This window comes from Scyliorhinus canicula, chromosome 16, assembly GCF_902713615.1.
Source record: "Scyliorhinus canicula chromosome 16, sScyCan1.1, whole genome shotgun sequence".
Lineage (NCBI taxonomy): Eukaryota > Metazoa > Chordata > Chondrichthyes > Carcharhiniformes > Scyliorhinidae > Scyliorhinus > Scyliorhinus canicula.
This window is the reverse complement of record NC_052161.1, coordinates 110,235,162-110,307,250: the sequence shown is the minus strand read 5'-3', so window position 1 is coordinate 110,307,250 and position 72,089 is coordinate 110,235,162. Positions and strand designations below refer to the sequence as shown.

Below are 72,089 nucleotides of genomic sequence, written 5' to 3'. Positions count from 1 at the left end.
AAAATGAACTGCTCCTTTTTTCCTAAACCAGACCACAAAAGAAACTATTTCTAATGTAAGGCAGCACGGTAGCATTGTGGATAGCACAATGGCTTCACAGCTCCAGGATCCCAGGTTCAATTCCGGCTTGGGTCACTGTCTGTGCGGAGTCTGCACATCCTCCCCGTGTGTGCGTGTGTTTCCTCCGGGTGCTCCGGTTTCCTCCCACAGTCCAAAGGTGTGCAGGTTAGGTGGATTGGCCATGATAAATTGCCCTTAGTGTCCAAAATTGCCCTTAGTGTTGGGTAGGGTTACTGGGTTATTGGGATAGGGTGGAGGTGTTGAACTTGGGTAGGGTGCTCTTTCCAAGAGCCGGTGCAGACTCGATGGGCCGAATGGCCTCCTTCTGCACTGTAAATTCTATGATCTATGTGCTTCACAGGTCAACAGATGCTGGCCAGAAGAGGAGAGATTAGTAGTGATGACTAAAAGCTTGGTTGAAGAGATGGACTTTGAGGGGTCTTTTCATCAAGGGTAAGTAAGAGTTGGAGAGGCAGAGGGCTTTAGAATGGGTGTATCAAGCAGCTGAAGGATCTTCTGTCATTGGAGAGGGGGATGAAAAAGAGGTTAGAGCCAGAGGAGCAGATTGTTTGGAGTGGCTGTCGATATGCAGGAGGTCGCAGAGCCAGAGTTGGAGGAATGAAAAAGATAGTTGGGATAGGTTGCATGTCTTCTTTCTCAGTCTGATAAGCAAAATCTACCCCTATTGTACTATTATGTGTGTGATGTGTGCACTGCCTAAAGGCAGGCCCTTGACTCATTATCTGCTGATGCTTTCATCCTGAGCTGTTTTCTGTGGCAGTGGTAGTTAGCCCTTGTGGAGGCAGGCCCCGAGTCTGACTCTCGGCTTCCAGGAACAGAATCAAACCTGTGCTTTTTGTGTTACTCTGAATCGCATGCTATCCATCTAGCCATCTGACCTAACCAGCCTCCAATATTGAGAGTTCATGTGACCTGTTCAGAACGGGAATGCAGTTTTGATCTCCGAATTAAACCCTTGCCAGTGCAGCTACTTTGCTGTCTCAAATTAGGGTTACTAGAAAGCCAAATGGATTCAGTTAGTTGACCACATTTACAGCTATTTTCTAATCTGCGTTTTTACCTATTTCTCTTGTATATTGCTATCTTTTAAAACGCTTTCCAAATCAGTACCAATATAAAACCAGAAAGTGCTGGAAAGACTCAGCAGGTCTGGCAGTGTCTGTGGAGAGAGATACAGATTTAACGTTTCAATTCCGAATGCCACTTCTTCAGAGCTAAAGAGAGACAGAAATGCGATGGATATTCTGTTGGAGAGAGGAGCAGTACTTCTTTCTGGAAGAGAAATGGCAGTGAATTAAACACTAAAGTAAAATCAAAATACTCCAGACCTTGGAAATCTGAAATAGGAACAGAAAATGCTGGAAGAACTCAGCACAAATATTAAGACGTTTGACTGTGACAAACACTTAGATATAATACTAATATTAACATTCATATATAATTGCACCAAATGCACCATTACTGTCAAATCAGTGAATTTTCAAACCAGTTCCATGAAGAGTCACATACCTGTTCCAATGATTTTGTGCAGTGCTCCATCTGATTCAACATAACCATTTGTAATGTGCTGTGCCAGTTCGTATCCACAACGTGCTTCATTGGAAACTGAATGAAAAGTCCACCAAGAAAACCTTGCTTGGAAGTAATGCTCCTTTAAGAATGACATTTAGTCTTGAAGATAAGTTATGACAGCTTGGAGAGTGACCATTTCATTTGTGATAAGTGGTCTGCTACAAATGGCGCAAAAATGTGTATGATCTACAAGATGCGCTGCAGCAACTCACTGAGCCTCCCTCAACAGCACCTTCTAAACCCACAATCTCTACCATCTAGAAGGACAAGGTCAGCAGATGCATGGGAGCATCGCCACATGCACATTGCCCTTTGAATCATTCACCATCCTGACTTGGAAATATATCACTATTCCTTCATTGGGGCTGGATCAACAATCTGGAACACCCTTCCTAATATCATTGTGTGTGCAGCTACATTAGATGGACTGCAGCAGTTTAAGAAGGCAGCTCACCACCACCTTCACAAGGGCAGTTCGGGATGGGCAATAAAAGCTGGCTTTTCCAGTGATGCTCACATCCCAAGAACAAAAAAAATCCCTCCCCCAATTGCCTTGTGGGTAAAGGCTGGTATAGTACTAAGCCGCACAAGCTTGAAGCTTCAATATTTGACGTTATTTAACTGACCTCAACTTGGGCAAATGTGATGAATGGAGGATTTTGGGAATATTGACTTCTAAATATTGGGAAATTTTAAAGGTAAAAAGCCTGTGGTTATGGTGTGTTTGACTGCAGTGGTCATGTTTTTTAAACAGGATTTTGTTTTGTAAAGGTTTGGGAGCTTCTGGGAGCTAGAAGGTGAAATTGACCAAAGGAATATAGATTTTCAGTCTGGGCTAATGCACTGTGGTTTGACTGGTGAATGTTCCCGTGGAATTAATGTACTTTCAGTCTGGAGAGGTAATTTGTTTTATGGCTTGGAGAGTTTATGCCATTGCTGAGTGGAGCCAAGAAATGCAGAGAGTCAGGTTTTGTAGAAGGCTTCAGAGAAAGAAGAGCTGAAGTTGGATCTGTCTGATGCTGAGTCCACAATTCGCTCACAGTAGGATATTTATAAAAGAGTAATAATACTTTAAAGCAGAGCAGCCTTGTCTGGTGAACCAGCTTTTTGAAGATATTCAGCCAGAGTCTGAAGAGGTTCTAGCAGGAGCTAAATCTATTTTATAAAGCAAGTATTACTCTCTGCCATAAGACAGATGTGAACGGTGCCAAAGAGGCCCGGCCAACCACGCCCACATGTTCTGGTCCTGCCCCAGACTCGTGGAGTACTGGACAGCCTTCTTCGAGGTAATGTCCAAAGTGGTGGGAGTGAGGGTGGAGCCATGCCCGATAGTGGCGGTCTTCGGGGTTTCAGAACAGCCAGATCTATTCCTGGGGAGGAGGGCGGATGCCCTTGCCTTTGCCTCCCTGATCGCCCGCCGTAGAATCCTGTTTGGCTGGCGGTCAGCAGCACCGCCCAGAGCTGCGGACTGGCTGTCCGACCTCTCGGAATCTCTCCAAATGGAGAAAATCAAATTTGCCATCCGAGGGTCGGACGACGGCTTCCACAGAACGTGGGAGCCATTCATGCAACTGTTCCGGGACCTATTTGTGGCCAATGTACAAGAGAAGAATAGTCGGGGGAAGGTAGCGGGAGGGGGGGGGGGCTACAGGTTCGTTACGGGGGTTCGATGGCTAGCTAAGGCCCAAAACCAAGCTAAATAAACATGTTGAGGGGGGGGGGGGCGCAGTTACTACTACGAAGATGCTTACCTGTAAATATGTGTGTTAATTTTTGCGTGTTTGTTTTTGTTTGTTTTTTTTTCTCCTCCTAACAATTTTAATTTGTTCAATATAAAATACGAAAACTGAATAAAAACATTTATAAAAAAAAAGTATTACTCTCTGCCATGATAAGACAGATTGAGAGCTTATGTTAATTTTCTTGTTGTTTAATGGGAAATTGAGTAGCAGTATTTAAGGGGTTATTGTAAGCTGTTCTTTTCAGGTGTGAAATTAAAAATTTGAATATTGTATTCATAATAAAGTTTTGTTTTAAAAATACCACGGCTCTTATGAAATCACTCCTGGAGCGAATCACTCTTTCCGCAGTCATACAAATCAACTAAAATATTGGGGTTTGGGTCCAGTATCCTAACCACTGTTGGGGTCTGGTCTGGGATTGTAATCCAACAGTCAGGGATGTAATTAGAGCTGGATTTCCATTGTAGAGGTGGAAATTGGGAGTCAGAAATTTTCTCGATATTGCAATTCCACCTCTGCCCCGGAGTGCATGCAGGAACAATATGATGTCGAACAGAGTCATATCTCTTTCAGTAGCCTGGACCAATCAGTTCAGACCCTGAGTGCTGATTTTCTTGGGAGTATATGAGGAGCTGAGGACCCTGAACAGGACACTCGTGCCAGTGGTTCAATGTCGGATTGTCAGCTGTGTCCCAGCAGCAGACTCCTTCCAGCCGGTGTGAAACACGACCAAGGGCCGTGGATGTTCACGTGGAGGATTGAGGGTTCCATCCAGCTTGGGGGCGCCTCATCATCCATTGCTTTCCTGGCTCCTCTGACAAAGGGAACATCTATGTTGCAGGTTCCAGTGATGGCAGTTACCCCTACAAAGATGCTGGCATCACAGTCGCAGGAAGTGCCCCATGGGCCTCTGCAAGATCGGGGTGAGAAAGTGGACAGCCTGTCTCCACCTCCTCCAATGTAACAATGTTGAAAGAGTGTCAGTGTTCACAGGGCACAACACTTTTGATCACTGAGAGGGTCACTGTGTTTGTTATGTATATAATTTGTAAATAATTTATCTCACTCATAATGTAATTAAAGTAACTTTATTCATGGGTCAGCATTCTCTTTACATCTCAGTGTCAAACACTTTTTACAGTGTCCCATCAGGTATTATCAAGTTCCCACCACTCCCCGTGGAGACTGCAGCCAGTAGTCCATCTCTATTGTCACGGAAGAACTGTGAAGGATGCTGGCACGGTTGACCTTGTGAAGGCTCGTGTTTGGTGTAGTGCCAGGTAGATCATCTGTGTCCAACTATTCCGGGAGCCTCAGCTGAACTGCTGCCGGATCAGTAGGTCCCTCACAATAATGATGTCCTGCATGGGCCCCTCTCCGTCTCTGTTGTTCACCCTCGCCATCCAAGTCCTCTTCCTCTGAGTCCCGTGGCCCTTCTCTCCCTTGTCTTGCTCCTCTTCCATCATTGGAATGGTCTGGCCTAAAATGTCATCCTTGGCTAGTCTGGCCTATATGTTGCCCTTGGCTAGTCTAGCCGATATGTTGCCCATGGCTAGTCTGGCCTAAATGTTGCCCATGGCTATTCTGGCCTAAATGTTGCCCATGGCTAGTCTGGCCTATATGTTGTCCTTGGCTGCTCTGGCTTATGTGTGACTCCATACCCACAGCAACATGGTTGACTCCTTCCTAGCTGCCCCCTGAAATGACCTAGCAATCCATTCAATTGTATAAGCATCGGCAATCCCAGAAACACTCAGACCCCATGGATGACAAAAATCAGCATTTATGGACCTGCCTCACCAACAAGTTAGCACTTTCAGCAAAGACAGTTCAAAATAGTAGGTACATTATTCAGTTTAGTGTTCTCATTAACAAATGTGTTATGGAACTATTGTACAATGAGCTTGATCATAACTACATTTTTCTTTACACAAATACTATCTGCACAGACTAACAAATCATTACATCTCACAAATATTACTTCATATCCTCTGAGCAGGCCACCGAGCACTATCTGACTGTCCATCTGCTGCTCTGAAAGTGACTATCTTCCTATTTCGTGCCCTGTCATAACAAGGTCCTGATGGATTGTCCTGGTGACAGTCTCTCAGGTTTGGTGACAGGGTAACAAGAGATTCCTACTGTCAAACAGCCCCTATGTTGTCAGCAGGACTTGTGTTCTACAGCGTGGCTGGCAGCCCTCCACATCTGTGCTTCCAGGCTCAGTACTTGAGCCATCTTGTCTTCCTTGGCAAAGGAACTCCTATTTTTGGCTTACCATGTTATTGAATACGTTTGAAATAATGGTCAAAGTGGCAGAAACCTCTGAGGAAAGGATTGAAATCAGTGATCTGTACCTTATTATAAAGCTCACCATTATAGATCTCTTTTATGAGGCTATTAGATGTTGGCTTTCAACATTTACAACTTTTATATTTTATATACAGACTGCTAAATGGCAGTCAGTCATACACACTCAATGAAATCTGAAAATGTTTAGCAGAAGAGGCCTAGTTATGAGGAACTCGATTGCTCTCATTTCCTTGTTATTACTTTTACTCTTAAATCCAAACAGCAAAAATAGTTATTTTGGAACGTATATGTGCAAAACTTGCATTTATATAGTGTCTTATTATCTCAGAAACATCTGAGAGCACTTAATACACAGATAACTCTGCCTTATTTGTGACATTGACGCTCAGGCTGCATTAATCCTTCCAAACACTCTCTCCACTCTCCTGCCAATGGTCGCCGGGCGCATTAATCCTCAAGGCCACTCACCTTCCCGTGCAAATTGGAAAACAAACATTCTTCAGGACCTGATTGGATGATCCTTGACTGTCAGCAAACCAGCCATTTTCTCATCTCCAATATTTTAATAACTAATAAATTAAAGTGTTCAAAGAAAATGATAAAAAAACCTTTTAAAATTTCCCTCTGATATTTGTCTTGCGTTGTTTGTAGCTGAACCTTTTATTGCTGGAGAAGACAGGAAAATCCTATACTTTTGAAGGCTACTGGTATATTGGTGAAAATGGCTGCCATTTTGCTGCACCAACACCTCACAAAGAGCAATCGTAGGAATTAGTTTTTTTTCCGGTGGCATTGGTTGAGAGAGAGGAATATAGGCTGTTCGACTGTGGAGGGCATCACATTTGAACCATACTCTGTTCTCAGCTGAGGTCCATTAATTATTAGCTCTTTGCATTAGCGTCAACAGGGCACTTATCAGAATGTATCCCTAGCCCATTAGTTCTGAGTGCGGAACTACCATTTCCACTTCAGGTTTAAAACATGCACTGACGTTGTGTCCAATCTGGTTCTGCTACTTACTGCATGAGCTTATTGGGACATCAAGGAGGTCTTTGTACAGGTTTCAAAGCTGAAGTGACATGGCTTTGGGTGAAGTGTATTATCATTATTCATGACATTGATCCTTAGAATGCATTAATACTGCAACCGTTTCCATTTGTAGGTGGGGAGGAAGTGCTAAAGTCATTTGGACTATACACATTATTGGTATACTCACTGTGAATGAGGAGCTACAGTATCTAATTGATATCTGAGTGGTGTAATTATGTGTTTACAAAGTGTCCAAGTGGTCCTCTGGAATTTCTGGACACTTTGTAAGCAAATTCCGAGTTAATAGTGGAAGAATTGAAATCTCGGATGTTCCTGCCTGCATTCTCAGTGTATACAATAGCTGGGTTTGAAACTGTGTGCAATGTAGCCACAAGCCATTGGATATGACAGTCCAAGTCACCAGAGGCTGTGAATGGATACTATGATTACTGATCCAGTATATGACGGGACCCCGAATATTCTCAATGTCACATGACAAAATTTCTAGGTGCTGGCTTCTCTGTTTTTGGGACGATGTCCCCACGCCGTTGTAAAAACTGTGGCCTTTAATGCCAGAAAAACAGACGTGAAAGGGCCACATATTCCCTACTGGGGGCTAGCAGTGAACCATCATAAAACTAGCAGTTTTGCTGCAGATACGGGCCCCGCACTTCTGGGTCAGGCGGCGCAAGCGACGGCGTCGGCCTCGAGCCGCCATGCCGTGCTCCATGGCGGACATCAGACCGCAGAGCTAGACCCGAAACATAGTGGCCCCCGATTGCTGCACGCCCGACCCGGAGTGCCATGCACATAATTAGCCGCGCTGCCGGATATCCCCCCCCCCCCCCGCGCCTCGATCAGTTGCGGCCGCGGACTGAGTCTGTAGCTGGCCATGCTAGTACCCCAAACCAGCAGGACCATGTTATATGAGAATGGCAGGGCGGGCCTCCGCAATGGCCGCAGGTAGGCGATACGCGGCGTACTGAACCGACGCCGGTACCGATTCCAGCAGGAAACTGGATTCGCTACACTGGCGCTGGCCGCGATTTTCGGCGTCTGGGTGCGGAGAATCCAACTCCTGACATTTAGTGACACTTTGGTCAGAGGTTTATAAATTACGTGGATTCTGTTATATCAGAGATCCCTAACCGAGAGTGGACTTCCCAAGATCAAGATTTCACGAACTTCAAGAACAGAGCCATATGCCTGGCTGGAGAGGACATGGATTGTGCCTGCCCTGATGGGTGAGGTCATTGCCGTATATCCAAGTGAGGTCCTGCACGAGAATATCTATTAGACAACCAAGCTGTGAGTGAGTTCTCCTGTTTCAGAGTTTTGCCGAGCACTAATTAACTCTTCTTTCTTTCGGAGGCATTTCTGGCAAGCTGCTGAGGGCATCCTCAAGCCAGGCCCTCAATGCCAACCCCAGCGACACCTTGGATGAGGATCCTGAGGACAGCACCTTTGAAGATCCTTCACCGAGCTCATCCATACACTCCACCAGTGCAGAGACACACACCTGGGTGCACATGGAACTAGAATACTTTGGATCACAATCTGGTGTGTGAGGCACCAGAAGGTACCAGCCCTCGGAGGACTGCTTCAGACCAGGAATATGTTGAGTCTGAGTCAGGTGACGAGGCTCCGGATTCGGGTCATAATTAGTTACTGGAACTGCAAACACAATCAAGGGAACAGCAAGAAAGGATATGCACAATGGAGGAGTCCAACTGCCTCCAGGCTGAGCTGATTGCGCTTGCGTCCCAACACACCAAGGTCACACTGCTAGGATGGTGACCACCATGGAGACCTTGGCCCAGGACATTGTCCCTTTATGGCTGCAGGAGCTGCACTCCATCGCTATAGCCGTTAGTGGCATTCATCAGTATAAATGGGCAGTAAAAAAACAGGGGCTGGTTTAGCACAGGGCTAAATCGCTGGCTTTGAAAGCAGACCAAGGCAGGTCCAGCACGGTTCAATTCCCGTACCAGCCTCCCCGAACAGGCGCCGCAATGTGGCGACTAGGGGCTTTCACAGTAACTGCATTTGAAGCTTCCTTGTGACAATAAGCGATTTTCATTTCATTCATTTCATTTCAAATGCAAGAGGGCTGCGAGGGATCTCAATCGCACTCCAGCTGCAACTTCTCCTCAAGGAGTCAGCCATGGCTTTTCGGAACCCTTTGGGAGCAGGACCTTCAGCTTGACACCCCGGGGCCATTCACCCAGGTGAATCCGGGAGTTTCCAGCCAACCTAAATCCCCTATTCCTGTGACCCCATCAGCTCCAGCTCCACAGGCCAAAGAGGGTGCACCAGTTTTGTAGCGCAGCAAGCCACGATGACTAGTGATACCCTCTGGGGAGTGGATTGGAACGCTCCAGCCTATGGTGTGTTCCACCCATGCCCGGATTGCAGCAGATGCCTCATTATATCTTCTCTCAGCAGGTGTCTGAGGCTGCCACATGGGCATCATCAGCAATATCCTTTGCTGGTCCCCATCGAACCAACCGTGCATCTTGTGTGGTTCCTCGAAGATGTCAGGGACCTGAGACCTACTGAGGATGTACGGGTTGTGCATGCTTCCTGGGTATGTGAGACATTTGTTATGTGGCCCTTTGCAAAAATTTGAGGTCTGTGGCCTTCCGGATGCGTTTGTGGGTAGGCTCTTGGGAGACCCTGCAGAGGTTCTTAGCAGAGTCCTGAAAGGAGTCACTGCTAGTGGAAAATGACTGTGGCGGTTATCTTCACAACCACTGGCTATGGATCCCCTCCAAGTCCCCGTGGCACCAAATCCTGCAGAATGTGGCAAATGAAAGTCATCAGATCCTTGACAAGTGGAGGCGTCTGTGACAGAAGTGCTTGTCCATCCACAGATGACTCATGTGATGTCTGTATAATCCTGGAGTCTAGCGAGGTGCCTATGAATGACGGCTTTCTGCGAATCATTCTCTGCACCTGCAGTAACCCCAGCTGTGCCCCCTTATTCTTGAGGGTTCTTTGGTGAGCCAGGTGTCCTCTGTTTGATTCGACCCTTTCTATCCTGCCTATGTGCACTAATGCAGGCAGCAATAACACCAGACTTCATCTTCCTGATGGTCTCCTTACTGCAGTATCAATGAGAGAGATACAAGAGTCAGGATTGTTTCCAAATGTCCACTTTTGGTCAAGGGATGATCTGTGATGTTGCCTTAAGAAGTTTTACACATGCCAGAGAGTACTGGCCCTGAAATGATGCCCGATGTAGGGTGCGCTTAATCGTTTACCACAACGCCTCCTTCCACATGACTAACAACCGGCAGCCTTTGGTCAGGCTACTGGATGTTCTGCTTTCAATCCAGGTGCTGGGATCATTATTCCATATTCATGGATGCGTAATGAATATGCCCCTTAATTCGAACAGGGGAAGAAAGGAATTAAAAAATTATAAAAGAGAACGCCCAGCTAGCTTTCGAGCAATAGAACACAGATCTGTGGCACCTCAAGAGATGGGATGAGACTCAGTTCAATTAGTTGGGTGGTGGCCAATGCATTTACCAAAAGGCCATATTTTGCATGAGAACAGATGGTGAATTGATCCTGCCTGAGTGGGATGATTTCGAGAGACCTAAGGAAAGCAGAGTTTGTATCTGGATACTAAAAGGAAAGGATGGCTCTCTCCTCTCTCGTGTTCTCACCAGAAAAAGTTGCTGTATTTCTGAAACTGTTGACACCTGAATGAATCTACAGTGAAAACCTCAAACTAAAAGCAAAGTTTGAAGATAAGGAAAATGCTGGAAACAACCATCTGAAACAAAGACTCTTTTAAAACAAAATTATCCTTATTATTTTCACCCCTCTCTGCCCCTCTGTTTTTGTTTGTCGTGTGTGTGTGTATAGAGGTTGGGGGTAAAGTTAAAGTGGGGGATTAGGATATATTGTGGTTAACCATTTGTATATGCTGCATATTTCATTTTAATTCTTGTTATAAATAAAAAGTAATTGTGTTTAAATTTACAAACCTGGTGACTGTAATTATTGGGCAGCCAAATGCCAAAGACTCAGGATATTTTTCTAAGAACCATTGGTTAATTCAATTGTGTTGCGACTTGGGGTCAATGAGAGCTGGAATTTATTGCACCTTAGCCCAGGCTGACATAACATAATTTGGAGGCTCAGTTCTGGGATCTTTGGAACGGTACACAGTGAAGTTTGGGTTACAGTGTAAATTAAAAAGAGATATCAGTATATGTATCAATATAACAGGATGACTTTGGAAGCTGCTAATAGCTTTCTTCAGGTGGATGACATGTATCTGGTTTATTTAAAAGTGTTGGAAAAGACAAGCTAGTGGAGTTGGCAAATGAATTAAAAATGGAGGCTCAACATTTAAATTTGAAACAGGTGCCAGAAACACAGCCTGGGTCACGGTAACCATCAGCAGAATGTGATAAAATCCAGTTACAAATGAAACAATTAGAGATGCAGCAAAAAGAAAACAAAATGGGGATGGAAATGAGGAGGTTGGAATTAAAGCGAGAGAGGAAAAAGCAATAAGAGAGAGAGAGAGGAAAAAGCAAAGAGAGACATTCCAGCTTGAAGCATTGGAAATTAGAGGGGAGCTGCCAGGAGCTAGAAGGGCACTTAATCTTAGAACGGAACCCAGTGGCGATATGTTTAAATTTATACAGGCCCACCCAAACTTCGAAGAGAAGGAGTTGGAAACCTTTTTAGGGCTTTTGAGAAAATAGCAACCCAAATGGAGTGGCCAAAAGAAAAGTGGAGATTAGCCATGCAAAGTAATTGAGAGGCCGGCACAGGGGTTTTATGCTTCCATGTCAGTGGGGGTGTCTAAGAATTATGACGAGGTAAAAAAGGCACTTTTAGGTGCATATGAATTTGTCCTTGAAGCATGACAGATGTTTGTTGAATTTGAAAGGGTGAAGCAGAACCATTCTGATATAGATGGGTATGAGCATTGGGAGTTGCACCTACCTATGAGGCCCCGAGAGAGGTCATTCTCTTAAAACAATTTAAGAGTTCCCTACCATCTGTGATTAAAAACCCATGTTGAAGACCAAAGGGTGAAGACTGCTCGACAAACAGCAATGATGGCTGATGATTATGAGCTGATCGATAAATTTAAACCTTTGTTCAATCACCCCCATAATTTGAAAAAGGATAGGAAGTGGGCAAGCAAAAGGAAGGCAGGTAGCCAAAATAAAGAATGGATAGCTGGGAATACTCTGAGATCTCCTCCTCAGTTCAGGAAGGAAGGTACTGAGGGTGTAGGTGAGACTCAAAATCCGAGGTCTTACCAATGTAATAATGTGGGACACGTTCGTTCAGCATGTTGGAAGTTGCGTGGAAGGCCCATGGGACTTGCGGGAATTCATAAGAAGGATTTTGAAAAGGGAACAAAATTGGAGGGCAGACTGTAGCTCTAACTGGACTTAGGAGACCCGAGGTAAACACTGCTGTGGGAGCAGATATGATGAATGAGGTAGATGAGACGCATGCAGGATTTTTGTTGAAGGGGAAGATCACCTCAATTTCCTGAACTTGGGTAGCCAAACCCTAACTATCTTATGGGACATGGGTGCCATGCAGACTCTCTTACTGGAGAAGGATTTAGTTTCCCCTCCAGAGAGTTCAATGAAAGCTAAGGTATTAATGAAGGGGATAAGTGAAGATTATATACCGGTTCCATTGTATAAAGTACAATTGGAGTGTGATTTTGTGTCAGGTCCAGTAGTTGTTAGAGTGGTTCAGGATTTACCAATAAACTTACTTTTGGGGAATGATTTGGCAGGAGTGAAGGTTGTAGCTTCACCTATAATTACAGAGAGTCCGAAGGAACTACTGCAGATAGCGCACGAGAGACCAATGGCAGGACCTGTGGGAATTAGGAAAACTCAATGGGCACTAAATGACTCAAAGAAAAAATGTTGAAAGACATTAATCACATATCAAATGGCAATGTTCATTAATCTTATTTTGCTGATACTGATGAAACTATCTCCACGAGAATAATTCCTCACAGAAATTTGTCAAAGATAAAATCTAGTCGCGAACCAGACTCTCAGAACTCCAAGACTGAAGGTGATCCTAAGAAAGAGGAGTCAAAATCTAATAGTAATAACAGTGATGAAGATTCAGATGGAAGTTCTGAATCCAATTTGGATTCTGATTATGAAGAAAAGATAAACAACTGCTACCAAACAGACCTGTCATTAACTGATCTTGAACAGATGGCAAGTAATTCTTCCAAAGCTAGGAAAGAAGGCAGCAAGTTGGAAGAAGAAAGTGAGTTGGACTTTTCTAAAAGTAATTTGTTACAGCCATGTGCAGAAATCCATTGTCATTCACTGCAGTTGCAAATATTTCCCAGTGAATGCCTGTTTGAAGGAAAATATACATAGAGCATGGCATCAGTAATTTAAGATGAGGACAGCAATGACAGTGAAATGACACCAAGCAAACCGCTGATTAACTCATATTATGTTTAAAGATCACGGTGCCCTCTTCAAGGAGAAGGAACCAAATAGCCAAGGAGAATAGGTTATTCGTGATCAATTCCTTTTGAGAATGTAAAGCAAGGTGGATGAAGGACCATGTAGCTATTCTGAAACCACATTGGTTAACATTAAACAGAAAGTTCTTGAAACCAATAAGGCACTATCCTCTGATTATGATAATGATATGAAAAGTTGTTGCAGGCCACCACCATTTAAAGGAACAATGTCTATTCAATTTGACACATCCACCCTGGACACTTGAACGTTCAGCTTTACTTGTCGTTGAAAGTAACCAGGTGAAGCTGGAGGATTTGAAGAGTGTTTATTGATTAAAAATGAACCAAAGAGAACATAGAACATACAGTGCAGAAGGAGGCCATTTGGCCCATCGAGTCTGCACTGACCCACTTAAGCCCTCACTTCCACCCTATCCCCGTAACCCCTCCTAACCTTTTTGTTCACTAAGGGCAATTTATCATGGCTAATCCACCTAACCTGCATGTCTTTGGACTGTGGGAGAAAACCGGAGCACCCGGAGGAAATCCACGCAGACATGGGGAGAACGTGCAAACTCTGCACAGTGACCCAGCAGGGAATCAAACCTGGGACTCTGGCACTGTGAAACCACAGTGCTATCCACTTGTCCTACCGTGCTGGTCAGTATATTTCCCTCAGCATTCAGTGCTTGTAGTTTGGCTGAAAAAGATCTGCGAAATTTGGATGAACATTTATTGGACAATTAAAAAAGACTGGCTGCATTACACGACAGACAGAAATGCAGAAGAAACTCATTCAGGGGTCCCTCTCTAATTTGGGCAGTCCCTGACAAAGGAAAGCACATTGTCTTTAATTTTGAAGAGAGTGAAAACAAGACACTATTTGAAGATATCAGAGGGAGTTCTAAACCCAAAGATGCAAACCTATCAGCAGAAGAAGAACGAAGGAAAGATCTAATAAAGATACTTAATGAATATACACAGAGTTGTAGGGAAACACCAGGGGGCACTCCATTAACTAATCATGATGTTGACATAAGAAATTCTAAACTAATAAAGCCACATCCATCTCGACTAAAACCATGGAGACTGGCTAAGTTAGAGATTGAAACACATTGCATGTTGATAATTTTGTAGGAACAAGTGAACACACTGTGGTCCACCGAACACCAAGTGGAGTTTGAGAGATTGAAGGCCATGTTGGTGTGCGGACAGTGCTGGCTGCCCCGAACTTATCCAGACCATAAAAATGGCCACAGGTGCCAGTGACTTGGGGGTAGAGGCAGTGCTACTGGCCCTTCAGCACTTTGAAGTATATGTCCGACATGACGTTAAACAAAATGTAGTTTATACAGACCATCATCCGCATGCGTTTATAGAAACGCGTAAAACTAGGAACGCAAGATTATTTCATTGGAGTTTATTATTACATCAGTTCAATGTTAAAATTGTACACATTCTCGGAAAGGATAATGTTATTGCAGATGCTTCGTCATTGTTTTAAGGACTGACGAGTCACCAAGATAGAGACTGGGAAGAGAACATATATGCCAGGGATGAGTCGATGGATATGTGATAGCGATTTATGTCCTGCATACCTCATAAAGAAACGTCCATGCCCTGATATTTCATTCACTTTAGGGAGGGAGGTATGTAAGGCTCCTTCCTGATTATCCCTTATTTCCCCTTTATTTTTTTTGCCGGTATCATTTTGATCCGTGGATGCTTAATGGACATATACCTTTAAATCGAGCAGGGGAATAAAGGAATTCAAAGTTACGAAAGAAAACATTCTGCTAGCTTTCGAGCAACAGAACTCAGACATTTTGGCACACAAGTGATGGGGTGGGACTCAGTTCGATTGGTAGGCTGGTGGCCAATGAATTGGCATAAAAGCCACATTCTGCCCGGTAATGGGTGGTGATTGGATCCTGCCTGAATGGAATGATTTTTAGAAAAGCAGAGGTTGAATCCTGGATGCTAAAAGGAAAGGACCTGCTCTCTCCCTCATGTCCTCTCCAGAAAAGCTGCTGTATTTCTGAAACTGCAGAGACCAGAATTAATCTATGGTGAAAACCTTGAACAGAAAGCAAAGTTTGAAGAGAAGAAACAATCATCAGAAAAAAAGACTCTTTAACTTTTTACTTTCATCCTTATTATTTTCACCCCTTTTCCCCGGTGTGTGTCTGTGTGTGTGTATATAGGTTGGGGGCAGATTAAAGTGGGGGATTAAGAATTAGATGATAGTTAACCAATTGTATTTGCTGCATATTTCATTGTTGCATAGTTCTTGTTATGAATAAAAGGTAATTTTGCTTAAATTTACAAACCTGGTGATTGTAATTATTGGGCAGCTAAGAGCCAAAGACATAGGGTATCTTTCTAAGAATTATTTGTTCATTCAATTGTGTTGCGACTCCGGGTTAAGGAGGCTGGAATTACTGTGACCTAGCCCAGGGCGTTGTAACAAACTTAATCCTACTTTTTTGGAAAACAAGAGCCTAATTTGGAGTCAGTGCCATCCTCTGCAGTACAGAAACCCCTCTCTTAAATGGAAGGGACCCAGTTTTAATAGAGTACCAGCAGATTTAAGACGGGGCTTTCACTAAAGCTGTAGGTACCAGTTCAGGGATAGATTCAGCTTCACTTCATGGTCTTGCTTTCACTCAGCTATAGCTATATTGGATCACATGACTCAAACTGCGCTTGTGCTAACTTTATTTGAATGATACAATGAAGTAACATACCTGATAATAAAATATTGCTTGTTAAACATAAATGTATTTAGTGCTTTGTGTGTGTTCGGCTCTGGGACCTCATAATACCAGGAGCTGGTAATACCTTATATTCGCTGTGTGCAACATCGGTGCATCTGAATAAGGCTGATTTCACCTGGGAGTGCAAACATCACATTTATTAATTCTGTATTAAGAATTTTGTAGACTGAAAATCACATAGAATCTGTCTAAACAAATATATTAGGATTTGTACATTATTTCGATTACACTGGCATTCCTATACAAATCTATTTTACAACTTTTTCCAGTGTTTGATTGTTCTATCCTTATTAGAATAGAACTGTTACCACTACTTCTTTCCTCTCAGATGTTCTCTGGTCTCCTAATGGGTTTTCTCTTTTTAAAGCTCCCTCTTTTAGTCCGAAAAATGGTATGACTTTATTCTGTGTCCCTGTTCAAACATTATTGCCGTTGCTGCATGATTGGCCAACTGAAGGCACGGATGTGGTCAGATGAGGGGACGGTGATATTTATTTCTCCCATCTAGCGCATTCCCTTTCTATCCATCTCTCCCGCTTGTGGGGGAATCAGTTAAGGAGACCATCAGAGCTGAGCCCGATCGTGTCTGCGCCCCACTGCCACAGACATACAATCTCCAGGACAGTAATCAGTAGTGGGGGAAGCAGAGGTTGATTTTGACCTTTCTTTTCCCCGTTGCATCGAGGCCAATATTAGTGCCCAGCTATGATCAACTATTGTTTCTGTTTGAACTGTATTGTTCATGAACTTTGAATAGGGGAAGGTTTAGGTTCAAAAATGAACAAGGTCTCAAAAATTTCAGAAAATGCTTTCGATAAAACGAGACGACACCATGTAACATCCCTTTGCAATATCGCATCTCATAAGGCCACTATATAATCTGTAGCAACCCCCCATTGAAACATCACAACCAAAGGGTCCAAGGTGCAATTGGAGCTGCTGCATGCAAAGGCTCCACACTAATGCATTGTACATGTGAACACTTCGGAAAGGAACCTGTCAGAATTGAACCTAGTAAGGTCTCAGTGCACTCAGGAGATCAAAGAACAGTACAGCACAGGAGCAGGCCCTTTGGCCCTCCATCTCTGGGATGATCATGATGCCTGTCTGAACTAAAACCTGCACTTCTGGGGTCCGTATCCCTCTATTCCCATCCTTTTCATGTATTTGTCAGGATGCCTCTTAAACGAGATAGGGAAAGCAGAAGAGAAAATTGACAGTGTGGGGCGAGGTGCGGTAAATAATATTTTAGGAACAGGGAAAAGGCTATTAGGTTCAACAAACCAGAGGTTTGCCTCTTCAACCTATTTATATTGCCTGTAGCAATGGCCTTCCCTGGTAATTTATTCTACACCTTTTATTACCCTTTCAGTAAACCGTTTCAGCTTAACTAAAATTATGAGGGGCATAGACAGAGTGGATAGTAAGAGGCTTTTCCCCAGGGTAGAGGGGTCAATTACTAGGGGGCATAGGTTTAAGGGGCGAGGGGCAAGGTTTAGAGGAGATGTACGAGGCAAGTTTTTTACACAGAGGGTAGTGGGTGCCTGCAACACGCTGCCGGAAGTGGTGGAAGCAGGGACGATAGTGACATTTAAGGGGCATCTTGATAAATACATGAATAGGATGGGAATAGAGGGATACGGACCCAGGAAGTGTAGAATATTTTAGTTTAGACGGGCAGCATGGTCGGCATGGGCTTGGAGGGCCGAAGGGCCCGTTCCTGTGCTGTACCTTTCTGTTCTTTCCTTCTTTCCAACAACTTCCTGATTTTAATTTGTATTCCCCTGGCTTCAGGTTTCTACTATCAGGAACCACCTACAGGATCATCTTGTGGGTCACTGAGTAAATTGTGAATCATGCAAACTGTAATTAAGGTACCTTGAAATGTGCGCCTTCCCAGGGAGAACTAGCCCAGCTCCTTTAGAAGAGGCAGGAGTTAATTAAACTCACAAAAGATTTGCCATAATAGTACCAATGTCTTAATTCCAATCACCATTAAATCGGAATCCCACTACAACTGGTATTGAATTATAATTGGTAAAAAGAATTCCTTTTGTTTTATTACAATGCTTTTGGTTATTGCCTGGAACATCCCATTCGTGTTCATTCTTGGTAAATACAAGATGCCTGTTTATTTCTCGTACACACACAAAATTACACCTAACACTAAGAAACAATTCTTTGTTGTTGCAAACAACATTGGAAATATGAGACGAGCTAATATAGGATTAATATTAAAGAGCAGCTGAGGGCAGCACGGTGGCACAGTGGTTGGCACTGCCGCCGAGGACCCGGGTTCGATCCCGGCTCCAGGTCACTCTCTGTGTGGAGTTTGCACATTCTCCCCGTGGGTAGGTGAATTGTCCACGCTAAATTGCCCGTTAAAAGGGAAAAAAAAGAACTGGGTGCTCTAAATTTATTTTAAAAATATTAAAGAGCAGCCTATATTTTACAAAACAATATACTGGAATCTTGGGGAAAAAAAACACAGTTCAAGATAGCAGCATTGAAGTCAACACATTGATATTCTTTATGAGTCTCGCCCATCCACCGGGCAGTCTTTAAGAAGTTAGGGACGTTTTAAATAGGGAATAGTACATTTTTCCATTTGAATTATTGAGTGTCAGTATCAAGCCCTTTCAGGAAACGTATAGCCATTGGATGCAGTGCAAAGTTCCCCATTTTGCCCTTTAATCAGGCTGAGCAAAACCTCCGCACCAATGGGTTTTGTATTAGCCTAATAGTCATCCAGTGGTTATTGAGAAATATTGCCAATTTGATGCAACGCTGTGCCAAATGGGGAGTTTTGTGCTGTAGGCCTATGCTGACAAGCATTTCCATTGAAAGTGGCCAAACCCGTTTGGTACAATCACAGTCAGCAGTTAACCTGGGTTGAATTTAGACCCAGCTCAATGTCAAATTCCTGGCAGCCCTCAGTCCCCTTGGGTGTTCATTTCTACCGGGTCTGAAGTGATGCTCATGTATATACAAAGGAAAGAAGAAGAATTTAACTCCAGCACAAGAACAACTGCGAAAGATCAGTGTTAGGATTCTAGATCTTTAACATCTGTAGCACAAATTTCTGTCCAGATAACATGGTCAACAATACATGAACACTAGGATCATTGTACAGGCTAAACTGTACTGTGCATTACATTGTACTAGAAGCATTATTTGAGATAGAATCTTCTAGGATTCATTTCACCTTGACATAGTCTCTTTGTAACTGAAATATTCAGAATACTGTTATAATACATTCTGTTAGTCTGTCCAGCGTGCATATTCATCCCATAAAGGGTTTTTCTCTGTATTTGGTCTTTTTCTGATTCACCGACTCTATACATTATGTTACAATTGGTACCATCTAAATTATTTATTGACGGTATAGTGCTGTGTTCTCTGTTACGAAATAAAATTACGCACACGCGCACTTGTATTGTGGGGGAAGTCATGAAATGCCAGTCACTCTGTAAGCTGTCCGGAGTTGTGTGAAAGCTTGTAATGACAAGTTTGGAATGTATGCAATTTGGAGGTATTGATATATTGAGTTATCCGGAGACCACTGGAGCACTGTGAGAGGTGTCCTTATGTAACGGCAGACAATCATAAGGCTGTTGGATGGATGGAGAGATTTCAGCACAAGCCAGATTGCCTGGACTGGATGATCATCGGAAGGGGCTGCTGGCAACTGGAGGTAAGGGTAACTTTTTTATGATCAGAGAACAGCAGGAGACTTGGAGATTCTGATGTGAGTTCTAAACCGGATATGGCTGTAAGAAAGCAGTGTACAACTGAAGAGGTATCAATACCAGAAAAGGTCTGTGCAACAATACCAGTGTCAAACCAGACCATCTTTCACCCCCAGGTTCCATTTAAGCAGCATCAGTAACAGAGAGGTAAGTTCAACCGGAGCAAAAACAGTCCATGGAGAAGTACCTCCAGATCTTTGTTAGTCAGCAATAAATAAAAAATAATAAAACAAGGATCCTTTGGGACATTTTAAATAATGTTTTCTCTCTATCTGTCTTCTTGGAATTGCTGGAGTGTTCTAGTCCCCTGTAGTGTAGGGCATTGACCTGGGTTTGCCTGGGCTGACCTGGGACAGGCCTCATCACCGACATGTGTGCATCTCCACCACTTTGCGGCACTGCTTGCATTTGACAAAGCAGCACCAGTGGAATTTACAACTGCACCTCTCCACGATCTCCACCTCCTCCGTGTTGAAGCTGCGACCACAGCACATGAGCTCGCAACCGTCAATTGCCTTGGACGTCTTATTGCACTGCCGCCCAGAGGTTCCGAGGACCCCATTTCTAATGTCATGATCACAGAAATCTGGGCTTGAGTCGAGGTATACAAGGTCCTCATCTGTGTGGGGCTTGAACTGTGAATTCTTGGGCACCAAGACTTTTGTGGAACCGACTTTCCTTTGTTCGACTTCCGTGGCTCCATCAAATTTCTCTTTCAGCACATTGCCGACTTTCCTGAATGGAGGCATGGCCTTCCAGCAAGTTTTCACTTCACACGATCCAGAAACCCCATGACATTTACATTCCACCCTCATGTTGTTCAAAATGGCCTGGAAAAAGAATGCACAGTTAGATGTTGTGGAAAATAACTTAGCTGTTTTAATACTTGATGTGATGCAGTGTACAATATTGTTCATCTGTCACAGTTATGGTTGAGGAGGTAAGGGTCACGTTTTGAACTGTTTGTTTTAATAGTGCAACTGTGACTGACTCTGGAAACAGCTGCATCCTCGAAGGGGTGGTGCTGCTTTGATGGGGAGTTTATGGTGCAGCTTAGTTCCTGGAACATCCTGCTGTCGCGGAACATTTACGTGATAACAGACGCCTTGTCTGCTTACAATGTGTTTTCGATCTTATATTTTTTAACATTGAAATTAAGATAACAAATAATTTTGTAACAGTAATTCCAAACTGTCAGAATTACATAACTGTGTTTAGCTGAACTGGTTTGAGACTTGGAAACTAGAGTCAGCTTTGGGACAGACTGGAGGATTGAGGAGGATTTGTGCAGGCAGCTGGAGTAGAAATGTCAGAGTCATATTGAGAGGGTAACAGGGATGATGGTGACCAACACGGAGCTGTGCAGTTATGGCGGGGCAAATAGCTTGGGCAGAGCTATGGGAAAAGTAAAATGGGCCAGGGAGGAAAGGGAGTATAATCACAAAGGAAAAGGGAAGAGTTAAAGAAGCTTGGGTAAAGGAGCAAAAGTAATGGATGAGCAAGAGTAGTATAAGGTTGGGAAAAATAGCAAATGTTGTTGAGGAAGAGTTGAAGAGACTTGTAGGGGAGCAGTAACGTGTACCGGGCAACATGTGTAAAAGAGGAGGCTTGGCAGCTACAAGATAGCATGTCGGACGACTGTGTATCCTTTGTAGGATTTACTGTCTCAGCTACTATTATCACTCTGAAGCTTCCAGAAGGCCTTTCGGTAAAAGTGTTAGACTGCAGCAACACAAGCCAAGTGATTTCTATGTGTAACATTCGCATTGAGAGTCAACCACTCAACTGTCGGAGCTAGAGCGGGAATAAATGATGGTTTAAGCAAGCTTCTGCAAACGCCACACACTGGTCCATTAAAAACAGTCCAATCAGTTAATTGGTTGCTGCAATTTTCACAGTTTTCTTTGGGGTAAACAGATTTGGTTTCTGCCACATTTGTACACAATGAGTTTCATAAAAGGCCAGCTGCATTCCCTTTGGCTGGAGACAAACCAGGGGGTAGAAATTCATCTCTGGTGGTTCTGGATCAGCCTCTCATTCTACATAACCCTTCAGTTCCAGTGTAGTAAATGGAATTATATTTCAGACATTGCATGTAATAGGCAAGTGATCTGATACTGCCAACATCAGAGACAAATTTCTATCCCCGGGAATAATACTAGATTGAATAGGATTGACCCCTCCATTTCATTGGGTTGGTTGTGAGGTACATCATGACTAACGTTTGACAAAACCTTCCTCTGCAGATTGAAGATGGTCAATGGTACCTGATGCCAAAGCAAGATGAAGATCTTTCCAAGGTCAGAATGTGAAATAGTGACTTTTCACAGCAACTTCATTGCAGTATTAATGTAAGCCTACTTGTGACAATAAAGATTAAAATGGGATGTAATCATCACTTGTGATCATTGGAAATTCACTTAGCATGCTTGAGAGAAAGAGAACACAGAAGAACGTAATGTAGATTAATGTAATGTAGGTGATTTTTCCAATGATTATATCTAAAATGAAAGCTCAGGATGAAAACAGAGCGACCCATCAGTGAGTTTATCCAGCAAGAAATGCTGCAAGTTCAGACCCAGGTCTGCAGAATTAGCTGGGGCAGATGTACAGCTGCTACAGTTGGCCGACGTGTCTTTGGATTAGAACGGGAAAAGTCATGCATAGTTCGTACTCCTGACTTTAAATCAGCAACCTCTGCTGAAGTTACGTATGCATGGTAATTGAGCTCTGTTCTCATACCATCTTGCACTTAAGTAATAGCCCAAAGCTCACCATTGAATAATGGCTGAGTGGATAAGCTATGATAAATTACTTAGTACCTATGGAACCATATACATCATAGCAGGTACATTAGCCGCGGGAGCAAATCCCGTCATGGCCGCAAAATATCGCGAGAGGCCAAAAATGGGATTTGCGCCAGTGAGAACAAAGAACAAAGAAAAGTACAGGACAGGAACAGGCCCTTCGGCCCTCCAAACCTGCGCCGATCATGCGGCCCATCTAAACTAAAATCTTCCACACTTCTGGGGTCCGTAACCCTCTATTCCCATCCTATTCATGTATTTGTCAAGATGCCCCTTAAACGTAACTATCGTCCCTGCTTTCACCACCTCCTCCGGCAGCGTGTTCCAGGCACCCACTACCCTCTGTGTAAAAAAACTTACCTCGTACATCTCCTCTAAACCTTGCCCCTCACACCTTAAACCTATGCCCCCTAGTAATTGACCCCTCTACCCTGGGAAAAGGTCTCTGACTATCCACTCTGTCTATGCCCCTCATAATTTTGTAGACCTCTATCAGGTCGCCCCTCAACCTCCGTCATTCCAGTGAGAACAAACTGAGTTTATTCAACCACTCCTCATAGCTAATGCCCTCCATACCAGGCAACATCCTGGTAAATCTCTTCTGCACCCTCTCTAAAGCCTCCACATCCTTCTGGTAGTGTGGTGACCAGAATTGAACACTATACTCCAAGTGTGGCTGAACCAAGGTTCTATCCAGCTTCAACATGACTTGCCATTTTTATACTCAATGCCCCGGCCAATGAAGGCAAGCATGCTGTATGCCTTCTTGACTACCTTGCTACCTGTGTTGCTCCTTTCAGTGACCTGTAGACCTGTACACCAAAATCTCTCTGATTGTCAGTATTCTTGAGGGTTCTACCATTCACTGTATATTCCCTACCTGCATTGGACCTTCCAAAATGCATTACCTCACATTTGTCCGGATTAAACTCCATCTGCCATCTCTCCGCCCAAGTCTCCAAACTATCTAAATCCTGTTGTATCCTTTGATTGCCCTCATCGCTATCCGCAATTCCACCAACCTTTGTGTCGTCCGCAAACTTACTAATCAGACCAGTTACATTTTCCTCCAAATCATTTATATATACTCCGAACAGCAAAGGTCCTGGCACTGATCCCAGCGGAACACCACTAGTCACAGCCCTCCAATCAGAAAAGCACCCTTCCATTGCTACTCTCAGCCTTCTATGACCTAGCCAGTTCTGTATCCATCTTGCCAGCTCACCTCTGATCCCGTGTGACTTCACCTTTTGTATCAGACTGCCACGAGGGACCTTGTCAAAGGCCTTACTGAAGTCCACATAGAAAACATCCACTGCCCTGCCTACATCAATCATCTTTGTGACCTCCTCGAAAAACGCTATCAAGTTGGTGAGACACGACCTCCCCTTCACAAAACCATGCTGCCTCTCGCTAATACATCCACTTGCTTCCAAATGGGAGTAGATCCTGTCTCGAAGAATTCTCTCCAGTAATTTCCCTACCACTGACATAAGGCTCACTGGCCTGTAATTCCCTCGATTATCCTTGCTACCCTTTTTCAATAAAGGAACAACACTGGCCCTTCTCCAGTCATCTGGGACATCACCTGAAGACAGTGAGGATCCAAAGATTTCTGTCAAGGCCTCAGCAATTTCCTCTCTTGCCTCCTTCAGTATTCTGGGGTAGATCCCATCAGGCTCTGGGGACTTATCTACCTTAATATTTTTGAAGACGCCCAACACCTCGTCTTTTTGGATCTCAATGTGACCCAGGCTATCTACACACCCTTCTCCAGTCTCAACATCCACCAATTCCTTCTCTTTGGTGAATTTTTGATCGCGATGTTCCCGGGCCTTCCCTAATGATGTGATCAGGTCCATGCCCAGGAAGGGTACAAAACTTATTTGCATAAATTTGAATGCATGATAATATACTCAGTGAGGTTAAAGTCGAATCTTCAGACCTCATTGAATCTTCCCACCCATCAGGCGTGATGTTACAAGCATGCAAGTTACTACTGGTTTTTAAAAACAGGAATCAGTTGCCATGACTACCGAGAGGGAGGAAGGAGGTGAGCACCTCCTCCGCCTGGTGCCAGAGTCCAAGGAGACAAGAGCCTGCCCAGCTCCAGTAACGGGTTTAACAGTGGGGTGTCGGGGGCTTCCAGGATTTGGGCCATATGATGTGTGTTGCCCTGAAGCCTGCTGCCTTTGTCACTTAAACATATTTTAAAGCACTGTGTCAGTTTGCAGCCGATGTAGTTCAGAAAGTTTTGAGAGCACTGTGTCACGTCTGCTGCCTGTGATGTCAGTAAAGTTTAATGAGCATTGACTTAGGGCAGGATTTTCCCACCTCTCAGTGGCGTGTTCTGCAGCAGTGGAGGGCGGCTCATCGGGGGCAGGATCTCCTGGTCCTGGCGTTGAACACAGCCCTCGCCACCGCGAAATCCACGGCCAGGGTGCACCAATGGTGGGCTGTAATATCCTGCCAGCGCGAATGGCCAGAAAATCCCACCCATTGTCAGCCGTTTGTGGTGTGGAGATACGGGGCACCTGTGGGTGCAGGGAAGGGTATGATGAGACTGAAGGAGGCGGACCTAAGAGGCTGGGTGGATGAGACCCCGAAAGAGAAGGCAGCATGGTGGGTGCCCATCCTGGGACGGGGCCTAGTGATTGGGGGGGGAGGCGGGGTGCGGTGGTGGTGGGGGGGGGGGGGGGGGGGGGGTAATCACTAAAAAATTATTGGAGTGGCTGTTCAAGAGTCTTAAATGTAACGGCCTGACAGCAATGAGATCTCGGGAGGTCGCAGCCTGAGTGACAAGGTTGTCTGTTTGTCTTTCCTCTCCCTGATTCAGGAAGTAATTGTGGTCTCCAACATTTCTGAGAATCATATTCGTTAAATTAATTGGCCCCGTGAGCTAAACCTTAACAATGTTAGCTGCCCATCAAAGTCAAGACAAGGGGTGATAACTCGTGGTTCAAGGATAAACGCTCGGGTGCACGGGATCAAGAGGGACTGAGTCTGCATAAGTGCCGGACCCCTGTGCTTGCTATTGAAGGTCCATTAGCCCTCAAGATGGTCGGAACTGTCCAGTTGACCCTGCCCATGAGGGATGGGGAACCATTGAAACTTCCTGTCAGAGCCACCAGTGATATAGAGATTAAGGTAGGGGACAACCAGACTGGAGGACAGAGGCAACATTGAATTGGCAAGGGCATGGCCCAGGGCCGGTGCAGCAATTGGGATGGATAATGTGTAGGATTGGCTTCTTCCAGAACCGGGCGGACACTGGGTGAAAGCAGCTACTAAAGTTTGGCAACTGCGACACTAACCTGTCTCTCTCCCTCTCTCTCTCTCTCTCTCTCTCGTCCCTCGCTGCTTACCAATCGAGACCTGTATGGAGCCAGTGGAGTTGGCAATTCTGCAAATGACAGCGCTGGAGGAGCATAAGAGTCCAGCAACAGGGAAAGCCCAGCGCCAGGCAACCAGTGGGCCGTAAGGCAGGCTCAAGATCAAGAGGCAGCAGCAGCCGAACAAGGGGCACAAAGGCAAAGGAGGAGACCAAGGCTAGACAGACCTGCGTGTCCTTCATGGAGCTGTGGGACACCATGTACCGCAAAAGACTCTGCCTCACCAGGGAGACAGTGCAGTATCGATGTCATATTCTGTCCAACTTGGCGCCATGTGGAGGCGGAGGGCACCCCCTGCCTGTGGCTGTGAATGTCACGGCAGCCCTCAACTTCTATGCAACGGGTTCATCCCAGGGCTCCCCAGGTGACCTGTGTGACATTTCACAGTCCGCCCATAAATACATCCGTGTGGATACGTATGCACTCTATGCGAGGGCATCGGACTTAATCTATTTTGAACCAAACCCAGCAAGATGCGAGAGCCGTGGGATTCGCCACCATAGCTGGTCTGCCACAGATGCTGGGCAGTCGACTGCACTTATATTGCTCTACGTGCCCTGTGGCATCAGGGAGCCCCATTCATTAACAGGAAGGGGTTCCATGCCCTTAATGTCCAGCTGGTGTATTACCACCAGGTAAGATTCATGCATGTTTTCCAGAGAGTGCGCATGACAGCTACATCCTTGGGCAATCGCAAATCCCTGGACTATTCGAAGGTCAAACAAGCTGCAGGGATGGCTTGTTGGGGACAAGTAATATCCGCTGAGGTCTTGGCTGATGACGCCAGTGTGGAGGCCTAAGACTGAAGCAGTGGCCCGCTAAGCCGAAGCTCACAGTGCCACCCAGTTTGTGATTGAACGGTGTATTGGACTCCTTGAGGTGCCTTTCCGCTGCCTCAACAGGTCTTATGAAGCCCTACAGTACAGTCCCCAGATGAGGAGGAGGACCAAGAGGAAGTGGAGGAAGAGGCTGGAGAGAAGCCGGAGGATGGCAAACAGGCGGGGTGAAGGTTTGCATGGGCAGAAGGACCAGGCTGCTTTCATCGCTTCCCGTTTCACCCTATGGGAAATGTTGCCTGACAGCTCAAGAAGCTCCTCACTCCAAGACTATGCCAATGACTCCGTGACCATGGAAGGAAGGTCACAGTAAACCTTCGTCATCAGGGTGCTGGGCCTGGGAATCCTTATGCCTGCTGATCAAAAAATGCAGGAGGGTGTTGACGACTCACAGTGAGGAAAGCTCTGTGTTGCACTTCAGCTTTTGCTCATGTCTGATCCCTGCCTGTCTGTTGCCAGCATGCTGACTCCCCAGCTCACGTGCAAGTGAGTTTATGCCCGAGATAATTTTGTCGCATAGCACTAGAGGAGGATGAGGGGCGAGGCTCTAGGGCTCACTGATTAATGTCCAAGTCCTTTCAGGAATTATGTTATTTTCACTTTGACTGGACCTAACCATTTGCCTGACTTTGAAGGCCTGTGGAAGAGCTGTATCCAGATGGGATGAATCCCTATCCCACTGGTGGGAGGATTAATAACAGTGAGATGTTAAGGCTGTGAATAACAAGATTTTTTAAAGTGGTAAAAAAGTGCATTTGTGAGATTTGATAAAGATCCCCAGCTATCTGTGCCTACCTTCACCCATGCCTACTCTGTGCCCCTACAATTCCTTAGCCTAGCGCATACTCCGACTATGTCTCAGTGTATTCCTAGGATGCCACATCAGAAGTGGAGGAACCCTGCTACCTTCCACACCTTGGTGGGCATCCTCTGCAGGACTGGGACCTGGAGGGCCCGGCCTACTCTTGGGTGGCATTGGTGTTGGCACATCAACTTGTTCAGCTCTCTGCCCCTGAGGTGCGCTGGTATCAGGAGGGGGAGATTCAGAACGGCTGGTAACTCCCAGACTCTCCTGTGTGGAAAGCCCCGGGAGGTGCTGCAGCGCATCCTCTTCCCTCTTGGTGTTCGTGGGCCCCTGGGTTACTCCATGGGATGGAGGGTCAGCTAAAGTGAGCTCCAGAAGCCTCAACATTATCTGGTGCTGCCAGTCCTGGAGGCCCACAGTTGTCCACACCATGGTGTTGAACCATTCAACCATGGTTCTCAGGGATTGAGCCATGCCTCTGAGTTCAGCAGTCATGGATCTGACATCTTGCCTAGCTTTCCACTGCAGCTGCCACCCTTACGGTGTTGGCCTATGTACCACACATTGTCGGCGATATCCCCTATGACAAGAGGCTTTGAGACACCTCCATTCAGCCTTGCAGTCGCAGGAATGTCGCTGACAACCTCTCCTGGCATTCCGAGCTCTGCTGTTGCATCTCAAGCAGATGGGGGACAAAACTGTCCAGAGGTACGGCACATGACTGGGGCACAGCTGACTCCTGGGATCCAGCAGACCCCTGACTGTGAACCCTGGGACATTCCTGCCTCCACCTGATGTTCATCAGAAGCAGTGTGGTGCTCACCAGAAAGTGATCCAGAAGCCTGCCTGCTACCTTTGCCCACTGAGGTGTGTGTCTCGATGATGATGGATAGTGCGGGTGATAGCTGTGACGCTTCATTCATGTTCTTCGCCTAGTTATCCTCCAAGGTGCTTTCGAGGTTGGGTGGTGGGGAACTGCTAGTTGACCGGCCAAGCTCTTTGGTAAACAACAAAGCAATCACTTGAGACTGATCATCTGGATGAAGGTGCAGTGGCTCCTCACTTTTCTTCATCAGGTCAACCTCGCTCTCAATGCAGGCCCACTCCTGCTCCTCCCCTGCGAGCTCCATGGCTCCATGGTCCTCTCCTCGAATGGAATCACGATCCTCAGCTCAGGCAATCCGCCGCCTATTTTCTCTCTCTCTTGCTCTCTGGTTGTGGGCTATGTTACCCTGCAGGGGCAGAAAAGGGGCTGATGTGAGCTGGACGCTTGGTGGGTCAGAGGTCGATGACAACTGCTATGTCAGGCACTGCGCCTAAGCAGGGAGGGGTTCTGATGAGGAATGCTGAGAGGAGAGGGGGGTGGTTGAAGATGGTGCTGGGAGGTTGGATGCTGGGAATCAGTGACTTGTGGGTTCCAGCTGACATTACTGGGGTAACAGAAGGGCAGAGTGCCAAGAGGAGACAAAGAGCACTTACCCTTGCTGATTATAGTAAGTCATTCATCTTCTTCCGACACTGCATTCCCGTCCTCTTGATCAGGCTGCTGGCACTGACCAGTGCTGCCACCGTTTCCCAGATGGGATTTGTTACCTTGCTGGAGGACCTCCTGCTAACCCGAGCACATATTGTTGCCCACCTCTCTCCCATGGCATCCACCACATGGGTGAGAGCCCCCTCCATAAATCCAGGAGCTGGTTTCCTTGCTGCCATCCCCGCCTGGCTTGACTCAGATCAAGTGCTGTAGAATCATTTAAATGCAGCGCCCCCTTTGATTGAAGTGGTCAGATGATCCCAGGGCGAGTTAATCAGACACTTTGCGCCTCAGGCATGGCATTTTTCACAGGGGAATTCTTTTCCCCAAAATACCTAAAGATAGTGACCAAGAGCATGCTGCCAGGGCTGGTGGGAATCGCACCGATTTTCTCGCCAAAAATGACACTTTGCCATTTTTTTGAAAAATTCTGCCCATAGGGTGAACTTCTTCAATTGAGCAGTAAAGAAGAACATTATTAAGAAATAGATAATACTGAGAAATAAAAATTACAGCCAGCAGTATATGACACACAGGGACGATAACAAAACTAAAGGAGAGAAGATGACTAAATAAATGTCACTTGGCTATCCTCTGAAGATCTCATAAAACATATGGCTCACATTTATTCACAAATTAGCACTTCAAGTACATGATATGAAGATTGTACATCTACAATTTACTTAAGGTCCTGTCTGGGAAAATGCAGAATGGTGCGTCTCAGCAATCAGTATTGCCACACGAGTGCCAGGCAATGACCATTTCCAGCAAGAGAGGATCTAGCCATCGCCGCTTGACATTCAATGGCATTACCATCACTGAAGCCCCCACTATCAACATCCTGGGTGACCACTGTGGTGAATGTAACATGATAATTCACACTATGTCCTTGTAAGCGCAATAGTGTTATCCGACCACTAGGGGGAGTAGCTCTGGGAATGCTCAGGAGCTTGTACAGGGCTCCACCCTTGGCTCCGCCCATGACTCCTCCCCCTAGTGCTGCTGTATAAATACCCTTGTCCAGAGTCAGCCTGCAGTTCACTGATAGTTCATCAACGGGAAACAGGCTGGCTCTGTAGTAAGTCGATTAAAGCCTCGATTCATATCGGAAACACGTGTCTGGTGAATTGATGGTTCCATCAACCACTGACTAGAAACTGAACTGGACTAGTCATATAAATACTGTGGCTACCACAGCAGGTAAAAGGCTAGGAATCCTATTGTAACTAACTCACCTCCTGACTCCCCAAAAGCCTGCCTGCAAGGTCTAAGTCAGGAGTGTGGTGGAGTACTCTCCACTGGCCTGGATGAGAGCTCCAAAAACACTCAAGAAGCTCAACACCATCCAGGACAAAGCAGCCCACTTGATTAGCACCCCTTCCACAAACATTCACTCCCTCCACCACCGATAGTGGCAGCTGTGTGTACCATCTACAAGATGCACTGCAGGGGGTTGACAGGTTTCCTTAGACTGCAGCTTCCAACCCTACGGCCTCTACCATCTAGAAGGACAAGGGCAGCAGATACCTAAGAACACCACCACCTAGAATATCCCTTCCAAGTCACTCACCATTCTGACCTAGAAATATATCCATGTTCCTTTACTGTCGTTGGGAAGAATCCTGCAATTCCGTCCCTAACAGCACTTTGGGTGTATTTACATCTCAGGGTACATGCAGCAGTTCAAGAAGGCAGCTCGCCGCCACCTTCTCAAGGACAATATGGGACGGGCAGTAAACGCTGCCCTAGCCAGTGACGCCCACATCTCGTAAATAAATTTTTAAAAAAACCTTACTATTTCTATTTTGTATCAATGACTTTGATTCAGATATTAGGAGGGGCCATGGACCCTGAATAAACAATTCAAGAAATAGACTCAACGCTTAACATGTCCACCCAATGTAGTGTAGCAATCAACAAAGCACACGGGATGTTTGAACTATTTGCGAAAACAGCAGAATGAAAGTCATGTGCAAAGTGCCATGACCAAACCTGAGTGGCATGTTCAGTTCAAGAGGTAGTAGGGAGACCTTCAAGTACCAGCATCAGTTCACAGAAGAGCTGCAGGACTGATCAGTGGAGATATCGCGGCCTCGAGATCTGCTACCTGGCTGGAGGGAAAGGACGGAGAATTTGGGCATGAGGGAGCTGTCAGTGGAGACTTATGAAAAGAGATCTGGGGGAATGGTCCCTGGCAATCAGGCAAGTGGGTGGTGGTAGGGGTGCAGGGAGTGATTGTGATGAGGGAGTTGGGAAGAGGGCGAAACCCAGGGCAAGGTTTTGATTTGGGCTGGGGGAAATTGAATTATTGGGAAAGACTGAAGAACCATGGCCTTGTCCGTCTGGAACAGATGGGATTGCCAATACACCAGTCAGCAGTAATCGACCATTGATAAACACACTTGATAGAACCTATTTTTACCAAAGCTGTTGAACAAAGAAAATCAATATTGAGCTCGAGAAGCATATGAATTAAAGTTGTAAAGTTTAAGATTAGGAACGGGGTTGTAGTTGTCGGATTAAAAACCACATACCTTTCTTCCGGCCTCGTTGTTATGCAGATTCATTAATGGCCTGCTCGAGGAGGCGCCTTTGCTTCTTTCCCTTACATCCACAAAAGATTGGGAAAAGGCAACGCCATATGCAATATTATCTGAACAGCCTGACCACTGGAATCCTAAATCCACCAGGGATAAAAAAAAAAGCAACAATCAGAACAAAAAGCCTGTTTAATTTGGGAAGTAGCAATCCAGATACTCCCAAGGCCAAGTCAAGCCTGGGCCAAACCAGGAATTAAGTCAAATTCTAGGAATTACACTGTACCCTTTCACAAAAACATAGCCTGACAGGCTTAATAATAACGGTATATTAGTTTTTTATCAATACTTTCCCCATTTCACTCCTGAAGGTATTGATCTTGCAGTGAGGGTGAACATACAAAGGGAAAGCTGAGAAAACATCTTCAACCCACCAAGTTAATCCGATCCAGCAGACTTTACACGTTGTCCTCCTAATTCCTAGTAGTGTTGTCTCTTGGAGTTCAAACCAAATAGAAATAGACGAGCTAATAGAGGGCAAATTTCTCTCAGACTCCCTCAGACAAGCTTCAGAAAATTGTAATTGCCCATTTTTTATCATGATCTAAACTAACTGACCGGGTATCTCCTGTCACAGGGAACATCCCCTTCTTTCAGAAGTCTGTCAAGTTCCCATTTAAAAGACTACAATGATTTCAAATCTGAAATTGTGAAGGCCTTTTCCAGAGGCCGATGTCTCTCTGCAAAGAGAGGGTATTTCTACCATCTGACTACAAGGACTATATAGGCAACAACTCTTTGCCACCACATATGATTGTATGTTCCTATAAACCTCCGAGGAAACTTCAATCTGAGACCCAGGCCATTTTAACCTTTGGTTCTAATTGAAATGAAGTAGAACGGTTTCCCTACAATGAAAGATTGAATTGACATCAACAGACATGAACTGAAATTGATTAATCGCTCCAAAGATGCCAGGACTCAGGAGAACGGTTCCAGGTAAGAAGTTAGTGCCAGGCAATGATTTTGGCAGTAAGTTACAGTGAAGGGAGGCAAAGGTCAATCAAGACTCTGGAAGGTCCTTTCAGAGACCAGGTGAGCACTCCTGTTCCACAAGGATTCCATAGAGGAGTTAAATGAACTTTCTGCCACTCTAGTGACTTCTTTAGTGATATAGCTGTTAGTTTTGGTCCTATGTGAGCTTGTAAATCTGTAAGCATAAATTGCTGCACCACTGATAATATGGGGCCGTGACATTTACTTTTCCAGTAGTTTCCTGCCTGCTTGGGCTGTGCAGCCCTTCCCATGCCTGATCTGAGGTCAGTTAAGATGGTCTCCACCAGGAACGTGGCGCAAACATCCCTCCACGTTCCTGCCATCTTAAACTACTTTTCCCATTGGGCAGAGGAAGGTTAAAACTGATCTCAAAATTCCTGTGAGTGTTCCAGGAATTGCTGATGGGCTTTCCACAAAAAGCCACTCCAATAGTAGTAGTGGTAGAACATTGGGGGCGGGATTCTCTCAGCCCGGGACTGGGCCGGAGAATCCCTGCGACCGGCGCAAATAGCGACATGCCGCCCCAACGCCGGCACGCGATTCTCCACAGAGCGGAGAATCGGCCCCATTAGCGCCGACGTGGTTGGCGTGCCGCTGGTCGGGGGCCACTCTACGCGGCCGGACTGCCGATTCTCGGCCCGGAATGGACCGAGCGGCCGTCGTAAAAAAGCCGAGCCCCGCCGGTGCCTTCCACACCTGCTCTCAGCCGGCGGGAACTCGGCGTGGAAGGGTCGGGGGGAGGGCGGTCTGTGGAGGGGGGAGGGGGGATCCGACCCCGGGGTGGGGGCTCTGATGTGGCCTGGCCTCCTTTCCTCTGCGCCGGCCCCTGTAGTCCTGCGCCATGTTGCGTCGGGGCCGGCGCGTTGAAGGAAGCCACTGCGCATGCGTGCCTTGGTGCCAGTGCCACTGCGCATGCACGGACCCCGTGGCACCCAGTTCACGCCGGGATCAGCAGCTGGAGCAGTGTGGGCCACCCCAGTGCCATGCTGGCCCCCTGTAGGGGCCAGAATTGCTGATCCTGAGGCCGTGTTGACGCCGTCGAGAAACGGGACGGCGTTTCCGACGGCGTCAACACTTAGCCTCAGGATCACAGAGTCCCGCCCTGGAATCCAAACAATACTTCACAATTTCAAATTGCCATAATTATGTTCATAATAAAATAAGAAAATGCTGGCAATATTCAGCAGGTCAGGCAGCATATCTGAGGAAAAAGACACAGAATCAACATTAAAGGTCAATGATGTGCAATGTAAATTCTGTTTCCCACCACAGATGCTGCCTGATCTGCTGACTATTTCCCTCATTATCTTTTCATATTTTAGATTTGCAGCACCTGCAGTATTTTGCTTTTATATTAAATTGCTTTTGGAGTGCATTTACATAGTTCATTGCAAACTGAAATGGTGGGCGCAATTCTCCCATCGGGAGACTAAGCCCCGACGCTGGAGTGAAAACCGGAGTGTTTCACTCCGGTGTTGGAGGCCAGAGTGGGGTGGCGCCGCGTCATTTACGCGTGCCGGGCCTTGGCGGCGCGTAAATTACATCACCTACGCATGCGCAGGTTGGCTGGCGCCAACCCGTTCATGCGCGGTTACCGTCCTCCCCGCGGCCACCCCGCAAGAAGATGTCAGATGGATCTTGCGGGTCGGCGGAGGTAAGGAGGTCTTCATTCAGAGAGGCCGGCCCGCCGATCGGTGGGCACCGATCTCGGACCAGACCCCTTTTGAGGCCACCCCCGGTACAAGAACCCCTCTCCCCCTCCCACAGGCTGCCCCCCCAGCGTTCCCGCGCTGCTCCCGCCGGCAGTGACCAGGGGCGAGATTCTCCGACCCCCAGCAGGGTCGGAGAATCGCCTGGGGGCGCCTAAAATCCCACCCCCGCCGTGGCAGAGATTCTCCGCCACCCGGGAAGTGGCGGCGGCAGGAATCTCGCCACTCCGATCGGAGAGGCCCCTGCGGTGATTCTCCGGCCCGGATGGGCCGAAGTCCCGCCGCTGGGAGGCCTCTCCCGCCGCCGAGGTTTAAACCACCTCTGGAACAGCGGGCTCAGCAGCGCGAGCAGGCCCCCGGAGACCTGGGGGGGTGTGATCGAACCCCGGGGGGTGCCCCCACGGTGGCCTGGCCCGCGATCGGGGCCCCCCGCTCAGACTCCGGGCCAGTGCCCTGGCTGCACTATTTTCTTCCGTGCCCGCCACGGCCTCCGCCATGGCGGAAGCGGAAGTGAACCCCACATCGCGCATGCGCCGGCAGTGGCGTCAGCGGCCAGCTGCCGCTGACATAACTGCCGGCGCATGTGCAGACCGGCTAAAGCCTTTCGGCCAGCCCCGCTGCCGGGGGCGCCGGTTTTTTGCGCCGGTCTTCTGGTGGCAACCGCTCCGGCGTGGGGCTGGCCCCCAAAGGTGGGGAGAATTCCCCACCTTTGGGGAGGCACGACCCCTGAGTGTTTGGTGCCACTCCCCTACTCCGGGACCTTCCGTCACGCCGGGTAGGGGAGAATGCCGCCCCAGATGTGGAGGGCGCCGGCGGGAACCTGTCGCGTTGGGCAGGCCACTTGGCCCATCCGGGCCGAAGAATTGCCACTCGCCCGTTACAAATGGCAAGCGGCGATTCTCCCAGCGGCCAGCCGTGAATCTCACCGCGCTGGTTTGGGGGGGTGGGAGAATCGTGTGCGGGCACCGGGACGGCTTGGTGGGACTCGCTCGGCGCCCCGTCGATTCTCCCACCCAGCCTGGGGGGGGGGAGAATTCCGCCCGGTGTTTTCTGTCAATATGAATTGCTGCGTTTTGGGATTAGCAGTTTGATTTTCAAACCCGCACATAGGGCAGAATTCTCCCATCTGGGAATTATGTCCTGTGGTGGGGGCGGGAACATGGAATGTTTCCACTGTGGAGGCGAATGGGAGAGTATGCCAAATCATCCAGTCCCAACCTCATTAATTATGCAACTGGATGCTTTGCGCCATATTCCGTGGTGGGGCAGGCCTGATGGTGTGTAGTCCTCCGTCCTATTGGGGCACCATATTGAAAAGGCGCCCAACATTACTGACCCGCTATTGAAGAAAGGAAATAAACCACCCAAAAATTAAGGTGGAGCCCAAGGAGCACTCTGAGGCCAGAAGATGGTTTCCCTGAGAAAGAAGATGGCTGTCCAGGAATATCGAAGCTCCACCTGTAGCTGCTCCCCCTGCTGTGGTGTTCTAGGGTGCAGGGTTACCATCGGCCTCCATCCTGAATTCCGGAGACAACCCCCACCACTGCCTGTCATTGAACCCGCCAGCAGGGGTTTGGGAGAATTCCGTCAACAATTTTACTTTCCAGTTTCTGATGCGATGGGCAGTCAGATCAAACTTGCGTTTAGACATTGGCTCCAGCACTGTAGCAAAGTAGAAATCACAGCTCCATGTTTTTGGTCTCTTTAGTTTTCTTTACTCTCGGTGACTTACTTCCAAGAATTTTTTTTTGAATGCCCATATAGCTAGGTTATTTCGTAGACTGCCAGGAAATTAACCGTTTATTTCGGCAAGAGCTTCTATCCATGATCTTGTGCTATTTCTCATTTTGGAAGGTGGGCTTTGACTTAGCTCTTGACTGACAAAGAGGTTAATTAAACATTAAAGCAACAAATACTCATGCCGACAACATTTTTGTAGTATCTATTAAACATAGCTCACTCTTCAAATACTAGAAAATAAGTTCATCAATATTATGGTAAACTATCATGCAGTAAATACTTTTTCCTCATTATCTGTGAACGCTATCTGGCCTGACTGCCTTTGAAGTATCAGGGAGATCTGAACAAGACAGGTTATTTAAATACCTTTCAAAAAACTTGACCAGAAATGTACAGAATGCTTGTATTTGAATCAAATCACTTGTTTACTGCCTCTGACAGGCACAGAAAACATGATTTGAATCTGCAGCGATTGTTTGTTTGTTCATAACTTTGTGACGCTGTTTTTTTACCTCCTATGTACTATGGTGAGAGTGGTTCCAGCACACCAGGAATTAAGAAAAGGCAAGGAAATGGCAACGCTTTTCCTGCCCTTAAAGGAGTCCTAAATGTAACTTAAATACTCAGGCTGCTGTATCGACATTCATAATGGAATAAAAACGCAGTCTTAGAGAAAACAGGGGTTAGAAAGGAGTGCAAAAAGGGCCTTTGAAGACTACTACTGGCCACTGGTTCTTCCATTATCAAAAGTGGTCTCCTTCTAGTTTATGGTTGAATATGTATTAAATGAGGGCAGCACGGTGGCACAGTAGTTAGCACTGCTGCCTCATGCGCCTACGTCCCAGTTCGATCCTGGCTCTGGGTCACTGTCCATGTGGAGTTTGCACATTCTCCCCGTGTTTGCGTGGGTTTCGCCCCCACAACCCTAAGATGTGCGGAGTAGGTGGTTTGGCCACACTAAAATTGTCTCTAAATTGGAAATAAAAATGAATTGGGTACTCTAAATTTATTTAAAGAATGAATATGTATTAAATGGGATTTTCTTTTGTGTATTCATCGATGATACTACTAGAAGATAGAACACTTCTCTGAGGCACTTGGTATCAGAGTCAAGCATTCCGAAGTAGTATAGTTAGATGCACATAGGCTAAACCCCAAGAGGTGGGCCCCACTCCAAACTCAAGAAGGGACCTACTATATTAGTGATTTTTGTCTTCATTTTTCACACCAGCCATTCGATGGTCTCTCAATCTAATTGCCAGTTAACGACAGATTATAGGCGAATTGCACTGCACACTGGGAAATGGACTGAAATTGCTGAATCTCATTTCACATAGGACCTATGCGGGTTAAGAAGAATTTCAGGCCATTGTTCGGGGCTAATTTCCAACATATATTTCAGAGTAGGAAGGACAATGGTTAACTCAGTGCAACATCAGGCCCCCTGATGGAGCAACAGTTTTTAGACTTACCGTCAGGGCTTACTCCATGGACTGTGCGATCGCAGCCACACTTCTCCAGCTCTCCACTGCTGCAGGCACGAGTAACTGCAAAGGCCACTCCAGCAGATGAGATTGCATAAACAAAGGCTGCTTCTCGTGTTCCTGCATTTAAAAAAAATGAGAATGGTTACTCAATCATATCAACGTCACGCTGGCATGCAACAGCAGAGCTGAATAGGATAGGCAGACCCAATTACATTGCCAGTTACTATGTTGTCCGCTCAACACCTGACATAGATTCTATGCTTATGCATACTAGCTAGTTAGGTTTCAATGTCAGGAGCAAGCTGGTGAGTGCATGGGGAGTGACGTTTACGCAGAAACACATGGGAGCTACGTTTGTCATGGTTATATTGAGAATCATTTATGATTTCTTTTCCACACCAATTAGCCTTTTCTTGTGTCGCGCCAAAGTGGTAATGGTTACGTCTCAACACAAAACATGAGAGTCAGAACGTCGATAGGTCTGTAGACTGCACTAAAGTCAGAAATGTAAGACCACCACCAAGAAATAGTGTAAAATCACTTTGACTTTTTAAATGATGTTGTATAACTTCAGTCCCTGGGCAGGGCAGTCCTCTTGATGCACCAGTTTCTACATGGTCTTTGACTCTCCTCCCTCTCCTCCAGCATTAAATCCTATTTGGCAGGTGCACACTTGTAAAAAAAATAGATTGATACAGGACAGAAAGTACACTGCAGGGGCGGGACCAGCTGAATGTCTCCCTTGGACCCCCCCCCCCCACCCCCCCCCCCCGACTACTCTGAGACCATTCCCGGTAGCAAAGCTAACCCCAAAAATAAAGCCAAGTACTCTCCTCTCTGAGCATTAACTGATGGGCCAACAAAGATTATTAGTGTTTTGGATCATGTTACTTTAATGGCCGCTGGGTAGGAATGTGAAGTTGATTAAGCCATGAGATGATAGCCGAGAATGCAGCAATTCCCTGCTCATATAGAGAACAGTAATCTTATTAAAACAGAACTGAGGTTTCTTATTACCAAATTTAAGACTGTGTTTCTGCTCTGAGCATTGCAAATAGATTTATTTTAATCCTCATATTTCCTCCCCTTCTCTCTGAAAGGTGCTAAGGTTATCTGGGATACAGCTCAAAAGAGCGTCTCTTGCTCTATGGCACTTCACCCCGATGAGCATTCTTCATGTGAGGCTAGAAAGTGCCTGGTGATAGAGTATTATAGCATATGGGCACCAGAGTTAGGACCTCCCCTGTCCATGGCCAGTGTCCACATATATATATTTCTCCCCAGGACACACAGAAAACCTGGGATGCTGAAGCCAACTACAGCAGTCGCACCATCGTCAGAATTAAGGTCAGCTTACTCAATACGGACTCAGATCAATGGGGTTGAGTTTTTAACCTCTAAATTTCATGTAAATATCTTAGATTTTCACAATGAGGGGCCCCTTGAACAGTGTTTCATATTAAAATTGTGTTCTATGAATTGAGACTTTCGAATCAGAATTAGTGCCAATTGGCAGTACCAATTGGATTGCTCCATTTTAATTAAGTATCTGCTAACACACAATCATATTATTTGCTGCAAGAGGGAATTTCTCTGATATTAAAAGTGGCCCCCAGCCTCACTCAGTCAATGCTCGAGTGAATTTTTCCCATGCTAAAAATGCATTTACAAATAAAACTATTTCCTGTTAATAAGCAGCTGACATAAAAATGTACCAATGCTATTAATAATAGTAATATATTATTGGAATATGGTGCAATTTCCCTTACATTGATGGAGTGCCCCCCTCTTGAATGTGCAATTCATCCCCTCCCCACAAACATTTTTCTCCAGTTTCCTCCTCTTGTTTCCCTTCCTCTCCTGAAGTTACAAACTGTGGGAATACTGTTTCTTGGACTCTGACAGCTCTTTATTATCTTGCTTGAGTGGTCATTCTTCAGTTAAGAGTGCTGCCATCTAGTATCAGCTGGTCATTTAACTATTGGGGTGGGACATTTTCACATGCTAACTCAGTGTCCATTTTTCAATTCAAGCCAACTGGTGAATGATCAGGGGAAGATACTCTGGCTAGTTCTTCCCTTTCTCTAGTCCTAGGACAGTGAGGACAATTGCAGGGTCACAACTGCTGCACGAGGTAGTGCCTGTGAGAGACACTTCCCGCACTGTCTGTGCAAAGGGCTGAAAAACTGTATTGGCTTGTACTGCACTTGGTCCTTTGTGTACTGCTGCAGCTGTTCCCTGCTGCGCTAACTTGAGCTATATTTACTTCACTGCGAAGCCACTGACAGCAGGCCCGACGCCAACAGAAAAGCAGTCACGTGAAGCAGATATCTCAGCTACCTCTAAAAGCTTTTAGCCCCACCAAAACAAGTAGTACCGATGGACATCTCAGGACGTAATACTGCCCCAACGATTAATATAGACTTTGCCATGAGAGGTGGAAGCAATGATGTTCTCTGGCCATTCACTGGCTGTATACCCTAGCCTACCTGTAAAGGACAGCAAAATGATTTTGCCCTCTCTTGCCTGAGTAAGCCCTCCTTGTCCCCTGGCCCATAGAGAGTACAGCAGCCAGGAAAGGAATTAATAACTGCAAATTTTTAGCTCTTCTATCTGGCTGTGTGAAATCGATGCCACACTCTAAATATGTCGATTTCTGCAACAGTAGGACTTTGTCACACTGATGAAGGAAGACCAGGAACTCAACTCTATGCCAAAGGCACATTTTAGTCCTTTTTTAAGGATTAAAAAAAATTAACGCTTTCCATTTTGATTTAATAGCTACGCTTACTGAGTTTCACTTAACATTTTCTCCACAATATTTTTATTGTGACGTTATGTCCCTGTTTCGATAATAGACATTAATACTCGCTAATGGAATGCTTCCTTATTTCTGGCACTCAGTGTCAACATCAAGAATCTCAAGTCAGAAGCAGAACAAATTTGCTTATGTTCTGTCCCCAAAATGTACCTCGATCTCAACCTCAAAGGAGCAAAAACCACTGAGGTGTTTTGCCATTTCACGCTTGAATAATCAGACCCAAGCTTTGCTCTGTGGGTCCATGGCCACCAGGAACTGAAAGGGAAACTGCACAAACCCATTTTACGTAGACCATGACAATTGGCAAAGAGGGGAATATTCATCCCATTTTTTGGGGGCTAGATTCAAATCCATAGGGGTAAAAATTGCTGTTAATCCACTGCACCACCTAACCTCTTGTGGGTAACACTTAAAAATATTTTCCCAACAATATGCATAAATTTCCAAGTGTAAATGTATAAAACGCACTGTAGTACATAAACGTTGGTTTATTTTAAAGAATGACATTACTTTTTTGTCTTTACAACTGGAGGTTACAGAGCACTACTTACAGTGGCTGGATTGTGATAGTGAATTATGAAGTGTTAAAGTGACCCACTTATACAAGTCATTAACAAATCAACGTATGGAAATGTGAGACAGGAGGCCAGGCATCTATTGCTTAAGTGTGTACTCTGAATGTGGGTTACTGCACAGTTTGCTTCTATGATAATTATAATTCAGTTAGATATGAATCAGACCCCAGTTGATAAATGCAAAGGATAGACTAGGTATCACATATTTGATATCCAGTCTGCACTGAATTGGTTGAACCAGCCTCTCGAGGTGCTGCAAATGGCCTCAGCATCCCAGGCTACAGAAGGTTCCCGTGGTTGTTATCATGAATCTGGTAAAAAGTCACTGGATTTTGGGCAAAAGGAGGGGCTCAGCAGTGAGGTCCCCATTGTTCAACGACACTCACGAGTACTATGGATCCCTATCCGAAGAACAAAAATCCCACCCTGAGTCAGCCATCTAAGATGAGGAGAAAAATAATTGAATGGGGTAAAGAAAGGTGTCACGGAGGTCAGTGCCAAATCTTCCACCACAGTAACAGGTCATGATCGAGTGTGCATTTAGTTAAGTTAATTCCCTTGGCATTGGTGCAGTGGGAGCTGCATGAATGGAAGCAAGGATTTACCACACAAGTAGGGAGGTGGGCAGATCCAAAGTGAACCAACCTAGATTGGGTCATACTCCTTTAAAATGTGTTGTAGATGGCTACCTGAAAGCCAGCTGCAAAAAGCAAAGATTTAGTTTTATATATCTTACAGTTGCTCCAAAGTTACATTCCTAACCTTTCCATTCAGACAGCACACTATTCCTGATCAGATGGGGAAATCCATAGAAACTGCACTACCGTCCTATACAAAAGGGTTTAAAGTTGACCCCTACCTCCCTGGAAAATAAATTGATTGGCCCAATATTGGGGAGGGCTATTAGCAGCCCATGTGTGGCATTGCTCATTGTGGCATTTGCTTTTGAGAGCAGAGAGTGAAATTATTTCTTGAGGTGTTGGTGCCTAACTTATTTATTCATACCTGTATTCTTTTGAACGCTATCTGGGTGGCATCATTTTATAATCATCAGCTAAAGAATGAAGGGAGGGATTTTTAAGCAGGCATGTAATATTCAACAGTGACAAAATCAGAATCCGTAACAGCTTTTAAAAGGATAACGAATCATTCTTTGACGAAGAGAATATTGTAAGATGGAAAAGAGCAATGGGACTAAATGGATAGTACTTCCATAGACTTGGCACAGACATGATAGGCCGAATGTCCACTTCAGTGTGTGAAATTCTGAGTGCTGAAATATAACTGGCTTACAAGATGTGTGTGAAATTGGTTGCTTTTGTCAGTGGTTTGTGAGGTTCAAGTAACATGACAATGGCTTAATGCTGATTTTTTTTCGATACAGGGCCTGAATGGATTCAATATCGCACAAGATCGATGATTACATGCTTTTTAAAGAATAAAAACTGTGGGAGAGCATAGTTTACTCTTTTTATTGTATCATTCTAAATATCAATTGAAAGGGTAGTTTTAATGGAGGATTCTGAGTGGTGAGAACCCAGGATAGATATAAAGCACTGGAAACACCCAATGTCCTTACATCTGAGTCAATGTTGTAATGAGAGAACTACAAACGGAAATGGGAAATAAATATAAACACTTTATCAAAAGAAATGCTCGCACCCCAATTGAATGGTAATAATGAACTCAAAAGGTGCAGACTTATCTTGGTCTTGCATAGCAGGGCCTGACTGCTGCCAAAATGGCCCATGCTGCGCTGAAACACAGGATAAACACACCCCTTCCCCTTCATTGTTGCTTTAATATTGGACAGCAGTGTTGTCACTAGGATTTCAGCAAGTATAACAGTGGGGTGTGTGAAATTGTTGTGTTATATCCACTTGAACTGTGAAAACACAGAGGTTTCATTTGACCAAACCTGATGTGTTGCTTCAGCAGGGTGAACTAACAGGGCTGGCAGTAATAGTGGATGTGACGATTTGATGAAGAGTATAATGCATTAAAGCGCAAACTTTGGTACCCATAAAATAAATAAACTTCAAGTTGTTATGATCTGGAATACACGCCCCGAAAGCAAAATCTTTCAAAAGGGAATTGGATTTATTTTTTGAAAATAATCCGTTTCCTGGACAATGGGGACTGAGCAGGGGAGAATGGGAATGATTCGATAGCTCTTTCAAAGATCTAGCACAGGCACGATGGGCTGAATGGCCTCCTTTGTTGGACAATGAGCAAATAAACCATTTAGTTTGTTATCGATCTATCAGACCAGGGAACGTATCCAGTGTTCAGTTTAGGAACAGGGAATAAAATTGATTTCAGGGTTCCCTAGAGTTGGGTGGAAAACTTGCTTGGAATCCCTACAGTGCAGAAAGATTCCATTCAGCCCATCAAGTCTGCACTTTACCCAGGCCCACTCCTCCATCCACCTCACCCTATCCCCGTAACCTAACCTGCATATCCCTGGACAATTTAACATGGACAATCGATCAATCTTGCACATCTTTGGACTGTGGGAGGACGCCCACACAGACATGGGGAGAATGTCCAAATTCTACACAGACAGTCAACCAAGGTGGGAATCGAACCCAGGTCCCTGGTACTTTGTGGCAGCAGTGCTAACCACTAATGCTAACCAATACCATGCTTCTGATGGTTGTCATTAAGATTTTAATTAGCTAAAGGTATGGAGGAACATGGAACTAAGGGAGGCAAAAGAAGCCAGGTTGCACATCAGTTGTGATCTAGATTCTCGATTAATGTGATAGCAGGCTGAGGGGGGGGGGGGGGGGGGGGCGGGCTAACTGGGCTCCTGTTCCTATGTTCCCAGTGACTGACTCCTGATGAAAAATGCTTTGTGAGTCCATGTTCGACAGTGATACATTTGGGTATTATCACTGGCCAAAACAGCCTGTTTTGACACCTGTCAGCATTGACATAGAGTGCAACATGCAGGAAGGAGCAGAGGATATTTCTCACTGTGGAACTGCACCCTAGTAACTGTTACAGGCTAGCATTCATAGGAGCGGACAACATTGGGACAACGTGAAGTGGTACATATCATTTTGAAACATAAATTAAATACACAGAAAATCGTCTCCCCAAGTGTACTTGGCATCATGCACAAAACATTAATGCCTATCCAAGTTCCAATATGTAATTGGTGTTCAGTATTGGTAGATTTTGTACAATTCTCAGCCGAGAAATGAGCTAAATCCCCGAGTGCAAGGGAGCGGCTCCTCCGCACATGTGTCAAAATAGATTTTTTTAAAAGAATGTGTGCGACTGACTGAGCTGCATTCGCGGTTCGAAAATAATGTTAAATTATTTAATCGCCTCCGGAAAACCACGGTGATGGGAGAAGCTCCCGAGAAAGCAGGCTGGGCTGGGCTGGAGGGCTGGCTTATCTTGCAGGGTAAAGTAGCGACAGTGGAGGTCGCTATAATCCACAGATACCCACAAATCCCCCACTTCCAACATGTGTTTCTGTCCCACTGTTTAAAACAAGCTCCATCACATCGACTCTTCAGTCTTTCACACTGGTTCTACTTTAATTCATCAAAATCGACATAGAAAAGCGGTAAAAGGGACTGCCTCGGATAATCTGAGGCTAAAGTGTTTAAAACAGTGTCGAGTCCTACTTTGCACCCGATCAATTATTGTTTAGGTTATACCTGGGCTCGTTTCCCCCTAATTCTGATGGCCTGGCTTTATCTGGTTGCAATTTGCAAGAATGGGCACTCAAAGCTCCCCGCTCGCCACTCTGAATCAAATTTACCTCAGGGTATATCTGGATCGCGCTCTACAAATAGGAGCCCCTGACTGCCCCTCCCCTATAATTTCTTGCCTGTCCTGCAGTCTGTTAGAGTTCCATCAGCGATGCCTGCTGCCTACCATCTCAACCGAGCCCACTTTCCAGGTGAGCTGATACCCCCGTGAAGCTCAGATCTTCGGGCTGAGGTTATTTCAGCACCAGTCTGCATTCAAATAGCACCAATGGGAACATTAAAAACAGACAATGCTGAAACTACTCAGCAGGTCAGGCTCCGTGAAGAGAGAAACCGTGTTAAAGTTTAATGACCTCTCGTCTCAACTTTGGTAAAATCTCGATTGAGGCGTGGACTACAGGGACATCCCAATTCACGTTCACTCCCGCACAGGAACCACAAGATAATGATTTGTAACGAGCTTCTTTTCTTCCTTTGCCCATCAATGCCAAGGTCAAATGCAAGACTTCAAGGCTGGGTTTAAATAGGTACTTTTATATCAGTGCAAAGTGATTTGGGGGTTCACTGTGCTCCAAGCAGTCATCTACTTGTATTAGAATCCCTGATATATATCTGCCCCCAGCAGAGGCTGTGGTTAGAATCTGTGACTGCCTTAATCTATGTGGTTCAGACCTACACTGATCAGTGTATATAATGTTTCATTGGGGGAAGGAAGCACACATTATTTCTTAGCATTTTTATAAAGCTGGGCTGGATGCCAGTTGAGCTGCAGAGCTGGTAGTTTGGCACATGCACACTTAAATATATGAGTAGAATTCCATCCAACGGGGTATGAAGCTGATGAAATGATCGGTCTTGGTGAAAACAGACCGTCTTAACGTAAATTATAGATGAGGAGAAATGTCTTCACCCAGTGAGTGGAATTCGTTGGCACAGGAAGTAATTGAGCCCAAAACATTGCATGTTTTCAAGAAGCAGTTAAATATAGCATTTATGGGCTATTGAACTGGATGATCAGCCATGATCATAATGAATGGCCACCTCCTGCTCTTATTTTCTATGTTTCTATGTCTACACTGGTATTAAAAGTGTAAAGATGTTTTGGGTCACTACCGGGATTATCAGTTGTGGTTATGCTGCATGTTAAGCAAAGTCCAGGTGGTGTGAAACTACCTCTTTAAGATGGCCTCACGTTGTGTGTCAAAATACAGATTACACCGAAATTGGGACTTTGAACCTCAGTTAAACATCACAAAGACAGAATTTGTGTGGTGCAGAGGACACTATTTTGACTCATCTTGTTTGCACTAACTTGAAAAATGAGCAACTCACTAGTCCCATTCTCCCTGTAACCCTGCATATTCTTTCTTTTCAGATAACAGTCGAATTTTCTTTTGAATGCTTCAAATGAACCCACCTCCATCACACTCTCTCAGGCAGAGCATGCCAGAGCCTAACCACTGACTGAGTGAAAACGTTTTTCCTCATATCACTATTGCTTCTTTCACTGATTAATTTACATTTGTGCTCTCTCATTCTCACTTTATCACAAGTGGGAACATTTTCTCCCTGTCTAATCTATCCAGACCCCTTCATGATTTTGGCATAATATATATTGACATAATATATAATACAATATATATTGACATAAATCACTGTGCTGCATCAATGCAGAAACTTCGATCTAACTTGCCTTTCATATAAGTCCAAAGATGTGCAGGTAAGGTGGATTGGCCATGATAAATTGCCCTTAGTGTCCAAAATTGCCCTTAGTGTTGGGTGGGGTTACTGGGATATTGGGATAGGGTGGAAGTGTTGAACTTGGGTGGGGTGCTCTTTCCAAGAGCCGGTGCAGACTCGATGGGCCGAATGGCCTCCTTCTGCACTGTAACTTCTATGATCTATGATCTATAAATTGAATTAAAGTCACCAAAATAAATTACTGCCAGTGAAATTTTAACTTCTTTGTTTAAAGTTATTATATGGTGTGTAGCATAAGTAGCAGTGTCCCTGGGGCTAATTCTGCACATTTCTGCTCAAATTGAATCTTTTACCAGTAGCCTTGAGTTTAACGTAAAGTAACGTATACCCCATCACAGTCCCAAGAGTTTAAAGTTCTCTCTCTCTCTGTATATGTACATGTATGTATATCGTATCCTCGTTATCTGAAGGTCGCTAACCATGGCTATGCCACAATATAATTACGGGGCAAGGTGAGAATCAAGAATACTTCAGCTGCTACAGAGATTGAACCATCGCTGTTGGCATAATCCTGCACCACACTTCAGCCATGTAACCAACCAAGTTTAAAAAAAAAATTTAGATTACCCAATTATTTTTTCCAATTAAGGGGCAATTTATCGTGGCCAATCCACCTACTCTGCACATTTTTGGGTTGTGGGGGCGAAACCCACGCAGACACGGGGAGAATGTGCAAACTCCACACGGACAGTGACCCAGAGCCGAGATCGAACCTGGGACCTCAGCGCCGTGAGGCGGTTGTGCTAACCACTGCACCACCGTGCTGCCCTGTAACCAACCAAGTTAACCAACTTTTCGTTGTTAAGTTTCCTAAATGTGAACCATGCACATTTTCCTCAATTTGATTCCCAATATCTACATATGTTGTTTGTTTACTTCTGTATACTATGTATCTATTACATCGCTATTTCTGCTGATCTAGTTAGCCTGCTCAAACCCATGATTCTCCTACAAATCAGATAATAGTATTACTCCAATACACTGTACATTCCGAAGTATCTCTTTTGATCTCCACAGACCCCAAGTCCTTGCAGCCATCTCTATCTTTGCATTGTGTTGTGGGCTAATTTACTTGGGATGTTTTAAACTAGTTCTTACTTAAGTAGTTCTAAAAGGGATGGGCAATAATTGTTGGTTTTGCCAGTGACACCTACATCCTATGAATGAATACATTAATATCAATTTAACTCTGAATGCAATCTTTCTTTTATTTAGAACTGATCTTGATTTCCTGGCCTGTCCTTAATGAATTTACACCAGCTCGGTAAGTCTATGAAGTACAGGTATAGTACCTCAAACCCGGACACAAGATGCTAACTGAGGATCGATATTGTACGAGAACTAGATGTAAGTCTGAGATATTGAACTCTGTGACTGAACCTATTGCATGATAACTAAACCGGTTAGTTTGAAAACAGGTTGGCAGGTTGGACGTCCAAAATCCTAGAAAATCCAAAGTCGGGCATGGTCTTGGTCCCGAAGGTGACGGATTTGCGAGATTGAACCTATATGTCCTCTTATTACTGGGCAAGGCAGCATTGTGGTAATCCGACCAGATTAGTAATCCAGAAGTTTGGACTGATAATTGAAAACATGAAGTCAAATTCACAAGATACCTGGAGAACTTAAAATCAATTAATTTTTAAATCTGGAATAAAAAAAACTTAGTAATGGTGACCATTAAACTGATGGATTGTCACTAAAAGCCCAACCGGCGGGTAGCACAGTGGCACAAGTAGTTAGCACGGTTGCCTCACGGTGCCAAGGTCCCAGGTTCGATCCCGGCTCTGGTTCACTGTCTGTGTGGAGTTTGCACATCCTCCCCGTGTTTGCGTGCATTTCGACCTCACAACCCAAAAGATGTGCTGTGCAGGTGGATTGGCCATATCTTGTTATTAAAACAGTAAAAAATATATACAAGGCCAAACGGTACAAAAACTAATTTTGTGTTGGAGAAACAGGGTACCCTCCCCTCAGTACCAATGTACAGGGATGGGGGCGGGCTGGATACCCTGATTATTAAAACAGATCACAACACATTTCTACAAAAAACAAATGGTACAAGCACTAATCTTTGCACTGGAGACACCAGAGACCCTCACCTCTGTACCAACAGAAAGGAAGGGGTGGGGGGGGGGGGGGGGGGGTGGGGGGGGGGTGGGGAGGGAGTCAGGGTGTTTGTGGAGGGGAGGGTCCAATAGGACACTGCCTGAACTATCTATGGAGGCAGAAAATCAAAAGAACCTTCAATTATGCTGTGCCAGATTACGGGAGTGCCACGCTAAATTGCCTCTTAATTCGAGAAAAAATGAATTGGATACTCTAAATTTAAAAAAAAGAAAAAAAAACCAACCGGCTTACTAATGCCCTTTTGAAAAGACAATCTGCTGCCCTTACCTAGCTGGTTTAGAAACTATAGGATTGTTGTAATTCCGAGTTAAACATCTGGATTGTCATAAAAGTCCAACTAGTTTACTAATGTCTTTGTGAAGGCAACCTGATTCGAATCAGTCTGTCAGTGTCACCTGATTCACAGCAATGTGGTTGACTCTTAAATGCCCTCTGAATTGACCCTAAACACCACTCAGTTATATCCAAATTGCTCATTGGACTTCAGTTCAAAGAAGTGACCCACCACCACCTTTCAAAAGGCAATAATTGCTGGTTTTGTCAGTGACATGTGCATTGTGTGATTGATAAAATTTGTATCAATTGAATTTTGAATGTAATCCGCATTTATTTGTAACTGATCCAGTGTTATGTTCTCCCACAATCAAGGTTTGGTTTAAGCTATGCAAAATGACCATGTGCAACTGTCCCGACTCGGTGCATGTTTGCCCTTGGGTTATTGTCACCGCTCTGTGAATGCCCTGTGAGTACAACAACTTGCATTTACAGAGCGCTTCGACTGTCGGGAAACTATCAAACGCAATCTACAGGTGCTTAATAGGACAAAAATTGCCAGAGTTGAAGAACGACTCATTAAGACATGTGAATAAAGAAGTGACTAAAATTTTAGTCACATTTATGGAGGGTCTTAAAGGAGAAGAGGTGGAGAGACAGACACTTTTGTTCCAGAGCTTAGAGCCTGAATAGTTGACAGCACAACTGTCAATGGTAGGGTAAAATTTGGGGACACACGAGTCTAGAGTTGGAGGAATGTGACGTGATTGGGGGGGTTAAAGGGCTGCAGGAGGTCAGAGAAATAGGGAACTGTGAGGCCGACGAGGGATTTGAACATGGGAGTGGGAACTTTAAAATTGAAACATTGATGGATTGGGAGCCACTGTTGGGTGATGAATGGAGAGGACTTGGTGTGAGTTAGAATAGAGGCAGCAGATTTCTGGATAAACTCAAGTTTATGGGGAATGAAAGGCGAGGGTTTCAGCAGCAGGTAGGTTGTGGCAGAATAGGAGACAGGCGATGTTGCAGAGGTCAGATTTTTGTGCGAGTGATGCCTTTTGTGACATTCCCAATACCGCCACTGCTGTGTATGAATGCCCTTAAATTATTGTCATTGCTCTGTGTATGGTCGCCCGAGGATTTCAGTTGCAAATTTGTATGTGATTGTTTTTGAGATTACCATAGCTGTCGCAATTTCACCACTATTTGTGGCCCCTCTGGGACTACTGTCTGCCCTGTATGCATGTTATTCCCAATACCATTTTCTCTATTTGTACATCTCAGTTGCATTAATCCTATGCATTTTATTTGGCAATACATGAATGACTATAGATATAAATAAATACTGAGAAATGTGAAATAAACACATGACAGATGGATCAGGATTTGAAATAGAAAGACGGAGGTGGAAATGTCATGTTCAGTTGGGGCAGGGGAGGGTAAACCAGCTCGTAGAAGATTGGCCACCTATTATACACCCCACCAGTATTCCTTAGATCAGTTTCAATAGCAATGAAAGCTGTACAAAAAGTGCAAATCCACTTTGACCTATTCTACAACCTCATGGAAATCAAGTATTCTGTTCAGATTTTCTATTTTATTTCTTGTATTTCTGATATTCAACATGTTTATATAACTATATTCTAGTTTTAGGGGCTGTGCCATTATCAGTTGCCTTAATTATTTTTCTGCTCTCCCACTCTCCTGAATTTATTGGCTCTTTGGTTCTAGAAGTCATTTGATATTTCCATATTGGTCATTATTGATGTGTGAGCTCTAACAATCGGCAGCCCGTTTAAGCCACAGAGGGCATAAAAGCCCAATCTTGCCCGTGCCGTAATGATCACAGTCCACAGTGAGGGTAGCTGGACAGTTGTGAGCAGCAAAACCTGGTCAGCTGTTTCATCCTTGAGTGCTGACCGTGATCTAGGATCGAACGTCGGGCATCTACATTTGTAAGGCTCGACTATTCACTGGATAAACTCACTGAGCCATTAGGGTGGCTGTCTAACTGGTGTTCTCCGAGATTATGATCAGTATGTAACCCTTCCCAGTATTAATGCCATTAATTATAGGCATTGGACTTATCAGTGATTTCAGAATCCATTGAACCACGGTGGAAGCAAGTCATCATCCATCTCAAGAAACTGGCTAAGAGCAGTGCTATTTCTAATCCATACCTGTGTATTGTATACATCTCTGGGTTACAACCTACATCAGAACAGGAGATCATGGCTAATCTGTGGCTTAACTCCATATACCTGCCAATCTGTACCTGAGCCTTGCTATTCCAGATTCAAGTTTTGCCGTCTGATTGCTTTCACTGACCTTCACTTCGTGGTTCTGGATTATTAAAACAATACATCCTCTTTGGGATTAATTATTGATTATCTACACTGGTCCATGATATGTTTCAAGTTTACCCCAGAACATTGTTTTGTATTCTACAAAACCCCAGGTGGCAGGGTGGCACAGTCATTAGCACTGTTGCCTCACAGCGCCAGGGAGCCAGGTTCAATTCTGGCCCTGAGTTACTGTGTGGAGTTTGCACGTTCTCTCTGCGTCTGCGCAGGTTTCTTCCGGGTGCTCTGGTTTCCTCCCACAGTCCAAAAATGAGCAGGTTAGGTGGTGGTACGGGGTCACGGGGCGAGTGGGTAGGTGTTCTTTCAGAGGGTTGGTGCATATTCGATGGGCTGAATGGCCTTCTTCTGCACTGTAAGGGCTCGATTTCAAATGAAGGGTAGGAAAAGGAAAAGGAAAAAGGAAAAAATCGCTTATTGTCACGAGTAGGCTTCAATAAAGTTACTGTGAAAAGCCCCTAGTCGCCACATTCCGGCGCCTGTCCGGGGAGGCTGGTACGGGTAGAAGCCAGAGGTGAAAAATACCCCCTCCCCCACAGGGTGAAAAGAGTAAGGGAGAAGACAAGTTACTACCTGATTCTTAGCCTGGGTTTTAGACCAAGTAGCTTAGGGCCAACGAAGGGAGATAAAATGTTCTATCATTTTGAAGCCTTGGGAAAGTGTGGGTTCGTGTGGGAGATCATGTAATGAATCATGGCTTCAACACAGTGAAGAGGACAATATACTTGTAGCTTAGGAGCAGCAAGAGGAAAATAGTGTTGAGAAATTAGAAAGAAGCAAGACCTATCATCATAGGTCAGCCTTTATTAACTTTCCAAGAATTAGTTCTTCATTCCGGGAACAGAGTATCCAGAATCTGCCACCCTTTATTGACATTCCAATAATTAATTCCTCTTTCCAGGTCCAGAGAATCCTGATCCTCCCAGTATTCTATCTGGAGATTGTTGTCACAAATGTGTTTGTGCATCTGTCACTCAGTCTTTTATCAATGTATTTAATTTATGAGTATTCATTTTGTTCCTTTCTCAATATATTAAGCATTGGATTATTATTCCTGACCTATATATTCAATCCCAAGATTGCAATGATAGATGTTTGCCTTCTGCAGGAATGACTCGTTCTGATAAATGCAAGTTATTTTCTCTCTTATCTTTGACTTTGTGTGCCTTTGGATTGTGATAACTTGGAACATATTCCTGGAATATATGACAATGTAATCATTTCTAGAAGGAGAATAATCTGTATTGTGGAGGACAGCAAGTCCCCTTTTCATAAACCAATTGTCTCTAACCTCGTTACCCTTAAAACGTTTCTCAGTCTCTCCAGATTTTCAATTGTTTCTTGAACCCAAAAAAACCCATCAACTTCTGCAATTTCACTTCGCCTCCTCTCTCACCGTTTTAACTGCTCATTGCCCACCCCCGATGCATCTCCTGCGGGTCTGTTATCTCTGATCTTTGTACCTTGTGCGCAACAACCCGGGATTATTGGCCTACACTCTCCTGTGTGTACCTTGAGTGACCACTTTGCCGAAGACAGGCAGCGTGTCGACCGTGGAGCAGTTCCAGCGGCGGTTCCTGAACTGGTGTTGGCACTCCTCGATGGCCAGCTCCGCTCCCCTCCGCACCGAGTCCATCACCTCGACATTGCGCTTGCAGATCTGGATCTGTCGGTTGATCAAACCCTTCAACCTCTCGCACGTCTCCTCGTCCTGGATGCTGGCGATCGAAGACAGCTTGGCCAAATACCTGTTAAAACATCCAGAAAGACAGCGGGTTAGCAGGAGCAAGGCGGGGTGGGGGGCTGGTGGTAGGATCCATCAGTGTAAAAACTAAAGGCTGTATTAAAATGACTGGGGGGGGGGGGGGGGGGTCACCACAGTGTAACAAAGCGGGTCCACCACATTTCAAAACGGGGTGGTGGGTTTTTACCAGCATGAAATAAAGGATCGATCTCAGTCCATAACAGAAGATCTACTGCAATAACAACCCGAGATATCATAGCTTCAGAAGCCGAGAGACATTCCCTGGGCCAGTGCCAAACAGTGTCTTAACTATCTGTTTTGTCTGGAAGCTTATTTAATGTTTAACGTTTTATGCTCAAATGTTTGTAATCACAAGAGGTGAAACACACGACGGAGTTTCCAACCAGAAGAAATAAAAAAGACACGCTGAACGAACGCTGTTTGTCAATTCCAACTGGCCCAATTCGATCCTTAATTCAGTTTTTCAACAACAACAAAAAAAAACCCGAGTTAAAGAGCCTGAGGGGGCTTTAGATAAACTCATGACAACTGTTAGACAAGGAGGACCGGAGAATGAGGGCTCATTAAACAGATCGAGCCCAGATTTGCACGGTCAGTTGCGACACTGCAAACGTTGCTCTTTTCTGTACCATCTTTGCATTGAAATTTGCAATATTTTATTAATTTAATTGTCTTATTTTAAGCGGCTTGTTTTTAAAAAATTTTGACAAGAGGAACATTTTTATCTCGGAGATGAGCAGTTTTTAAAAGCAAAAATAATCACCTTCAGTGTATTTAAAGGGGGTGTACGCAACATTGTGAGTATGTTTGAAGGAGGGGTGTGGGAACAATTCTGCTTTAGATTTTGGGGGAGCAGAATTATTACTGAAGATGGTCAGAAAGTGGATTGTGTGAATAGTGTAGGCCACACATTTTGTGATTCATCGTTATGTCCCGTCTGGTCCGAAAACACGAAATGCTACTTGTCGGAGGACTGATGTGTATCAATCCCAAAATTTGACTTGCTCCGAATCCAGAATTTGGAAAACAATTTCTCAAATTAATCTTCAGATGAGCTATTGTTTTTGCTCGATTTTTTTTTAAAGGGAGAAACTATTTAATCGAACAAGTTGTACGATCACCTGAGCCTCGCTGTGTGTTGTGTAGTTTATATTCATAATGGGGAACTCGCGACTAAATTTCACATTGGAAAGAGGATCTGGGCTTTAGTATGGGCACCCGCCACTTGCCTCGCGGGTAATGAGCTCTCTCTCTCTGGCCATATACCAGCGTGAAGTCTGCCAGGTCAGTCAATATCGCTCTGGCCGTGGTAACAATGCAGACTCCAGCGAACTCCGGGTATCACAGATTTCTCAAATTCTGAACGTTATTGGAAATGAACGCACTTCCTCATCCGATTAGTTCGAAGTTGCAACAACAACAAAATCACTTTCCGTAATTAAAGGGTTAAGGGACAACTGATTTCCCTTTTCCCGCCTGCAGTGTGGTGCACCTTTATTTAACTTTATTACCCCCTCTGGAATAACTTGCTCAGTTTGGTGGCTACCCTGCCCACCCTCTCTGTTGGGTTAGGGTCGCCCACAGCAAGGACAATCAGACTGGCGAGGTTCGCAGCACCGTGACAGTGTACGAGACTGTTGTTGTACAAAGCTGACCTTCAGCTCCCCCCCCCCCCCCCCCCCCACCTTCTCCGATGTGCCTAGTATCGTTTGGAAAACAAATACTTTCTTTAATCAGACATGGGAAATGCACAGGTCCTCCTCTCTCACACTCCTATCTCTGTTCCTGGCGGATTTAGGACGAAACTTGTGTATTTTTCAACAAGAGGACAGGACGATTGCATTTAATTCCGCCCGTTCTATAAATCACACGAAATGTTAATTGTGCACAATCAGCATCGCGCTCTCGTTTAATTACTTTGTGTTTAAAAAAAAAGAAAATCGCCACACGCTAGCTATTTAAATGCGCGCTTATTACGGATGGATGTAAGGACTTTAAAGAAAAACAATTCTACAATTCTGAAACAAAACCTTTACCTCTGTTGGATGTAAGTCTGCTAATAAACTTTTATTTTAGTTGATTTGGGTCTATATTGAAGAACCACAGGCTGGTGCAGAGGGAGGCTATATTCCAGGTACCATCAGCTATTACCCCCCTCCCCCCTCCAATTATATCAACATTTTCAACACGAACGACATATTTGACTCGTTTCTTTCTTTCCCCTACCAAAAAATTAAATCCTTCAAATAAAGCAGCTGGGGGGGGGGGGGGGAGGGGTGATCCCACAATTTAAATAACACGCCTGTCATCTTGCTGGCACCTTCCCTCACAGTATGAATGAAAAATGAGTATTAATTGAAAGCACATATCTGCTGAAATCTACAACACGTCTGTACAAGTCTATTTTTTTCTTCTTCTTCTCCTCCCCCCTCTCTCTCGGATCACCCCACCGAACCAATCAACTAAAATAATGAATTGAAATAAATAAATAATCATTGACATTTCCCCGGCCGAGGATTGTTGGCAGCCAGAAATGTGTGGAAAAGTTTGGAATTAAACAAAAACCCACGTTCAAATGTTACAAATAAAAATGTAACCCCGCTGTATTATCAATGAATTATATAATGGGGGTCAGTTTAAATTGCCCAATATGTTTCATGTTTTAATAGGGTGGCACTTTTCTCCCCCACCCGCCCCCGGGGCACCTTTCAGAGTCTGAATGACAACATTGAGGGGAGTCGAGGGGGTTTTAAAATTTTTAAATCACCAAAACAAAAACACTTATTGTAAGGGGAAAAATGAGGGTCTTTTTTAGGGAAAGAGAACGGAACTCGGATTCCCCCTCCAACTCCCCTCACACATTCTACCTGTTGCACCAGTTCACCCTCAGCTGAGAGAATCAGAACTTTTTTTTCTTTTGCAAATAATATTACAAATGCAAGAAGTCACAATCGTCAACACTTACAGCCAGTTACTAGCATTGGTCGCGAACAGAGCCAAGATCAGGACGAGAAGCGAACGCAGGACGGAGACCGGAGTCATCGCGAAGTTCAGCAAAACCTAAGATCCAGGCAAAAAAATATTTGATCCCTTAATTGCAGATGATTTTGTTTTTGTTTGAAAAGAGGAAGTGTTTCAGAATCTCTCCCTCGTTAAAAAAAAATCGCATAAAGTGCAACAAGTCTTTTTTAGTTTTCCAGGTTGTTACAGGTTTGAAGAAAAACAAATCTTCGCCCAAAGAAAGATCCACTCAATTTCTTTTTTTCTCCAAAACAAAGTTATAATCGAGGATGTCGCCAACATATATAAATACACCCGGACGGAGAGATCGTCTTTTTTTTAAGTGCTGTTTTGAGTGTGGTTGTAAAGTGATTGCTGGTGGAAATAGCACAAGCCTTCTGCGGTCGAGGGATGTATGATGTGAGAGGTTTTTTTTGGGGGGGGGGGGTGCGGTGGTTGGAGCTCCAGCCGGGTCCGGGGCGAGCTCTGGTTGGGTTGTAGAGAGAGGCAAAGGGAGAAGAAGGAGGAGGGATGAGCGTTTGCCGAGTCTGCGGTGCGGCGCCCAAGGCTTGTCTCCGTGGGATGTGGCGCCCAGGCTGTGTTGAGCAGGAGAATGCGAGGAGGCGAGTCGAACCCCGCTCGGATCCCCGATCGGGCGCTGAGCCCCTCCACCCCCTCCCGGGGTGGGAGAGAGAGAGAGAGGAGGAGGAGGAGGTTCTCGGCAGCTCAGGGTTGGACCGGCCACCGTGTCAATCAGCCCCACGGGCTGCTTCCATTCGCCGCTGGTTGCAGAGGCGCTGGTGACTCGCTGATCCACTGACAGCAGCAGCATCTGACAGCGAATGTGCACGGGGGGGAGCGCTGGGCAGAGAAGGCACTCAAACAGCCGGTAGAGGGAGAGACGCGAAGGAGAATTGACAATTTCTCACCTCCCCCTTTTACACAGAGCCCTTCTCCTTTCAAGACTACTATCAAACTGACACCCCCACCAAAAAAAAATAAGTCTCACCAAAACGAAATGTCCTTTCCCCTCACAAATCACCCACCCCACTCGCACTCTCTCTGTGGCAGGTGGTGGTTCCTGTCATTTTACAGTCACACTGGCACCAACACCATGGGCACATCAGTCCCTTTATTGCGATGAGAAAGTTTCACAGGGCATCAAAGCCTGTTCTCAACCAACGTTCACCCTCTCCCGACACACTCCCAAAGAGCGACTGGGGGCAGCAGCAACAGTGGCTCATTTTCCTGTTTCCCAGGCTCCCGAAATCATAGAATCCCGACTGTGCAGAAGGAGGCCATTCGGTCCGTCGAGTCTGCAGCGACCCTCTGAAAGAGCACCCTGCCAGGTAACCCCACCTCACCTGCACATCTTTAGGACTGTGGGAGGAAACGCACGCAGACACGGGGAGAAAGTGCAGACTCCACACACACACACACAATCACCCAAGGCGGACCGAACCCAGATCCCTGGCGCTGTGAGGCAGCAGTGCTAACCACTGTGTCACCGTGCCCCAACCGAGGTCATTTGTAGCACTTTACATGTCTCCCTGGCTGAGGTCACTTCCCACAGGGCAGCCTATAAGCTGGAAACCCACTCAACTTCTCAAACTGGAACCATTGAGGTACAGTAATTTTAAAAATAAAATAAAATGCTGGATAAACTCAGCAGGTCTGGCAGCGTGGGCGGAGGGAGAAAACGGAATTAACGTTTCGATTCGGAATGACCCTTCTGCAGCACAGTTCTGCTGAGTTTTTGCAGCATTATGTGTTTATTTCAGATTTTCAGCAGTAGTTTGCTCCCATTGAGGTATTTCACTTCAGCTGGCAGAAGCAGCAGATGATCATTCTTAGCCTCTTTATTGAGCCCCCCCCCCCCCCTTTTTAAAAGACAATGGCATGAGCAGCATTGTGAGGGAAATGCCCTCCCGCGTCCCATGTGTAACAAAATCATGTTCTTTATAAATAGGTTTATGATTTAATTACACATGGCACAAAGAATAAACATTCTCCCAAGGTTAATACTGATGGCCACAATGAGAGTGAGGATGAGGATAGAATCATATGACATGTTGATAGATCAGAATATCTCCAGTGAATAATTGAATTGAATTGAATAATTGAAGTTTCCGGATGGAATCTGGTCACAGACAACACTCGAAACGCGCGAATGTGGTCAGCTCAACTGAGGGTCCAGTCTGGGGTGTTTACCGGGATGACACTGTATGTCAAGGGATTGCCCCTTATTTTAACAGATTGCCCCGTGTCTCTTATGGGATTGCTTTGTCCCATAATTCTTGGGCAGCCCATGGGAGTCTGTGAGTCTCCATGGTGAGTTTCAGCGTTTTGATCGGGTCTACAAATGAGCCAGTCTGCCTTGAGAGATGATAAGGTTGTGACTCAACAAGACAGGTGGAAAGTTTTAGCTGATTTTAAACCCCCCACCCCCACGGCCACTCCCCTCCCCACCCATGCTATAATGGCATCAAGGTTACCAAATACCCCCCTCCCTCCCCCTGGTCACTATCATGCCTGCTTGTTCCACGGTTGAAGCGTCCATTCCTCCATTTGATAAATGTTGGCCACCCCTGCGTTCCCAGGGCCTCATCTCCTGACACACAGAAAAAAATGGCCTCATCTCCTGACACAAAAGGATCAGTCATGTAGGTGTACAAAAGTAATTGATCCCCAATACTTAGGGAGGGCAGTTCATGGGGGGGGGGGGGGGGGGGGGGGGGGGGAGAGACAAAGGGCTATTTCAGCCTGCAATACAATTTACTTTGCACTCTGTTTATAAGTACCATGGTGACAAATAAATTGATGCCATGTCATCACAACCACTGTGCCAGATCCATTCGCACTTTTTTAACATATCAGCTATTAAAGCAATTCGGCTAAGGCACTGTCGTTTTGAAACTTCTGTCCATCGTGCCCATAATTCAGCATACATTACCATTGAATTAGTCTCAAAGATACCATAAGGGTTGTTGCCATGAGGAATGGAAATGTCACACTGATTCAGCAGCAGATGCTATTCTGAAATGTCATTGAAGGAACGTTGATTTTGTGAAATAGAGAGAGTTTACTGTAAATCTAACACAGGCCACACCTGACCTGAGTGGGTTCTTGAAAGTTAATATTGGCAAAACTGAGGAAATATTCAATTCTTTCTCTTTAATACCACACATTGCTCTTTTGTTAAAAGATAAATTATCTGCGGCCCTAGCGATTGCTGGATTTGAGCTCTGCTTGCAACACCCTGGAAATGAATGATCAAACTCCTTTATGAGACAGTTCCTGTTTGGCCGGACATGTAGAGGGGATTTCGATTTTTTTTTGTGAGCATTTGAAGGTTTCATGATGAAAACACTTTATAGGACGCAGTATTACTGTCCTGTTAATTGATCATTTGGCAATATGGAGCTGATGCTATCGGATTATATTGGACTGGATTCAAACACTGAAGCCTGAGAAAAATCGGAGGAATGCGAGTTCAAGGAACGCATTATTCCACCGAGCGGGTTTGCACCTTGTTGAAAACTGGCGACAGTTATTGTTTCCATTGAAATCAAAAATGGGCCCAGGTTCAAATCCAACCCAAACCGATGAGCTGAACGTTTCATTTTTCTGTTGGTTATAAAGATACTGGGCGAAATTAGTTGAGCGGGCTTAATTCACATCCCAGTGGGCCCATCAATCCAGTCTGCCCTCCCTTAGGGTAGGTTCTAATTCAAATCTCACACATAAACTTCTTAATCCAGCTACTAGGGAAGAATAGCGGGAGGTTTCATGTTGCTTTCCTCGTGGTGTTTCGATTCAGAGTACCTTCGTATTGACTGGTTTGCCAACAAGACATTTTACTGTTGGGAGTGGGACAGCTGGAGCCATCAGAGCCACTTTCCTCCTCCCTGTTTTCCTGGAATGGGGGTTATACCAACGCTTCTGACTCAGAATACTACTGTTCGTTCCTCACAGTGGCAATGGCTCCCATTTGGTACCCATTTGCAAAATACACGAACAAAAGTGATACGGTGCCTAGTTTGGGAAAGGGGAAATGTCCCGCTAGTGCCTCCGGTGTTTGGACTGAAAAACATTGTTGGGCCAGAATGATGAGATTCTTATTTTGCAGCTCACCAAGCCAATATCTTTAATGCAGTGACATGTCGCAAGGAGCATGACCAATTAGACACCTAAGCACATACTGCGCTATTTCGAAAGCAATAGCAGAAAGTGTTGGAAATACTCAGCAGGCCGGACAGCATCTGTGAAGAGAGAAACAGAGCTGTGTTGCAGTTCGATGGCTTTTTTTCTTCGAACTGGAAAAATGTAGCGACGTAGCAGTTTTTAATCGAATACAGAGGCAGGGGAAGTTGGGGGAAGGGGAGGAAAGAACAAATTGGGTGGAAAGCAGTAACGATTAAAAGACAAAAGGGGTGCTGGTGCAAAGCAAACATGGGTGGTCATGGAGCAAGTATAGGAAAAACGTGCTATAACTGATCCTGCTATATGTGACTCGGGAGTGCCTGAAATTAGAATGTGTTCTCATAGAATTTACAGTGCAGAAGGAGGTCATTCGGCCCATCAAGTCTGCACCGGCTCTTGCAAAGAGCACCCTACCCAAGGTCAACACCTCCACCCTATCCCATAACCCAATGACCCCACCCCAACACTAAAGGCAATTTTGTACACTAAGGGCAATTTATCATTGCCAATCCACCTAACATATTCTCAGCAGTCATATTCCTCACCTTTGTGGAATGAAACATTTCATAAAATTTAATTTTATAGTGAGATAAACCTCTAACATGAGTCTTGAATCATTAGGACCAGACGACTAAGTGGCATTAAACACAGCAGATGTCAGGAGCAATTGGGAGTAGTGTGGGAGAAATATATGATCCAGTAAAAAATGGCGTAATATTCACAAAACATACACCAAACGAGGAAAGGACACAAGAATGGATTGTATAGGAAGTGGAGATCTTAGGTTGGTTTAATATGGGAGAGATTTTGAGATAGTGGGGTGCAATATACTGGGGTGAAATATCTCCTGCTGATATAAGTTTGGCTACTTTTAACATTGATTTAAGCCTGTTTATTTTCAATGGGTTAAGAACCGCATTAAAATAGTACAGACAGGAATTTCGCACAAATGCATTAATCATTATGCTAAAAATACATAGCATGCAGGAAATTAAACTTACCATCATCTTTTTGATGTTCGTCTAACGGCATTGCTGACATTGATCTGCTTTTGGGCAGCATTTTGCAATCAGGAGGACGTGGCTATTTCGGATTGGATTTTCTTGCTATTTTTTGTCAGAGCAGAATTGAACGCAGTGCTTTTGTAAATAGTATTTTTGATCATTTTATCTCCGTTTAGATCATTTGGTGAGAACACTCACGACGATTTGTCCAAATAAGTTCTGAAAGGTTACTCCTCACCTCATAGCCTGTCTCTTTCGGACGCGCATTTTACCTGCTCTGCATTTCCAGCGTTTTCTATCTAAGATTTACAGATGTACCTTTAACCCTTTGGAAGGTGAGTTTGCCACTTGTTGCTTGTTAACTCTTCCCTGCATCATCTTTACTCGTCAATCATCCAAATAGCTTACACACGGAATAAAATAAAGTGAAAATGGGAAATATCAATGCTACATTGTCAAGGAACAACAGCACAGACATTGTCTCGGCTGTTCTGGTACAAAGATGAGTTAAACAATCCCTTTGTTTGCTATGTTAGCTGTGATGTTAACCTACTATGTAACAAGCTATTTTGTATCTACCATTCTAATGGAGACATTAATCTAGCAAAATTAAATTAACCTCTCCATTAAAATAGTGGACTGATAATACGATACAGCACAGTTTGCAAACTAATACATTGGGGTTGTCCTTTGCTGTGTATGATGTCTTCGGGCTCAACATAAAGTTTGAGCAGAAGCCCGATTTAAAAAAAACAATTCTGGGCACTTGTACAAATGATAACGCTACATATTTCATGGCTAACTTTACCCTTGTTCTTACCTCCCAGACTCAAGGTAGGAGTAAAGATGAGTGATGACCTTTTGGTCGGCTGTAAGACATGACACATTTCTTCGGAGTAACCAATCAGCTCTTCACTAGAAACCACTTTCCAAGTTTCATTTGTCTTAATCTTTTGTGCTGTCCTTTCCCACTCCCCAATCTGAGGAAGTGCAGGACTCCTGTTATCACTTTATGAAGAACTGACTCGGCACCCACATTAATCAAATCTACAGACACTGAAAAGCAACTGATTTACTAGTGAACACTGGGCCACATGCCAAACACAGTGTGGCAAAGAGAGGGAAAATGTACACAGTTACATTAACAATAAAGCAGATTAGCTCCATTTAGCAAATCTTTATTGAACTCTCCTTCTCCGAACATCTCAGCAATGAGGATAGTTCTAGTGGGAAGGTATCATGTTTAACTTTACAGAAGTCAATCGCAGGATATTTGCCTCATAATTAATTGTACTGATCGAAAGGGCTTGAGAAAATATTACAGTGATATCTTACTAAATACAATAACACACATCACACCAAATTAAATTGCATTTGGCACTCGAGATTACGGCTAACATAGTAATTGAGTCATGAAGTCAGAGCAAATTTCCATATTCATGTTGGTTGATTTCAGGCAGGACATTACATAGAATAAAGAACATACAGTATAGAAGGAGGCCATTCGGTCCATCGAGTCTGTACCAACCCACTTCAGCCCTCACTTCCACCCTATCCCCGCAACCCAATAACCCCATCTAACCTTTTTGGACACCAAGGGCAATTTAGCATGGCCAATCCACCGAACCTGCAAGCCTTTGGACATTGCAAGGGGAAGATCTGCCTTAATTGTGTCCAGTGCTCCTTGGTAGGTATGCGAAAGCAGATTGGCTGCTATCCAGTAATGCCAACTAGAGTGTCCATATATGTTGGATAGGTTAGGAACAAACTTTGCTGCGGTACCTCTCACGCTGATCACCAACAGACTGTGCATTCAACCACTTCTTCTCAGACAGTTCTTCAGGATCGAGGATGACTCTGATTCGATGGGTTCTGGCCATCAATGGGCCCCCAGTGTAAGGCGCGATTTGCAGACTCCGCCACACGCGGGCCGTGTTGCTGGAAGGATTGGGTAGTTGGGGCGAAGACGATTCGATTACTGTGCCACCAGCTGCTTTCAGGGTGGAATCGGGAGATATTTGAAACATCAGCCGGTGTATTGTTTGTGTCCGCTGCCCAGCTCATGTAGTTTCCTTGGGACCAAGCACATCATTATGACACTGCCGTCATTCATTGTCTCAGCTTGCCCATGGAAAATGCTTCTTCACCAATACACTGAAGGTCAAGTGGCACTCCTGAAATCACATGTAGCAAGGAGGTGAGCTGGATGGGACAAAAACCGTCCCAGCCTCTTACCCTGTTACCAGTGAGCCGATATAGCCAAACCAGCCGAGAAAGCGAGGATCGATTATTTGTATTGAGGAGGGAAGGCACGTAATGCAGGGAGGTTCAAAAAAATCTCGTCGAAGCCTTTTGGGTGGGGTTGAAAAGCCCATTTTCAAGAGGAAGAGGGGAGGGAAAGGGGAGTTTCTTTGTAAATTTTGGGTTAGAATAAAGCAAAGTTGGCTTTCAGCACGATAGAGATTAAGGGGAGTAATAGCATGTTGGCTGGAATAGTTAGAGATTGGCAAGGGAAAATGTGCAAAGATCAGAGGGGCAATAACCTAGGATCACTGAGAAAGTTCAGAGATCAGAAAGGTAGTGAGGAAGACCACTAGAAGGAATATATGATGGATGTATTCCCATGGATTCATTTTGTAGCACAGTTGCTTCACAGCACCAGGGTCCCAGGTTTGATGCCCGATTGGGTCACTGTCTGTGCGGAGACTGCACACTCTCCCCGTGTCTGCGTGGGTTTCCTCCGGTTGCTCCGGTTTCCTCCCAAAAGTCCCAAAACATGGGCGGGATTCTCTCAGCCCGTAGCCGGGCTGGAAAATCCCCGTGACTGGGCCACGCTGCCCCGATGCCGGCACGCGATTCTCTGCTCTGCGGAGAATCAGCGCTATTGGCGCCGGTGTGGTTGGCGCGGAGCAGGTTGTGGGCCACTCTATGAGGCCAGTCCGCCGATTCTCGGCCTGGGGTGGGCCGAGTGGCTGCAGTTAATACGCCGAGTCCCGCCGGCTCCGTCCGCACCTGCTTGCAGCTGGCGGGAACTCTGCGTGCAAGGGTCGAGTGGCGGCCTGTCGGGGTGGGGGGGGGGGGGGGGAGGTGGGCTCTGACCCCGGGCAGGCCCTCCGATGCGGCCTGGTCCACGATTGGGGCCCACCGATCGGCGGGCCGGCCTCTTTATCCCCCGGCCTCTTTTCCTATGCGCTGGCCCCCATACTCTTGCGCCATGTTGCGTAGTGGCCGGTGCGTTGAAGGAGGCCTGCGCACATGCGCACATTGGCACTGGCACCACTGCGCATGTGCGGATCGGGCGGTGCACATTTTGCGGCAGCTGGAGCAGTGTGAGCCACTCCAACACTGTGCTGGTCCCTGTAAGAGCCAGAATTACTCCTCGCAGCGGCCCGTTCACACCGTCGTTAAACAGGACGGTGTTTACGACAGTGTGGACACTCTGCCGTGGGATGGGAGAATCCCATCCTATGTGTCTGTTAGGTGTCGTGGAGATTCTGAATTCTCCCTCTGTGTACGGGAACAGGCGCCAGAATGTGGCGACTGGGGGATTTTATTGCAGTGTTAATGTAAGCCTACTATTAAAGATTATTATTATTATTAATAATAAATAAAATTTGAGGTTTGACACTTTAAAAAATAATTGTTACCTACTAGTTCTTCATCCTCCTTTTCCCAGGCCTCATTTCAAGTTGCTCCAATGTCTGCCATTGAATGTTGCATAAGGACGGCCTGTTGAGTTTTGTTCCTCTGATTCCTTTCCCTGTCTTTATGGCGTCTACTCTTCACTTCCGTCGCAAAATGTATTGCAGTGCACACAACCCAAAGGAGTGTAACATCCAATTTGCAGTCCATCTACTCTATGGTGCAACTAACTGACTATCTGATGTGCACTGCCACAATTTAAAACAAAGGTTGTCAAATTAAAAGAAGAAATATAAGCAATGTTTTTTTCACAAGAGGGTGCTAGAAATATGGAACACATTATCAGCAGAGATGGTGGAATGGTAAACCATGGCAGGTTTAGCAGATGGCCTCCTATTAGTAAAGAAGATTCAAGGGTCGATTAGTAATCTGGGCCAGGGTGCTCCATCTGGGAGACTATGGGCTGGATTCTCCGTCCCGCGATGCCGCCAAGCGGATTGCGATTGGGCAGAGAATCGAGCATCCGGCCGAAATCAAGGTTCACGTCAGAAGTCAAACCGACCACTATGCTCCGGCACCTCGCTGGCGGCGGGTTCAGGGTTCATGCCCATGCACCTATGGGAGGATGCTAATGGATGCAAATGGTTCAGTTACATTATTAAGGGGCAGCACGGTAGCACAAGTGGATAGCACTGTGGCTTCACAGCACCAGGGTCCCAGGTTCGATTCCCTCTGATTGAGGGAACTAAATGTATTATCTCCAAATTTGCTGATGATAAAAAGTTGGGTGGGAGGATGAGCTGTGAGGAGGATGCAGAAATGCTTCAGAGGGATTGGGACAGGCTGAGTGAGTGGGCACATGGCAGATGCAGTATAATGTGGATAAATGTGAGGTTATCCACATTGGTAGAAAAAAATAGGAAGGCAGATTATTATTTGAATGGGTGTAAATTGAGAGAGGTGGATACTCAGTGAGACCTTGATGCCCTCGTGCATCAGTCGCTGAAAGTAAGCGTGCAGGTACAGCAGCAGTAAAGAAGGTAAATGGTATGTTGATCTTCATAGCGAGAGGATTTGAGTATAGGAATAGAGATGCTTTACTGCAATTGTATTGGGCATTTATGAGGCAATACCTGGAGTATTGTGTGCAGTTTTAATGTCCTTATCTGAGGAAGGATGTTCTTGCTATGGAGGGAGTGCAGCGAATGTTTACCAGACGGTTTCCTAGGATGGCGGGACTGTCATGAGGAGAGACTAAATTGGTTAGGATTATATTCTTTGGAGTTTAGAAGAGTGAGAGGGGATCTCATAGAAACTTATAAAATTCTAACAGGATTAGACAGGGTAGATTCAGAACAATTGTTACCGATGATGGGGGAATCCAGAACGAGAGGCTGTGGTTTTATGATAAGGGGTAAATCTCTTAGGACTGAGGCGAGGAGAAATTACTTCACCCAGAGAGTGTTGAATCTGTGGAATTCGCTACCACAGAAAGTAGTTAAGGCCAAAACATGTAATTTCAAGAATGAATTAGATATATCTCTTGGGACTACAGGTATCAAGGGATATGGGAGGAAGGCAGGATCAGGGTATTGAACTTGATGATCAGCCATGATGATAATGAATGGCGGAGCAGGCTCAAAGGGCCGAATGGCCTCCTCCTGCTTCGATTTTCTATGTTTCTATGTTAACTCTCGTAACTCCGCCACATTGGTACTCCACTACCATTGGCGTGCGGTGGAGAATCCAACCCCTAATGTGAGGCTTAGGAATAGAAGACTAGGTAGACCAGTGATTTTCTCTCACTCAGCACTTGGATAGATTTTATTTCAATACATTAAAACATTATATCAGTAATTGGAAGTCATGGTGAATTATCTGAAATGTTTGGGAGAGGGAGCATCCATTTGACAAATAGACAATGTAAATTGGTAGATTCAGTACTGGTTATAAAGCTGACCCTCTGTGTTCATACCCATTTGTTGAACTCTACAATACTTCAAAAAATATCCTAGCTTCATTCCACATTTCAGTGGCTCACCTTAAACTCTAGCGACAAGACAGAACAGCTTGCTGAATTCATGTTCGAGCTTGATGAATTTTCATTTGAACCAACATAACTCAGAGTGTCTGCACTAGCTAAATTCACATGTATATATAAACTTTGACAAATGACTTCAAACAGGATGTCCAAAGAAGTATGAGAAATTAACGCAGGTAAGTCATTTTAAAACTTTCTCTAGGCTTCCTGGTTGGGATTTGCTTCATGTTAATTGCCTGTTTTCGGGTGGATTCAGTGTGTGTGGGGGGGTGCCTGCAGAGTTAACTGTGTTTGGGTGTTGTAATGTCGAATCTTTTCCCTTAAATAATGCTTTGAAGTTCTGCTTTTTCGGTTGAGAGGAGATTTAATCGAGGCGTTCAATATCATGAGGGATCTGGAAGAGTAGACAGGGAGACACTGCTCACATTGGAGGAAGGATCATGAACCAGAGGGACCCAAAATTATGATGATTGGCAAAAGAACCAACAGCAAAATGAATAAATCCTTTTTTCTGCAAAGAGTGGGGAAGATCTAGAATGCACTGCATGACGGTGTAGTCGAGGCACATTAAAACAAGAATTGGATAATTAAATGAAATGAAAAAATGAAAATCGCTTATTGTCACAAGTAGGCTTCAATGAAGTTACTGTGAAAAGCTCCTAGTCACCACATTCCGGCACCTGTTCGGGGAGGCTGGTATGGAAATCGAACCGTGCTGCTGGCCTGCTTGGTCTGCTTTAAAAGCCAGTGATTTAGCCGAGTGAGCTAAACCAGCCCCTTATTTGAAGAGAAACTTTTTTTTAAGATTATGGGGCAAAGGGGGGAGTGGGGGCTAGGTGAGTTGCTCTCGCAGGGAGCTGGCACAGAAATAATGGGCTGAATAGCCTCCTTCTGTATGGCAGGCATTCTATGATTCTGTTCAATAAGTATCCTGTGGACTGCAATATGAATGGTGGTTGCCTACAGATCAGACTTAAATGTAGCTTCAATGTCCCCATGTTATTATTTATTTGGCTTACTTTCTGAAGGGAGACTGGCACAGACGAGGCAGTTGGTATTGTTGAAGCAGCTGCAGACTTGCAAATGTGTTTAGGTACTGTTTCGCCATCTCCACCTTTGTGGATTGTTTCAGTGGCTGGTTTAGCACAGGGCTAAATCTCTGGCTTTTAAAGTGGACCGAAGCAGGCCAGCAGCACGGTTCAATTCCCGTACCAGCCTCTCCGAACAGGCGCCGGAATGTGGCGACTAGGGGCTTTTCACAGTAACTTAATTTGAAGCCTACTTGTGACAATAAGCGGTTTTCATTTTTCTTTTCATTTCAGTGTTGCGTTAGCCACTGTGGTCTTTACTTTTTTCAACTTACTCCATTCACTACATGAAGCAATGTTCCTCCCCAAAGCTTCTCAATGATATGAAGTGGTATAACAGAAGGTCCATAAAGAACTGTACAGGGAACAAGACTTATCGGGCACCATGGGCAGAGTCTAGCACCCAAAGGCCTCTGTGCGTGCAGACCAAAGTGACCAAATTTCAACCTCCCTTTTGCTCGTAGAGATTGCGCTTCTATTGTGTGGCAATACCAAAGTTATGCCACTTGCCTGGCTCAGACCTGCAGACTACCAGAGGCATAGCAATGCCAATGTCCATCAAAGTGACTAGGACACTCAAACTTTGCACCCTTGGCTGCTTTCAGCTTGAATCGCGGCATTTGTCACATCAACCCACTGACAATCCACCGCAAGCAACTATGTAACTAAGCAAGCTGGCCGGCTTATAGTTTCCTTTGGGTCTAACATGTCAATGTGCTGGTGCTGTTCATATTTATCAATGCCAATAGTTACAAGGTGCAATTAAATGTACCCACATTATCACACTTGTTCTTTTTGAAAACGCAAACTGCCTTGTCAACAGGAAAGGATTCCACTTAATCATCCTGAAACTGGTGTGCAATCAAAATTATCTCACTCTGCAACTTAACACTCACTAAGGTTAGCTACCATAAATCATTATTTGATTACAGTATAATGACCAACGCTTTTCATAGTTCCTAGGTTGGGTGGACGATTGGGGATGAGAGGTCGTCTTTTGGCAGTAATGGATGCCCTAGTTTACATCCTATGGACTCCTGCTTAGCTGTGAAGCTCATCGTAACTTAAGGATTGTAATTAAACAATCATAAACCTTCTGAAGGCATACTTTGTATGCCTTAAAGTTTGCTCCAGTTACAACCCAGTAAAGGTGTTTCACACTGTGTGCTTTGCGGCATCCTGCACAATTTTGCCAATCATACAGAACACCCTGGTTAATGTCCGCAAAGTGGTAGAGGGAAGTGAACAAAGCCAGCAGGGTGACCAGGCAGACAAGACCCTACTGGAGGAAAAATCTCCTTGTCATCTGCGAGACATCCATGGATAGCTGATGACAAAACTTTCAATTGTGCCTCTTGAGAAATCTCTTCTGCCATTGCCCCACCACTTCCTTTAAATTCATCCGTAAGCATTTCGCTCCCCTGAACAGCTATCAATGCCCCAACTTTGGATCTTCCTGCAGCTCAGTCTCTTCTATCTTCACTTGCTACCAATCAACCTGTGCAAATCATCAGTGGAGTTACTGAATGCTTCACATGATGCTCGCTATTATCCAACTGCCTCTCCTCCATGCTTGAAACTATGGGATTATGTTAATCTAACCTGCCTGATTTACACCCGATTTACACTCTGCCTGATCTCACACACAATTGAAATGGAAAGTAACATCACTCTGAGTGTGAAACAGGCGTACGATCTAATTCTGTGAAACAGAATAGATTAAACTTTTGCACTATAAAGCACTTCAAACCTTGCCTCCGAACTGACTCAGGAAGATGTGATGATTCAAAGAGGGCACACCCACCATTAAAAGTGCCACCCAGACACATTTTCAATGGCAAGCCTGGCAGAGGCCAACGTTCAGCACCCCTATGTTAGGCACAATGTCTTCCTCAGTTGCTTACCAATCATCGGAAGTGACATCAGACTCTGTTCTCATTTTAACCAGTTTATGGCTAACAATTATACCCTTGTTAGTTTAACAGACATTACAACTGTCCTTTAAGTACCTTTAAGAAATGAGTGTTCATCAAAGAGCTGGAGTAGGTGCACCTTGAAGAAATGGGTGTTTGTCAAATAGCTTCAGTGATGTCAGAGTGTGGGTGGAGCTGGGCTGTCTGTCTGATTTTACATTCGCTTTGAGCAAAAGCTGGTGTGTGTCTGTGAGTTTTAGTTTCGTTTTGAGAGTGAAGAGCTGCAATGAAAGCCAGCAGATGTGCATGGATAGCTCTACAAGTTCAAGAGTGTTCACTTGGGTGATTCCAAAGTGATAATTTCTCTCAGTAGAGAATTTAAACCTGATCTCTGTCTTAAAGAGGGTATTTGTCTTATGGATGTTGGAAGGAAAGATTAAGGGTTCCTTATAGAGTACTGTAATCTTTGGGGGGAGTATTTTAGTTTTTCTTTTCTTTAATTTAGAGTACCCAATTCATTTTTTCCAATTAAGGGACAATTTAGCATGGCCAATCCACCGAACCTGCACATCTTTGGGTTGTGAGGGCGAAACCCACGCAGACATAGAACATAGAACATAGAACAGTACAGCACAGAACAGGCCCTTCGGCCCTCAATGTTGTGCCGAGCCATGATCACCCTACTCAAACCCACGTATCCACCCTATACCCGTAACCCAACAATCCCCCCTTAACTTTACTTTTATTAGGACACTATGGGCAATTTAGCATGGCCAATCCACCTAACCCGCACATCTTTGGACTGTGGGAGGAAACCGGAGCACCCGGAGGAAACCCACGCACACAGGGGGAGGACGTGCAGACTCCACACAGACAGTGACCCAGCCAGGAATTGAACCTGGGACGCTGGAGCTGTGAAGCATTGATGCTAACCACCATGCTACCCTGCTGCCCTCAACACAGACAACACAGACCCTGCAAACTCAACACAGACAGTGACCCAGAGCCGGGAGCTCGGCACGGAGTATTTTAGTTCATGGTTGCTGAGATGTTTACAGTGTGTGTTTAAAAATGTTAATGGAATTCATAGAATAAACATTGTGTTTTTGTTAAAAATACTTTTAGTCCTCTGTTGCACCACACCTGTAAAGTGGGCCCTTGTGCTCCCCATAACCAAAATCTATTCAAAGTTGTGGGTCAGTTGAACTCCATGGCACACTTTGGGGTTCTCTGGCCCGTAATACAACTGATGTCTGGGGTAATTATCTTTGCAAAGAGGCTCCTCAGATAATCGAGTATCATGACTGATTTACCTCCATACTGTAATAAAAATAGAGAATGTTGGGAATACTCAGCAGGTCAGGCAGCATCAGTAGTGAGAGACAGTTTCAGGCTGATGGCCTTTTGCCAGGTCTGATCTCCACGATTTACTTTGTTTTCCACATTTACTTCAGGCACTTTTCTTAACACGCATTGAAGATTTGGATGCCCACCCCTCAGTGTCTGCAGGTAAGGAATTGTAAGGAATATTAGAAACATAGTCACAATTTGATGCTTTGATGTTTTTTAAGTGGGGGAAATGTCAATGAAAGTCTATGGTGCAGAATCTAAGTATGCTTAGACGGGGAGGGTAGACAAACACTGAAGAAGTGATTCAGTTATGCCAAGCTTCAGTGTTAAAAGCCTGTAGATTGTTAGAAAATGAAGGAGAATGAAAAGTTTGACGCTGCGGTCTTGAAATTGCTGAAGATTATAGTTAATGGTTGGCAGTTTGTTGTTGCTTTAAATGTCTGAATATCCCTTCACTCTGTCCATGAGTCAGAGGTCAACACTCAGAGCTTTGATGAATAAGATTTACCCACAGTTCACAGCTCTACTTCGGACCATAGTAAAAAATTGATCTCCCCCCAACACTTTGAAGGGAGTGGACTTGATAATTGCACTTGCATTTTTGATCTCGATGGTAACTTTCTCCAGTTTCCCCATCACGTGACCTTGACCATGCACCAGAACTTCAAGATATTTAATCCCCCGTGGTCCGTTGACATGCCAAAAATGAATTTCCAAACAGCAGAACGATAATTGGAAGACAAAGTCTGCGTTGAGAGGTCAGTTGGAATTCAAAATTA

General features: G+C 45.1%; 1 protein-coding gene across 1 annotated transcript; it reads right to left on the bottom strand.

Annotated features, from left to right (window-relative positions):
* Positions 1-18,514: 18,514 nt before the first annotated feature.
* wnt4 (wingless-type MMTV integration site family, member 4) lies at positions 18,515-56,760 on the bottom strand. Its single transcript, XM_038822353.1, has 5 exons — positions 56,035-56,760; positions 52,817-53,052; positions 37,642-37,773; positions 31,662-31,804; positions 18,515-20,583 (listed from the first exon to the last, which is right to left on the bottom strand). Exons 1-5 carry the CDS (start codon positions 56,109-56,111, stop codon positions 20,116-20,118), a joined length of 1,056 nt encoding a protein of 351 aa, XP_038678281.1. The 5' UTR covers positions 56,112-56,760; the 3' UTR covers positions 18,515-20,115.
* Positions 56,761-72,089: the final 15,329 nt, after the last annotated feature.

Excerpts from the sequence above, each read along its gene's own strand:
- wnt4 (XM_038822353.1), bottom strand. The coding sequence starts at position 56,111 with ATGACTCCGGTCTCCGTCCTGCGTTCGCTTCTCGTCCTGATCTTGGCT. Across the intron at positions 53,053-56,034 it reads ACCAATGCTAGTAACTGGCT|GTATTTGGCCAAGCTGTCTT; the intron begins GTAAGTGTTGAC and ends ATGTTTTAACAG. Across the intron at positions 37,774-52,816 it reads CGGCAAAGTGGTCACTCAAG|GAACACGAGAAGCAGCCTTT; the intron begins GTACACACAGGA and ends TTTTAAATGCAG.